At 45.5% G+C, this 72,089-nt stretch overlaps 2 protein-coding genes across 2 annotated transcripts in view; both read left to right on the forward strand.

The window, feature by feature from the left end:
- The first annotated feature begins 29,744 nt into the window (after window positions 1-29,744).
- Window positions 29,745-57,245, forward strand: LOC146866228 (uncharacterized). The gene is made up of 2 exons (XM_085640477.1): window positions 29,745-30,966; window positions 56,611-57,245. Exons 1-2 carry the CDS (start codon window positions 29,760-29,762, stop codon window positions 57,243-57,245), a joined length of 1,842 nt encoding a protein of 613 aa, XP_085496603.1. The 5' UTR covers window positions 29,745-29,759.
- Window positions 57,246-61,760: 4,515 nt separating this feature from the next.
- Window positions 61,761-72,089, forward strand: part of BNC2 (basonuclin zinc finger protein 2) — a 1,107,147-nt gene continuing 1,096,818 nt past the window's right edge. The window contains exon 1 of the mRNA XM_085634816.1: window positions 61,761-61,895. The gene's annotated coding sequence lies outside the window, so the exon portion shown is untranslated. The remainder of the gene's footprint in view (window positions 61,896-72,089) is intronic.

A 72,089-nucleotide genomic window follows, 5' to 3' on the forward strand; every position in this document is an offset into this window, starting at 1 on the left:
CATCCCACTGTTTCCATATTAACATTTTATGCTCTACCCTGATGTTGGCATTGTTCCATATTGGTGCCTCTGAGTTCTGGCCACCGTGCACTTGTATAGATTATGTGATTCACCCAAGTCATCTTTACGGACGTTATCATGGTGGAGCCTTGGAAAGTAAGTCGCTTTTATGATAGCGCATGGTGTGGCTTTGCGGCAGATCTCTCAATGGATACCCATGGTTCTATGGATACCTACGGAGGCTGATTTTCTTCCTCATAGGATAGGTACACCAATTGGGATAATTGTTTCACTAAATAGTAAAGATGCATATCTAGTAAATGCAATCCCCTGAGCTCTAGTGTCCGCATGTAAATTGGAAGATTTTGACTAGGTTTCCTTCCCACCCAAAGTGTTTTATACCTTTGTTGATGGTAAATAGTACCTCAGTAGGGATTGGAATCGGTAACATTCCAAAGTCATAATTGAACCTAGTGGCCATTAACATCTTCATTACCTGCCCCCTGCCTCATAGTGATAACTGCGGGGCAGAACATCGCAAAAAGTTTTACCTATCAATGGTTGTATATTATACACTGCCACATTGTCCAAGCCCTTATTAATTAAGATACCAAGAGATTTCAACTTGGATGCCTTCCACGTAAATCCATGATTATTGGCTGCACTTCTAAATTCTGGCAATTGGATGGTGGCCCTGCCCCGGCTACTGTACCAACTTCAGAACCACCCGTACCTGATTGCGCCCAGCTGGTTCCGCACAGTGAATTCAGTGCTCGGCCAGTTTCTGTGGGGACAGGGGCGGTGCGTGTGGCGTTGCGTAAGTGCTTTCTTTCCACTTATTGTGGAGGGTTGGCGGCCTCCGACATGCTCTCGTACTAGCAGGCATCACACCTACTGGTCCTTAATGAGTGGTGGTATGGCGACCGAGGGGACCCGGCGTACGCTCTTGAGAGACACCTAATGGGGCGGCATACTCTCCATACGATCCTCTATTCTTCGGCGCTGCGGGGCTCACTGCCGCCGGTGTCCAGAGTAGTCTTTCAGATTTGGCGGCAGTCCCTAAAGAGAATAGGGTGGTGGAACACGTTAATGGGGGAAACGCCTTTATGGCACATTGGACGGCTACCGGAGTTGGCGGCGCTACAGGGGTTCGGCGGCTGGGATGACATTGGTATATCTACTTTGGGTGACATGACGAGGAATGGATCTCTTAAGTCGTTCCGGGACTTACAGGTGGAATTTGATATGCCCTGGACGCAGTTCTTTCGTTTCCTCCAGCTCTGCCATGCACTTGCTCCTAGCCTGGAGGGCCTGGCGGACATTCCTGACTTTAGTCCTTTGGAGGCGAAAGTCTTCATGGGCGATCTCGCAACTAAAAAGATTTCGCGGATCTATCAGTCTTTGGTCACCCATAGTGCGCCCACCCTGGATAGGTTACGGACGACGTGGGAAGAGGATGTAGGCTCGTTGGAAGAGGGGGATTGGAGGGAGGCCCTAGCCGCCCCGCGGGGCGCGGCCATTGTGATGCGCCTCCGTCTGGTCCAATTCAAATATCTACACCGGGTTTACTTTACTCGGGCGCGCCTGTACAGAGCGGGCTTGATTGCCTCACCGGTATGCCTCAGGTGTGGTAGTGCGGAGGGTTCCTTCCTACACACGGTTTGGCACTGTTCGTCGCTGGATCGATCGATTTTGGAGGGGGGGGTTTCTTGTATGTCTGAGGTCCTGGGGTGGCTGCTCCCGCGTACGCCGCAGCTGGCGTTGCTTCACGTCATGGATGGCATTGGGGGCAATATCTATAAATGGCATCTCATGTTGCTTGGTCTTACCTTGGCGAAGCGCGACATTGCCAGGATGTGGAAAGATGAGCGGGCCCCCTCGGTGGCCGCCTGGAAAAATGGCCTAGACTTCTGTATGGGCCTGGAACAACCCATTTTTTTGGCTCGGGGTTGTCTGCGTAAGCATTACAAGATTTGGAAGCGGTGGGCGGATTATCGGGGCCTGTGGCTGGAGCCCCCTGCAGTGATTGAAGATATCCCAGTGGGAGTAGGGCTGGACTAGAGTGATGGGTTCTGCAACCTGGGGAGACTGGTGCCATGGGGGTGCGGGGCGGCCTGGGTGAGTCGGGCCTCTATCATGGCGGATAGGCCGTTATCCTTATTCTCTTTCTGTGGTTACCGGGCGCGGATGGGTGAGCGATCTTCAGTGAGCAGAGCGCAACTCAGGGGGGGGTGGGAGGGGGGTGGAGATCCGAGATCATACTATAGATCAAAGAATATGTTTGCTTTGTTTGTTTTGGCAGTTGTGTTGAGGAGTTGTGGAGGGGGGGAAACAAACAAAAAAAATGTAAATTGTCCTTTGCGTTGTATTACCATGTAATTCTGTGCGGTAGTGGCTTCTGGGGTACAGAGCCCTGCTTATAATGTGCAAATGACAAATAAAACCTGTTGTTAAATTCTGGCAATTGGTTATAAGACTTCACTTTTGCCTCACTTTTGTTCCAGTATATTTTATAGCCAGAGAAGTCATTAATTACATGAGACGTTGGCTGGAAGTCTGGGGTCACTCAGTGTCAGGAGAAAATCATCCACATAGAGCATTTTTTTTATTTGCGCTGCAGCCATTGCTATGCCTTGTACATGTCCTGCTTGACTAGTGGTAGCGGCAAACGGTTCCAGGACGAACAGAAAGAGAAGTGGGAATAGGGGCACCTTAGTTGTGTTACCCTTTGTATTTGAAACATTTTGGACAAATGTCCTCCACAGTCTATCTGGGCTGTTGGGTCATTGTACAGCATTTGTGTTTTAGCCATGACATCCGGTCCTAATCCCACCCTTTTCAGTGTCCAAAATAAGTACCGCTATTCCACTCTATCAAACTTTTTTCACATAAAATGATAGTAGTAGTTCATCTATGGTGGTGGTGGTACTCCTCTTCTGCTAAAGGGTATTAGACAGTTCTCTTAAGGGGGTTTCTGGATGATCCGCCTTAGACAAATCCAACCTGGGATCCATGTATCAAGCTCCGCAACAACTTTTTCAGCTGAGTCACCAGTAGTTTAGCTGGGATTTTCAAACCAGTGTTAATGAGCAATATGGGGTGATAACTTGTGCATCTGGTTGGATTTTACCTTCTTTCAAAATCAAACTAATTATCGATTTGTTATATTCAGCCTTATCCCACTTGTCTCTTTGGCTTCTTTTGAAATTATTGTATAGTAATGGGATCATGTGAGCTTTGTTTTGTATGTAAAATGTGTTGGGGTAACCATCTTCCCCATGTACTTTGTTGCAAGGGAGTGGGAGATAGCTTTGGCGATATTGTCTTCCATAATTTCACCCCCCTAAGAATTGCTTATCTTCATCAGAAAGAGCGGGTATGTGGACCTTCTCTAAGAATGCCTCCTTCCTTTGAGTATTTGAACAAAATATCAAGCCATAAATATCGAGTCATATAAATATAGAGTTTTTATCATGATACAGAAATATCGTAGTGCAGAAATATCGTTTGCAAACATATCGATTTTTTAAGGTAAGTAATGTTGTCAAAAATATCTGTGTTGTTAATATTGTTTACAAAAATATAGATGTACAAAACAAAGTTTTTTAATTGTCTTTATATATTTTAGTTTATATTTTAATTGTATATGTTATAAATTGTGTGATAGTTATTTCTTTTAAATATAGTTTGTAATTTTTTGTTATTTTTTAATTTAATTTCATTGTTAATTGTAACTTATAGTGTTATAGCACTTTGTAATGTTTGTGGGGTACAGGGTGTGAAGTTTATTAGTTATAATTATTTAACAATACATTTTTAATTAATATTAATTATTTAATTGATAATTAATTATGTAAATTGTGTAATTCATATATTTTTAAGTTATATTTTAGGTGCAGGTTGTTGGATTTGTAGGGGTAAAGGGTGGGAAGTTAGGCAAGTATGATTAATTAATAATTAGTTTTTGATTTATTATTAATTGTCTAATTGATAACGAATTATGTCAATTTTGTAATTATATATTTTTAACTTATATTTTAGGTGTGGGTTGTTGGCTTTTTAGGGGTACAGGGTGGGAAGTTAATTAAGAAATAAGGGGTATATTAGGATAGGGGGCGAATCGCCACCGCACATCTGCCGGTAGCGATCCGCCCGCCATTTTCCACCGCCCGCCTACCATTTCCCCTGCCAAATTACGATGGCGGTGGGGACCCCGGCGGACAGAAAGACCGTCCGCTGGTTTTCCGCCACTCAGACATGCAACCGGGCGGAAAAGGGCTTCAATATGGTGGCGGTGTCTGCAAGACACCGCCATCTATATTAGGATGGGCGGTGGTGCAGGGCTTTCCATGGTGGAGACCCCGCCATGGAAAGCCAGGCGGAGTTTGCTTTCGGGGGACCGTTGCAGGCCCCCAGGGGTTGGGGGTGTTGTGGGTGTTGTGGGTGCACTTGGGGGGTACCCATGGTACCCCCCTCCATTTGCATGCACAATGTGGCAGGCACTGCGCAGTGCCTGCCATGTTGTGCATGCAAATGCACAACATGCGTATATTGCATTGTGGCGGTGCTGCTTACAGCATCGCCCACCACAATGCAATATATGCAGGATGCCACCGTGGGACCGCTGCACCTATGGCGGTCGGTCCCGTTTCCCGTAACGGTCCACCCGCCATCGTAATATGCCCCTAAGTTATTGATAATTAATCATTAATTTATTATTCATTATTTAATTGATAACTAATTATGGAGATTGTGTTATTGTATTTTTAAATTACATTTTAGTTGTGGGTTGTTTAGTTTGTATAGGAATAGGGTGGGTAGTTAATTAAGTAATAATTAATGACTAATTAACTATTCATTCTTATTGAAATATCTAATTTATTGATCATTTTGTAAATTGTCTATTAATTACATTTGTTATGTTATATATTAGGTGTGTTTTGTTGTGTTTGTCAGAGAATAGGGTGGAATTTTATTTTAAGTAATAATACATTTCATATTATTTATTCATTTATTAATTTCTTTTTATTTATTACTTAAAATGTAATGGCGTTATCATTTTTATATTTCCATTCCATTTTAATTGTTGGCTGTTATATTTGTGGGAATATAGTGTGGCCTTTAATTAAATTAATAATATTTGTTTTAATTCATAATAATTATATAGAAAATTGTAAGAATTACGTAATTAGTTTATTTATTTTTTTAAATGTAGACATAATTTAATATTAAGAATTGCATATTTTTGGTTACTGAATGGATGTTTGAAGTGATCTACTCTCTCTACTGCTGCGCAGACTGGAGTGGGAATAGTCAATTTTACCCCTCTGGTGTCCAACACTTTCCTTACTGTTGCATAGACTTGAGTGGGAATAGTAAATGTAACCCCTCCGGTGTCCAATGCCTCTTTTACTGTTGCACAGACAGGAGTGGGAATAGCAAATTTACCCCTCCGGTGTCCAACACTTTCCCTACTGTTGCACAGACTGGAGTGGGAATAGTACATTTTACCCCTTCAGAGTCCAATATTTTTCTTACTGTGGCACAGACTGGAGTATAAATAGTAAATGTTACCCCTCCGGTGTTTAACGCTTTCCCTACTGTTGTATGCATTGCAGTAGAAATAGTATATCTTTTATACAGATGTACTTTTTAAATATTATTTAAATACATGCAATATTATCATTTGTTTATTTGTTTACATTTATATTGTTTTTATATTATTTGAATATACATATATATAATTTTTTGTTACATATTTTTACACATTTTTGGTAAATGTATTTTCTTTCATTTAATTTGTTAATTGTTTTATATATACATATATATATATATATATATATATATATATATATATATATATATATATATATATATATATATATATATATATATATATATATAGATATATGCCACCAGGAATCGTCTTGTAGATTGCTCAGCTTCAAAGCGCAAAAACGAACACGGACCCAAAGTAAGTGCTGAGTTTAAATTTATTCGGACAAAAACTTTACACAGCCGCCATGACGCGTTTCGGCCTTCAGAAGGCCTTGATCACAGAAAAAAACATAGGTTTCAGGCACGTTATAGTTAGGAATTAGCATTTAAAAAACCTCAGAAATTCATTGAAAAAACCATAGGTTTCAGGGGTGTTACAGTTAGCTGGACTTTTCACTTGTACAAAACCATTGAAATTCCCCCGTTATAGTCAGTTCAGCTAACTATAACTCGCGCGCCCGCAATGCACTGCTGATGATGTCACATATTACATCACTCATGACATGGTCAGTGACATCACTCATGACATCACTGATGACATCTCAAATGACATCACTGATGACATCACTGATGACATCATCCAGTGAATGTGTGTTTTTCTGAAAATTAAATATGTTTTATATATGTATATCTCAAGGTCGATGGAAGAATAATTGGGTATATAAGTGTCTAAATGGATGATTTGTTTTTGAAAAATTGATTGTGTAACTGACTGATTAAGTGTATCATAGTGAATACATGGCTTAGTGAGTAATGTTTAAATATGTAAATATCTGTATCAGTCTCTCACTTTGTGTATAAGTGGCTGCATGGGTTAGTGAGTAGCTACATGGGTGTCTATATAGGTTATTAGTTGTTTTTTTGAGTATCAGTCTGAGTGTCTGCATGGTTCGGTGGGGGTATTACGTAGTGCATAGGTGCATGAATGAGTGACTCACTGTTTGTATGTGTTGAAGACAGCATGTGTGCAGGACTGTATGGGTGGATGAGTGTGTGTATGGGTGTGTTAGTGAGTGAATGACTGTCTCAATAGTGTCTTTATGAGTAACTACATATGTTGTTTTAAACTAGTATATGTGACTATTGGTGTATATAAGTGAGTATATGTGAGAGTGAGAGATTGAAAGAGTTCCTGTATGAATAAGTATGTGTTTCTATAAGTGATTGTTTAAAAGACTAAGTATGTGTATGTTTCCGTAGAAGTAAGTGTGGTGATGTGTGTATAACTGTATATGCAAGTAAATGTATGTTTGATTCTTTATTAGCATGAGTGACTATGTGTGTGAGTAACTCTATGGATGAGTGGCATTGTGTAACAGGATGTATAGGTGTATGAGTACATATGATGAGTGAGTACATGTATGAGTGACTGTATAGGACTGTTGGTGAATGAGTGGATGTGTATGTGGATCTTAGAATTACTGAAGAGGTTGTTGTGACTGGTATTGGTATGTCCATTGTTTTGAAAATGTTAGTCTCTATTTTTGAATGTGTGTATCAAAGGTTATATTAGGGTGAGAGGAGGTCTGCCACTCTATCACAAGGATGATGTCATCAGTGATGTCATTTGAGATGTCATCAGTGATGTCATGAGTGATGTCACTGACCATGTCATGAGTGATGTAATATGTGACGTCATCAGCAGTGCATTGCGGGCGCGCGAGTTATAGTTAGCTGAACTAACTATAACGGGGGAATTTCAATGGTTTTGTACAAGTGAAAAGGCCAGCTAACTGTAACACCCCTGAAACCTATGGTTTTTTCAGTGAATTTCTGAGGTTTTTTTAAATGCTAATTCCTAACTATAACGTGCCTGAAACCTATGGTTTTTTCTGTGAATTTCAAAGGTTTTTTAAATGCTAATTTCTAACTCTGCCTACAGAGATAGGACATGTGAAGAAAGAAGAAAAAATGCACAGAAAGAAAAAAAAGAAGTGCAGAAAGAAGCAACAGAAGTCCTCAAAGACGAAGAAAAGTGCAGGAAGAAGGATAACGTGCAGAAAGAACAAAAAGAAGAGCAGAAAGAAGCCTTGTTGCAAAATCATCCTGTACCCTCAACTTTTTCAGACGGATACTGGTGGTAACTGAGTCTGACTAACCAGTCCTAGAGCCAGTGCTATGTTAAAAGACACTTAGAATACAGTGAAAACACCTACATACACTAGGGAACATTATGCGTTGGGGTCCCCCTGTGATTAGCATGACCTCCTCTGTAAGCCCCTAGTATATAATAGGGCAGGGGGATTAAAACTACCTCTTAAAACAGGCCACAGGGCGTTTTTGCACACGTTAACTCAGGCCCCGTCCCCTCCCTTCACCACTGGGTAAACACGCCCTGTGTCCGTTTTTAGTTGGGAGATTAAGTTCATTTGAATCCTGAGGGTCCCTAGGGTCCAACTAGCCCACTAGGTACCTCCAGTAAGTGCCACAGAGCTGCGTTGCAGAGAGGTGTAAAAAGTGGCCCTGCCTGGACCACCTCTCTGCAATGCAGCTCAGTGGCGCTTACTGAAAGCACTTGGTGGGCTAGTTAGCCCCCAGGGGCCCTCAGTATTGAAGGGAAATTATATCCCCAATTTAAAACGTGCCATAGTGCATGTTTGCACACGTCACCTCAGGCCCCGTCCCCTCCCTTCACCACTGTGTAAACGCGCCCTGTGGCTGTTCTAAGTTGAGAGATTAAGTCCCCTTGAATCCTAAGGGTCCCTAGGGTCAAACTAGACCAATAGGTACCTCCAGTAAGCGCCACAGAGCTGCGTTGCAGAGAGGTGTAAAAAGGGGCTTGGCCTCAGAACACCTGTCTGCAGCGCAGCTCCCTGGCGCATACTGGAGATGCCTGTTGGAGTAGTTGGCCCTCAGTGACCCTCAGTATTGAAGAGGAATTAATTCCCCAACTTACAATTCGCCAGGGGGTGCGTTTGCAGAGTGCTGCAAGGAGGGGGCGTGGCCTCCGGCACGATGCCAATCTTTTATTTATTTTAATTTTTTAAGAAGGGGGGCTGTGTGGTTCCCCTTCTTATTCTAATTTATTGGCCCTGATGACCCCATCCCCCAGGGCCTGTCTCCTAATTATATTTTTTTGACCCCAATCCCCAGGGCCGGCCACTGTTTTTTATTATTTTAAAAATATATATATTTATAGACACACCTAGGACATACTGGACAAACCGTACGTACCTATCACCATGACGATTTACGTGATATTCATTAAAAGGCGACTATGCATACAATGAATCCACGTGGAATGTATTTACACCACTAGTGAAGCTCTGACATGTCTGATGCCCTACCGTGCCTAATCCCGGTAGACACCCTTGTCGTTTATTTATACAAACATGGGTAGCTATTGACGGGCACATTTAATACACATGCACACCAAGCCATTCAAAGGGGATTCGACAAAAATTCGACCAAAACTATGCAAGAAACCCCCCTCACGGTTAATAAAACACACATCCACTGCCGGATGTGTAATACTTTTTATTTTACTCTCTGGAAAGGGGACGAACATCACTTGAGAGTCACAGCGCGCTCCTGGCAGAGCCCAATGCTGTGTTACACCCACCATTGCCTGCTGAGTGCCACACACCTCTGTGTTGTATTCCACTAGCTAGTGCATGTGCTATGACACTCTCTAGCCCATGTGCACTGTAACACCACCCCGTGAATATGTCATGCCACACTTGTCTTCGCACGGGTTATATTGCCCCATCTAACGTGCCTTCCTCGATGCCTATGTTATAACGCACAGTGCTATGCCATACATATTACAATCTGGGATCCATATCTTTGTCACAGTGCATATGCAACGTTACACTCCCCAGCACATATTTTATATTACAACTTTAGAGACTAGTTAGGTTACACAACACTGCCCTGTGCATATTACACTCCAAGGCGCATATCGCATACCACGCGCTAGTGCCTGTGCTATCTCGCACTCTCCAATGAATCTGTAATTGCACACAATGTATTGCATATTATATTTCACGCCCGGTTCATCTTATATCACACTTTTTGGTGCATAGATTATACCATACACTATATCTAGTTTTCATTTTCAATCGTGCTCTCAGGACTATGTTCTATATAACACTGTGTTCACCTACCCTTTTCACGGGCATTACATTTTGCGATTGGGGGTGGAGGGTCAGGGGTGTTTCTGCCAAGTGAGCCCGGAGTCACAGTCACAAACGTCTTCTTCTTCCTGAATAAAAGTGAGATTATGCTGCATACTTGTTCGTATTTTAAGTAGTTCGCACAGAAACACGTTTTAAAAACAATAAAGTTCCTAATACCCGCCTTCTCTGAACAGTTAGCTTGCTGCCCCATCCCCCTCCACCCTATCCTCTGGTGTGTGAATCCATGGACTAGCCTCCTCCCTCCTGCCATGCATGGTCTGATGTGCTGCCACTGCCCTCAATTTAGTATGATGTACCAGTCCACTCCTCCTGCCCTCCATTGCCCAATTCTATGCCCCATCATTGACCTCCTGCTTAAACTCTGTGCTTAGCTTGCTGCCCCTATTCTCCTTCCCCCTGCCCTCCGATGTCTTTGTGCATGCCCCTGCTCCATCCTTTTTGCCCACCATGTTCCATGGACCTGCCACTCCTATCTACTCTGAGTGTTCTGTTGAGCTGCCACTCCCCTCCCACCTGCCTAGCATTGTCAGATGACTGTAACCTGTCCCTGCCACCTCCACCCTGCCTGTCCACATGCCATGCCCCTATCCTCTTCCTCCTGTCCTACATGGTCCATTGTACTGCCACACCCTTCTGCCCTCCCTGGTCTGTTGTGCTGCAATTGCTCCTCCTGCCTGCCCCGTGCGGTCTGTTGTGAGGCCCCTTCCCCTGAACTTTCTTGTCTGTGCACAGGTCCTGACCCTCTCTTCTATCCTCCATCGTCCTTTGTGCATGCCCCCGCACCCTCCTTCTTGCCCATCATAGCCATTGTGCTGCCACTAACCCTCCCTCTTGCCATGCATGGTCTTCTGTGCTGCCATTGCCCCTCCCACCTTCCCTGTGCGGTCAGTTAGCTGCCCCTGACCCCTTCCCACCTTCCCTCCATGGTCTGTGTGTAAGCCATCACAGTCTCAGTGTTGCTCTTCATGGTGTGTCTTCCTTCTAGTGCCCATCCTGCCTGACCTCCATGGCTATCTTGCTGCTCCTGCCCTGCCCCCTTGCCCCCAGCCCTCTGTTTACATGTGCAGACCCCTACTCCCTCCCTCCTGGCTTGTCTGTTCCATTGTAATGCCGCTGATCCGTCCCTCCTGCCCTTTATGGTCTGTTATGCTGCAGCTTTCTCTCCTGTCTGTCCATTATGGTCAGCTAGCTACCATTGCCTCTTGCCCCTCTGTTCTCTGTTGTCCATGTGCATGGTCCTGTCCCCTCCCTCTTGCTTTCTATGGATTGTTGTGCTGCACTCCCGTCCCGCATGCCCTGTGTGGTGTATTGTGCTGCTGCAAACCCTGATGCCTGCCCTGCAGGGCCAGTTTGGTGCACCTCTCCGCCTGCCCTGCAGGGCCAGTTTGGTGCACCTCTCCATGTCCCTCCTGTCCTCTGTTATCCAAGTCCATGTCCCTACCCCATTTCCTTCCATGATCCAATGAAATGCGAACATTTTGAACTTGGTAAGAGGGAGATTTTGATAAAAAACTGGGGTATTGATTTTCCCCTTTGAGTTCCATTGAAAAAGAGGAGATTGTAGACAGGAGACAGATCAAATAAAGGCCATTTGAGCTTAAAAACATTGGACGTTTCCTGGCTGAATCGGGTCTGTTGGCATGTATGGTTGTACTACCATTGCCTCTTCCTTCTGCCTACAATGGTCTATTACATTGCTACAGCCTCTCTTGCAAGTCCTGTATTGTTGGTTTGTTGCCCCTGCCCCCCTTTCCACTGCCCTCCATAGTCTGTTGTGCTGCCACGGCCCTTCCTGCCTGCTCAGTGTGGTTAAATTGTTGCCTTTGCACCCTCCTACCTGCCTTCAATTTTCAGAGTCCGTGCCCCTGGCCTCTGCCTCTCAACAGTATCCTAATGAACAACTAGATTGCTAACATTCTATATTTATTACAAAAGTGTGGAACTCCTGGCGTCATCTTGATGTAATCAAAACTGTAATACCTAGAGCATTTCCTTTAGAAATTACATATATGAGAGGGTCTTATTGCCATCAAAATTATGGTTAGTGCTCTAAACGACTAAAATAAGGACATATTTTCTGAGTTTTCAAATAGCGACAAAGCACTTTTAAATTATTTGTTATCTTTATGTTTTTTTATCCAGTTGACCACTTGATTAAATGTTACACTTAGGGGAGAGGATGTGGTGTTACTTCCAGAACTGCAGACTTTGCAACTGGGGAACCAGGTTGGAGTTTCTGCTTCAGCTCGTCATTCTGTGATTCTGGTCAAATCACTTAGTCTCCCCATGTCTACAACCAAAATGAATTTGTTCTTGTGTGATGTAACCAATGCTCATGTAAAGCACTCCAATACCTGACAAGTCTGCACTATATAACACTGCAAAAACACAAAATAATAAGTGTTTTGCACACTTCTGTCATTGGGCTATATTTGGGCTACATCTGGGTGATTTTGGGCTACATTTGGGCTCTTTTGTCTCCGGTGGCCATCTTGGGAGATTTATTTGTTATGAAGTTTCCTAATTTCCTCATGTACTGCAGTCTCCTCAGTACGAAATGCTTTCAGTTTTTTACTTTGATTCCATCATGAAGGTATTCAGATATGTCACACATTTGCCATAAATTTTGAATGTTAGCACTCTAGTTGCTCATTAGATCACTGTAGTAAAACTACTGTTCACCATGGAAGTCTGCTCCTGGTATTAAAAGTGCATGTTTCAGTCTGCATGTCAGAATTTTTTAATGAAATAGAAGAGGATTTGAGAAGTCACTCAAAATGTGCCCTCATTTTCTTTCTTCAGCATTAATCATAATTTCTATGGCAAAATGAACCCCCTCATTGTGTTCCTTTTTAAATTAAATGTTTTAAGTGTTACCAGTTTATTCCAATCAAGATGGCTTCAGGTGTGCCATACTTTTGTCATAATGAAGACAGTAAGCGCTCTAGTTGTTTTTAAGAACACTCTGGGACATTCTGTCATTGGGCTATACTTGGGCTACATCTGGGTGATATTTGGGCTACATTTGGGCTCTTTTGTCTCTGGTGGCCATCTTGGGAGATTTATTTGTTATGAAGTTTCCTAATTTCCTCATGTACTGCAGTCTCCTCAGTACGAAATGCTTTCAGTTTTTTACTTTGATTCCATCATGAAGGTATTCAGATATGTCACACATTTGCCATAAATTTTTAATGTTAGCACTCTAGTTGGAGAAGTGTGGCTCAGGGGTTAGAGGCGGCAGACCCGGAAGCTGAGATCGGTCCTGGACCAGGGTTCAGTTCCCCGCCTCGGCGGGTCTTGGGCTAAAAATTCCACGGACTCGATAATTCTCGCCCCGGTGCTTCTTCGACTCACGGGTTCACACTCTGCGACTCTGGGCAATAGCTTGCTTAATCTCCACAACGGCCCCTCGCGGCGGGATGCCTGACTTTCACCTTGTAGATACCCTGCTATCTCACAGGGGAATACCAGGACGGGTTCCCTAAGCAAGCGCCGGGAAACCCACAGCGGGTAGCTGTGCGCTATATAAGCTCAACTACATTTACATTTACACATACATTTGGGAGACTTATTTGTTATGAAGTTTCCTAATTTCCTCATTTACTTCGGTCTCCTCAGTAGGAAAAACTTTCAGTTTTTTACTTTGATTCCATCAAGAAGGCATTCAGATGTGTCACACATTTGCCATAAATTCAGAATGTTACACTCTTTTTGCTCATTAGATCACTGTAGTAAAGCTACTGCTCACCAGGGAAAACTGCTGCTGGTATTGAAAGTGCATGTTTCCGTCTGCATGTCAGAGTTTTTTAATGAAATAGAAGAGGATTTGAGAAGTCACTCAAAATGTGCCCTAATTTTTCTTTCTGCAGCACTAATCATACTTTTTATGGAAAAATGAACCCCCTCATTTTGTTCCTTTTTAAATTAAATGTTTTAAGAGTTACCACTTTAATCCAAGCAAGATGGCTTCAGGTGTGCCATATGTTTATTATAAGTAGGACTGTTAGCGCTCTAGTTGTTCTTTGGAACACTCTGGGAAGCTGCAGTAGAACAAAAAGGAATCAACTGACAGTCTCTGCCCTTGTTGGATGTACATGTTTTACTGAGAATGTCAGACTTCATTCTCACATGACTGAGAAAGATAATGTGAATTTACAGAAAATAAGCTCTCAGTTTAGCTTATACATCACCTTCCAAACCTCTGTGGGAAAAGCATGAGAAAATATTTTTCTCTCAATCATGATATTCCAGCAGAAGGCTTTTTCACATGGTGAAATCACCTTAGAACATACCACTACATACCATACATCTCCCCCGAGTTCATTTCATCCTCAACAACCACAATTCCTAAAATGAGTATGGTACCATCAACAAATGATTTATAATGTAACTAAAGTCTTAAAACCTTCTATTAACTGCAATGCTTTTTAATGAGGTGCTATCATGTATATTGGTCCCAAGATGGCTCCCAACACTTCTTGGATGAAGTGCTGACAGCCAATCAGATCTCAGGATGAGATGTGTGGTTAGGCTCCGCCCACATATGTATATGATTTTACTTTTGATTTTCTCAGGAACTACTGAACAGATTGACACCAGACCTGCAAAATGCACTTCATTGACCCGAGGACCTCCTCTCTGCCAAATTTCAAGTAATTCTGTTCAGCCGTTCGGGCTGTACCTTGGACTAAAGGTCCCTATGGAAAATTGCATGGGGAAAACGTGTTTTGGGACCCCCTTTTTTCTCAGCCCCCGCTTGACGAATCCCCCCGAGACTTTCAGAGTAGGAGCGGAGCAGAGCGCCCCACCTATTTTGAAAATTTTGCGAGGATTCGTCAACCGGCGCCAAAGTTATTCCAAATAGAATGTTGCGGATTTCCTATGGAAACACGGTCCTAACTATAACTATCTACTGGCGACCGCCAGTAGATTATATATATATATATATATATATATATATATATATATATATATATATATATATATATATATAGATATATATAGATATATCCAGAACAATAACAATCCTTCTTCATTCAAAGATTGCGCCGAGCCCCAATTTTCATTCAAAGCGTGCTTTATTGATTAAAGCAAGGACAAACAATATCCCCGACGCGTTTCAGAACCGTAGTTCCTTGGTCACGGGTCGTAAGACATTCAACGTGCAGCATGTGATATAGTGCAAAACATAATAATGATAACAAACAAAGGACTACGGTGTACCTCTAGGTTTGTGGTTACATGCGCCGCCATTTTGGAATGGTTAGTAAAACACATTCAAATATACTGTTTAAGAAGCTCAATGTCATTAATAAGACAACAAATCACTGTAAGCATGTACAGATTGCAACATTGATGATTATTGAGGTATAATTCAATAAATTAAATGTTTAGCCAAAATAACTGCATTATTTTTGCATACACTTAAAAAAATATAATATTCAGCTTTCCTCGTTTGAGAAAATCAATGTTTGAGAAAATCAATAATACCCTAGTGGGTTGAATTACATACGATGTGGTGCCACCCACAAATGAAAAATATTGAATAATAAACTGGCAATCGATATAGTCCAACCTCAAACGAGCTTCAAACTCCATTAAGTGTTTGTACAATCTCTAACCCAGTGGGTCCACGTGATATTAATGCTAAACCAGCCCAAGTGGGCTATTCATGTGATGTGTAATTCATATGATGACTGTTTATGCAGTGTTACCCAAGTGGGTCCACATACTGCTCAAAATAACAAAGCCCTAGTGGACTCCTATTTTAATTTCTGCTTCAAACAGTGATAATGATAGCTGATGTGTCGCATTGTAATTCATCTCCATCAGGCATACACTCCGTCTCCTATTAAAATAAACCAAAATGCACTAATCAATACAATGTTTCTCATGTATCTGTTAAAAGCACCAAAAATATCATACAAACAGAATGAGATGACGAGATACATACAATTAAAAGAATTTCTCTCTTTTACAATTAAAATACCACCAACATAAAGATGATCACAAACAAATCTGCTAACATTAAGTTCTAGTGATAGTGGGAATATTAGAACCTACAGTTGTTTTAACCAAGATGGACTGATAATTCTTCATCTTTATTGATCCCACCAGGGGACATAGTTCCATATTTGATTATCAGTCGTGATTCTAATCTGCGCAATTCTTGCGTTCTATTTCCTCCTCTTTCAGAGATCTCAATTCTGTCAAGGGCGCAATACCTTAGTAGACTGATATCTTTGTTATGACATTCCTTAAAATGTCTAGCAATAGGGTACTGCCTGTCCTCATTGGTTATCGCTCTCATATGTTCCAGAACTCACATTTTTACTTTGTTGATGGTGCTCCCTATGTAAATCAATTGACACGGACATATCAGTGCATATACACAGAAGTCAGACTTGCAGCTCAGATGTTTTCTGATTATGAATGGTTTCATAGTTTTAGATAAAACTATCTGTTTACAATTAGTACTGTATTTACATGCCTTGCATGTAGTACACGTGAAAAATCCCTGAATCTTGGGTCTGCTGTCTGTGTTCAATAGAGTGTTCTTGCAAAGAACATCTTTTAAGGCAGGGCATCTGCGAAAAGTGATTTTAGGAAAATCATCTAGGTATTCTTTTAAGGTTTCATCAATTTTTAGCACCTTCCAAAATTTATTCAGACATTTTCTCACATCATTTGCCTGATTGCTGAACGTGGTGATGAATCTTATTGTTTCATCTTCTTCTTCTATGTTGGTCTTGGTTTCAAGTAAGTCTGCTCTTTTTATTTTCGTAACTTTTTCACAGGCTTTTTTGATAACTTTTTGGGAATAACCTCTTTCCTCGAATCTTTTTTTCATTGTGTTCATCTCATGTACAAATGTAGTTTCTGAGCTACAATTTCTTCTAGCTCTAAGTAATTCCCCGTAGGGTATACTGTTGATGAGATTCACTGGATGACAACTTCCCGCATGTAAAATGCTGTTTCCAGCTGTTACTTTGCGGAATAGTTGACTTTCCAAATGGTTTCCCACTGCCTTGACTTCTACATCCAAGAACTCAATCACGTTCCTATTCATTGTGCTAGTGAATGTGAGATTTAAATCATTGTCATTAAGAGATTCTACAAAAGCCTCTGCCTCATTCTCATCTCCTTGCCAAATGCAGAAAATATCGTCGATATATCTGGCCCAGAGGACGACCTGATGGTTAAAGGCTATGTTGTTACTTGCCACCTGCTCCTCCCACCAGCCGAGGAAAAGTCCTGCATAACTGGGGGCAAAGCAAGTTCCCATCGCTGTACCTCGGGCTTGACGATATATCGTATGGTCAAAGATGAAGAAATTGTTTTTCAGACATGTTGCCATCATGCTTAATATCATCTCAGTGTGCATTAGATAACAGATTGGGCGGTCTTTAAGAAAATACCTGCAAGCCTCTAGTCCCAAATCATGTGGTATGCAGGTATACAGACTGTTTACATCTAAAGTTAACAAAAGGTAGTTGGATTCCCAAGTTACCTTCTCAATCATCTGTAAAACTTGGGAATCCAACTACCTTTTGTTAACTTTAGATGTAAACAGTCTGTATACCTGCATACCACATGATTGAATTACTTAGAGCTAGAAGAAATTGTAGCTCAGAAACTACATTTGTACATGAGATGAACACAATGAAAAAAAAGATTCGAGGAAAGAGGTTATTCCCAAAAAGTTATCAAAAAAGCCTGTGAAAAAGTTACGAAAATAAAAAGAGCAGACTTACTTGAAACCAAGACCAACATAGAAGAAGAAGATGAAACAATAAGATTCATCACCACGTTCAGCAATCAGGCAAATGATGTGAGAAAATGTCTGAATAAATTTTGGAAGGTGCTAAAAATTGATGAAACCTTAAAAGAATACCTAGATGATTTTCCTAAAATCACTTTTCGCAGATGCCCTGCCTTAAAAGATGTTCTTTGCAAGAACACTCTATTGAACACAGACAGCAGACCCAAGATTCAGGGATTTTTCACGTGTACTACATGCAAGGCATGTAAATACAGTACTAATTGTAAACAGATAGTTTTATCTAAAACTATGAAACCATTCATAATCAGAAAACATCTGAGCTGCAAGTCTGACTTCTGTGTATATGCACTGATATGTCCGTGTCAATTGATTTACATAGGGAGCACCATCAACAAAGTAAAAATGCGAGTTCTGGAACATATGAGAGCGATAACCAATGAGGACAGGCAGTACCCTATTGCTAGACATTTTAAGGAATGTCATAACAAAGATATCAGTCTACTAAGGTATTGCGCCCTTGACAGAATTGAGATCTCTGAAAGAGGAGGAAATAGAACGCAAGAATTGCGCAGATTAGAATCACGACTGATAATCAAATATGGAACTATGTCCCCTGGTGGGATCAATAAAGATGAAGAATTATCAGTCCATCTTGGTTAAAACAACTGTAGGTTCTAATATTCCCACTATCACTAGAACTTAATGTTAGCAGATTTGTTTGTGATCATCTTTATGTTGGTGGTATTTTAATTGTAAAAGAGAGAAATTCTTTTAATTGTATGTATCTCGTCATCTCATTCTGTTTGTATGATATTTTTGGTGCTTTTAACAGATACATGAGAAACATTGTATTGATTAGTGCATTTTGGTTTATTTTAATAGGAGACGGAGTGTATGCCTGATGGAGATGAATTACAATGCGACACATCAGCTATCATTATCACTGTTTGAAGCAGAAATTAAAATAGGAGTCCACTAGGGCTTTGTTATTTTGAGCAGTATGTGGACCCACTTGGGTAACACTGCATAAACAGTCATCATATGAATTACACATCACATGAATAGCCCACTTGGGCTGGTTTAGCATTAATATCACGTGGACCCACTGGGTTAGAGATTGTACAAACACTTAATGGAGTTTGAAGCTCGTTTGAGGTTGGACTATATCGATTGCCAGTTTATTATTCAATATTTTTCATTTGTGGGTGGCACCACATCGTATGTAATTCAACCCACTAGGGTATTATTGATTTTCTCAAACATTGATTTTCTCAAACGAGGAAAGCTGAATATTATATTTTTTTAAGTGTATGCAAAAATAATGCAGTTATTTTGGCTAAACATTTAATTTATTGAATTATACCTCAATAATCATCAATGTTGCAATCTGTACATGCTTACAGTGATTTGTTGTCTTATTAATGACATTGAGCTTCTTAAACAGTATATTTGAATGTGTTTTACTAACCATTCCAAAATGGCGGCGCATGTAACCACAAACCTAGAGGTACACCGTAGTCCTTTGTTTGTTATCATTATTATGTTTTGCACTATATCACATGCTGCACGTTGAATGTCTTACGACCCGTGACCAAGGAACTACGGTTCTGAAACGCGTCGGGGATATTGTTTGTCCTTGCTTTAATCAATAAAGCACGCTTTGAATGAAAATTGGGGCTCGGCGCAATCTTTGAATGAAGAAGGATTGTTATTGTTCTGGATATTGAGGGGTCGCGACCCTGCCGGTAGCCCGCCATCACGTAAGTGGCAGAGATTCACCGCGAACGAAAAAGTGAGAATATATAGATATATATAGATATATATATAGATATATATATTCACTGAAAAAAACATAGGTTTCAGGGGCGTTATAGTTAGCTGGACATTTCCCTCGTACAAAACCATAGAAATTCCCCCGTTATAGTTAGTTCAGCTAACTATAACTCGCGCCCCCGCAATGCACTGCTGATGATATCACATATTACATCACTCATGACATGGTCAGTGACATCACTGATGACATCACTGATGACATCTCAAATGACATCACTGATGACATCATCCAGTGACTGTGTGTTTCTGTAAACTTTAAATATGCTTAATATATATAGGGAAAGGCGTATTGAAGAATGAGTGGGTGTATAAGTGTCTGAATGGATGTTTTACTAGGTGCGTGACTGACTCTATAAGTGAGTCATTAAACGTATCTTACTGAATACATGGATTAATGACTAAACTGTGTGAATGTCTGTATGCGTCTGTCTGTTGGTGTGTAAGCGGATGCATGGTTTTGTGAATAGGTACATGAATGTCTATATAAATTATTGATTGGTTGTCCAAGTGTCTGAGTATCTGTATGGGTGCCTGAGTGTTTGTGTGGGTGGGATGTGTGTGACTCTGATGTGTCAGTGGGTGATTCACTGGGTGCATGGTTTCAACACTAGGGTGCCAATCACGATCCGGTAAAAAATTTCCCCGTGCGACTCGTATCCGGTCTTTTTACCGTACGAATCGTACAAGTGCCGTACGAACTGGCAATCACGATTCGCATGGTAAAAAGTCCATACGAACCGCATTGGGAATCATTCCCCACACGTCCTCGGGTCGGAAAATGTGTCCGACACGTCCTCGTACGATTTACCGTACAAATGTGAAAGGTGAAGTCCGCACCGAACTCCCATAGCAACCATGGAGACGTGCCCGCATACGCGCTGACCCCCCCCCCAGCCCCCGTACGTACGCGCCGACCCCCCCCAGCCCCCGTAGGTACGCGCCGAACCCCCCTGTATGTACACCCGTGTACGTGTCGAACCCCCCGTGTACGTTCGAGTCGAACCCCCCGTGTACATTCGAGTCGTACCCCCGTGTACGTTCGAGTCGAACCCCCACCCGTTTACGTTCGAGTCGAACCCCCCGTGTACGTTCGAGTCGTACCCCCGTGTACGTTCGAGTCGAACCCCCACCCGTGTACGTTCGAGTCGAACCCCCACCCGTGTACGTTCGAGTCGTACCCCCCGTGTACGTTCGAGTCGAACCCCCACCCGTGTACGTTCGAGTCGAACCCCCACCCGTGTACGTTCGAGTCGAACCCCCCCGTGTACGTTCGAGTCGTACCCCCACCCGTGTACGTTCGAGTCAAACCCCCGTGTACGTTCGAGTCGAACCCCCCCGTGTACGTTCGAGTCGTACCCCCACCCGTGTATGTACGGTGCGTACCCCCACCCAGTACACGGGTGGGGGTACGACTCGAACGTACACGGGGGGGTTCGACTCAAACGTACACGGGTGGGGGTACGATTCGAACGTACACGGGGGGTTCGACTCGAACGTACACGGAGGTACGACTCGAACGTACACGGGGGGGTACGACTCGAACGTACACGGGGGGGTACGACTCGAACGTACACGGGGGGGTACGACTCGAACGTACACGGGGGGAACGACTCGAACGTACACGGGTGGGGGTACGACTCGAACGTACATGGGGGGGTTCGACTCGAACGTACACGGGTGGGGGTACGACTCGAACGTACACGGGGGGTTCGACTCGAACGTACACGGGGGTACGACTCGAACGTACACGGGTGGGGGTTCGACACGTACACGGGTGTACATACACGGGGGTTCGGCGCGTACGTACGGGGGCTGGGGGGGGTCGGCGCATACGTACGGGGCTGGGGGGGGGTCGGCGCGTATGTACGGGGCTGGGGGGGGTACGGTGCGTACCGGGCCACCTACTCTGGTCGATTCGCGCCGTACTTCGCTTTTCCGGCACTTTTTGGGTGCCGTGAAAATATTGCCGTCCGGATTGCTGTCGGTTCAAATCGTAATTCCTGGGTCGTGAAACGCTGCCTGAAAGCGTCCCGACGTCACGTCGCAGCATTCCCGGATCACATTCGTATGTATATTTTCGTCGGTCGGTGTTTTTTACGATTCGTACGGAAATGGTGTTTCCGTGCGAATCGTAATTCCATGTTTGTAAAGTTTTACGACCGGGTACGAGTCGGACGGGGAAAACGCTCCGACCGACGGTTCGTACCCGGTTTTTACCGGATCGTAATCGGCACCTAGGTCTGTAATGGACTGTATGGGTGGGTGAATATGTGTATGGTTGTGTTAGTGTGTGAATATATATTTCATTAGTAAATGTGTAATTTACTACATATGTGAACGGCAGTATATATGTATGTTGGATTACAGAAATGACTATAACTGAGAGTGTGTGATAGTGTGAGTGGCTGTATGGATGAGTGTGTGCTTGTATCATTGAATGTATAAACCCATAAGAATGTGCTAGTATTTGTATGAGTAATTGAGCTTGTGTGTGTATAACTGTATAGGTGAGTAAATGGCAATGTGATTAATTATTTGCATGACTGAGTATGTGTGTGAGTAACTCTATGGATGAGTAGCGGTGTGGGAGTGTCTATATAGGTGTATGAGTGCATATGATAGTCCTATACTGAGTAACCATAAGTATGAGTGACTGTACGGGTGAGTGAGTGGATGGGTGTTTAGACCTAAGACTCTGTGATGGGATATGTACTTATTGGTGTTGGAGTGTCTATGGTTTTGAGAGTGGCAGTATGTAATTTAGAGTGAGTGTATCAAAGGTTATATTAGGGTGTGACAAGATGCATCAAATGATCACATGAATGATGTCATCAGTGATGTCATAAGTGATGTCACTGACCATGTCATGAGTGATGTATTATGTGACGTCATCAGCAGTGCATTGCGGGGGCGAGAGTTATAGTTAGCTGAACTAACTATAACGGGGGAATTTCTACGGTTTTGTATGAGAGAAATGTCCAGCTAACTATAACACCCCTGAAACCTATGGTTTTTTCAGTGAATTTCTAAGGTTTTTTAAATGCTAATTCCTAACTATAACGTGCCTGAAACCTATGGTTTTTTCAGTGAATTTTGAAGGTTTTTTAAATGCTAATTCCTAACTATAACATACCTGAAACCTATGTTTTTTTAAGAGAATTTCAAAGGTTTTTTAAATGCAAATTCCTATCTATAACTTATCTCTAACCTATGATTTTTAATGATTTTCATAGGATTTCTAAATCTTTATTTTTCAGTGTATCAATTCCTTTATTTACGTTTTTTGTATTGTTTTTCACAATTTTTTAAAGTTTTTTTTATTATTTCTTAAAAACATTAATAAATATTTGTTTTTAATGAATTTTTAAAAAAATATTTGTACATTTTTTTAACTTTATTTTTTATATTTATTTCTTAAATATTTTTTAAACTATATTTTTAATACTTTATTATTATTATTTGTTTCAATTATTTTTTGGATTCGCGCACCCTATGCGCACCTTTCTCGATCCCTGCGTGGAACATAGTCGCCATTTTACGATTGTAGTGTAGGATCCGCGTACTGTGTGCGTTGGGTACGTATTTTCGTGCGCGATTGCTATGCGACCGGTACGCGACACCAAGCCCATACGCGACACGTACGAAGTACGTTACGCAACGCTCGCGCACTTCCGTGAAACGTCATGTGCGTATTTGACGCGTGGGTGCGCGAATCCCGCTAAATATTTTAAATGTCATAAAACATATATGTTTGTATTTCATGTAAATATTAAATGAAGACATAATCTAAGCAACTCATAAAATTAGGTATTTTTACTTCTAATCCTATATTGCTTCTAAATGCAACTTCGCGGATTCGCGCTTGGTGCGTGCTGCCTATGCGCACGGTGCGCGGATCCCATGTGACCTGATGTTTAGCTCCATAAAATTTGAGTTTTTTTTCCTTGGAGTTGCGCACCCAACGCGATAGGAACCGCGCACCGTACGTGAGAGAACTCGTGCACCCAACGCGTTAGGATGCGCGACTCCTAATTTTATCGTAAAACAATAAATAGCCCCTATCACGTATTTTTATTATCGCTGGGGACCCCATCCCCCGGGGCTTATAAAAAACATTGGGGACCGTGGGGGGTCCCAGCCGGCTCCCTGCGTCCTTTGGGAGCCGGCATTGCTTTTCCACATGGGGAGCTGCTGACATGCAGATCCCCGTGTGGAAAAGCAATATGGTTTGGATTTTGAAAGAGAGAGCAGGTTTCCCTGCTCTCTCTTTCAAAATCCAAACAAAGTTTGCTATGGGAAGGCGGGAGACTCCCGCCCTCTCATAGCAAACAACAGTGTCCTGGGGGTGGGCACCCCAGGACACTGTAGGAGCCGGCCCTGCGGGGTGGCGGTCTACCGGGACCTCGAAGGCTCCAGGAGGGGGGCCACGCCGCCCCCCTCCCTCAATAAATAAAGCCCCAGGGGGTGGCAATCCCCAGGGCTTGGGGGGGCCGTTCAGCCCCCCACCCTATTTATTTTCTAGCCCCAGGGGGTAGCGGTCCCCAGGACTGGGGGGCCCCCCTGAGCCCCCCATTAATTTTTTATGCATTTTGCCCAAGGGATTTGCCCCCCCCCCCGGGGGCTAATTATTAAGGCGGCGCGAAAGCCCGCGCTTCGTTTTTTTTTGTTACGGCTGGATCCGCGCACCCTGCGTGCATTTTGCCGTTTAAAAAAAAAAAGGGGGCCCTGGGAGTCCTTCTGGGACTCCCTAAGCAACTCTAGAGGGTCAGAGTATTTCTACCCTGCCCCCTTTATATCTTTCACACACTTATTTCCCTTACTTCATCAGCCTCGCTTCTACCGAGGCACAAAATCGCTGCCAACAGTTCCTACTTTTGAATGTTGACAGACACTTGACAGCCAATTAGCATTCAGCACATGATCGGGAGGGTGCATGCACGGTTCGCAGAGGGTGTGCTCAGGGTGCGCATAGGGTGCGCGGATCCTCCGAGGCCATAGATATATATGTACTTTTAGCTCTAATTTTCTCAGGAACTACTGAACGGATTTACACCATTTAAGCAAAAGGCACGAGTCTGAACTGAGGACTACCTTTTTGCCAAATTTGGTGTAATTCCGTTCAGCAGTTCGGGCTGTAGCTGCATCTAAAGGTCCTATGGGAAAATGTATGGGGAAAACGCGTTTTGAGACCCCCTCTTTTTTCTCGGCCCCCGCTTGACGAATCACCCCGAGACTTTCAGGATAGGAGCGGACCGGAGCTGGCCAAAAGTTTGGATATTTTCGCGAAGGTTCGTCAACCAGCGCCAGACTTATTGGGAATAGAATGTTGCGGATTCCCTAACCATAACTACCTACTGGCGACCGCCAGTAGGTAATATATATATATATATATATATATATATATATATTTACATGCAAGAAAAAGGTTGTCCCAATGGGATGACAATCACAGGAGGATTCCGCACAACACTCCACAGGCGGCAAACAGGTCAGCCGGCCACAAACAATCCAAAAAGCCAAACGCGTTTCCGGCTCCTCAGAGCCCTTGTTTTCGGCAGTATAGAGGCAGGAAACAGAGTTAAGAACAGCTGACTTTATTTTTGAATAAAGAGTCCAGCCCCAGTGGGTGTTTACACAACGTGGCATGCTGGTACTGATAGTCCATTAATATCACCACGTGTAGACTCGTAGTTCGTTCTTTAATCCAGTGGATACTGTTCCTGCCCCAGTATTAAAATAAACATCCATGTACGGTTGAATGCGCGATGATGCTGCTTCCGGCTGCCAATGTCTCTGCGAGTGAGGCCCCCACTGTCCATAACTTGTGCTCGTGGTTACGAGTACACTGGATCCGCGATGAACGTGGGGCATCCCACGGCCGGACTAGCCGCTTTACATGCATGAAAAAGGTTGTCCCAATGGGATGCCACTCACAGGAGGATTCCGCACAACACTCCGCAGGCGGCAAACAGGTCAGCCGGCCACACATAATCCAAAAAGCCAAACGCGTTTCCGGCTCCTCAGAGCCCTTGTTCACTGGCAGTATAGAGGCAGGAAACAGAGTTAAGAACAGCTGACTTTATTTTTGAATAAAGAGTCCCGCTCCACAACGTGGCATGCTGGTACTGATAGTACTGATAGTCCATTAATATCACCACATGTAGACTCGTAGTTCGTTATATATATAGCACCACAGCAGTCCCAGTTGGGTTTATGAGGCTGTCAAGGGGCGTTCCGAGTTCGGGCTACCGGGGGCCCCAAATTTGCATATCAAATCCTCCTTTATTGGCAGAGAGTGAGCAAGGCGTAAGCCGAAACGCGTAGTTTTAAAGTCATTAAACTTTATTAAGCCTGCTGGAGTGTTTTATATTAGTAAATTTGAGAAAACATAAAAAAATATATATATTGTGAAATAAAAAATGTAATAATAGTGTTATTTTTTATATATATATGTATAAATATACAAATATATATATATTTATGTGTGTACGTTTATGTAACTATATATTTATATGTAGTATAAATGTTACTTAAATTTATGTTATATATTAAAATATTAAATATTTACTATTTTAACTTGTATATGTCTATTAAAAATCTATATTTTTGTGTTTTTTAATGATATTATTGTGCAACAATATTGTTTTCAATATTTTTGTACTTACCTTTATATGAATAGGAAAATGATCTTTTGTGATTGATATGTTTGACACAATATTTATGTATCACAATATTTGTTTTCTCAATATTATGTCAGTGAACCCTTCATCTGTGCGCTTTCCGGGCATTCTGGGTTACATAGATTCCCTAAAAACTGGGTAAATTATTTAGCTATTTCAACTTAATGGGTCATCAGAAGGCCTTGCTAGGATCTAATGGCAGGATGGTTTGACGTGCTATCCTCTGCCGTAGCCCCACTTCCAGCTGTCTGCCTGCCTTTTCTCCTTGCTTATAATATCTCCATTTGAGATGAAGCAGTGTTTATTCTGCTTTGGAAGTGAAGTATGAATTTAGGTACCATTTTGTTTTTTCCAGTGAGTGGAAGAGCTGCGATGTAGGTTTGTGGTCATACTGCCATGTCAAGATGTGTATGTCAGAATCTATTTATTTTTGCTCATACTGGATTTTTGTTCTATCTGGTGGAGTCCCTCATCGGAAGTCCCTGTAGTGTGGCCTTACTCACAGCCATAAGTCTTATGCTGATCAGACTAAACCTTTTTTTCTTGTGTAAGTATTACACTAGTGTTCAGTCAGCCCATTTTTCTCATCAGGGAGCTTGTATTTGGCCATCTCTTAGTGGCAGGTGCTATATGTCCTAGATCAAGTGCTAGCATAATTGTGAAATGATCTTAGATTCCTCCCTCCAGTATTGTACAATCTCTCAGTACTGAGAGTACAGGGTAAGCAATAAAGAATCTATTCTGAACCCTTAACCATGCCCACAGGACACAAAGGTGTAGTCCCTGTCTCTCGGGTGGGGCAGTTTCTACGGTTCTACCAGTCCACTGTCCCCCATCACATCCCCCCATTATTGTTCTGTCTCTGGCATTTGACTTATCTATTGGGCCCAATCAGTTTATGTAAGGACCTAGAGCCAAATTCCAGTCCCCCTCAATCACCACCCTGTGTTGCCAAACTCTGAAATGACCCTCGATAGGGATGAAAAGACTTTACAGCATCAAGAGTTGGGGGCGTAAACGGAGCCTACCACAGCATTATGTCCATCATCTTGATTTTAGCAAAGACGTATCTGCCTACAGGGTCTCTCTATGTTTTCTCTACTCCATGTTGCTCTGATAGACTGATTTATATTGTTATTGTTTAAGTTTCATTAAAACCATATACAGTAATTTACAAAGCTTAAAAACATTACCGGTTAAATAATAATTTATCATACAAATCCAAACATAAAAAAATAAATGCAACTAAATCATTAATCCCTGCCATCAACGACAGTCTGAGAACTTTTTTCGAACACCCTGTATGACTGACTTAAAAATGTTATCAATTGTGCCACAAGTTTTGGTGTATTACCTTTAAAACAAAACGACAGTTCCTCTGAGATTTTCCTAATACTCTTTGCCTTGAAGATGGATTTGAGGTATTTTTCCAAGCTCTAACAATGATTGACATAGATATATATATATATATATATATATATATATATATATATATATATATATATATATATATATATATATGTTCAATGGATTCAAAGGATGATTTACACATCCTACACGAGCTGTAGGTTTACCCCTTTAAAGTCAAGAGCCATCAAAATCCTTAAAAGGAAGATACAGAAACCTAAAGCGCATACACTTCTTCTACCATTCTTGCATATTAAAATTTATATATAATCTTGTCTTGAAAATGTATAGGTTTAGTATACTTCCGTGTATCTTCCAGAATCTTGGTAATAATTGTTTTAAAATATTAATTGCTGCAGCCTTATAATCTAAGAAATAGTTGATTCAATTAAATCCGCCATGGCTACCAAAGAGGTAAGGCCAAATAATTCTAGACGTCAGCAGCATGGTGAGTAGACTACCTTAAAATAAATAGCCTTCTCATAGAGTTGAAGAACAATTTATCCAATTTGTGGATTAATATACAACTCCAAACTAAAGACCCATAAAGAGGTACAGGAATAATCTAGGCTATTGTAACATAAAATGTGGTACCAAGTGTACCCCATCCATACAGCAATAAAAACCTTTTTATTGCCCCTGTTGCACATAAAATTCTGCTTCTTTACTTCTCTATATAATTTTCCCATTTCAAGGTTTTAACAATTGTAATTCCTAGGCATGTATATTCTAAAACCTCTTCTAACTCCGTGCCTTGTATTGTCCAGGCATAATTGGATTTTTTTCACCGTCCAAAGGGCATTACCTTGGTTTTATTAAAATCAATACAGAGATTATTTGCTATATCAAAAGACTGCATTCTTCTCAGCTGTCTTTGGAATCCTATCTGGGTTGTTGACCGGATGACTAAATCATCTGCATATGCTAGAAAATTAATTTTAATTTCAGTTAGCTTTGAGGCATCTGCCAAAGAGTGTAACCAATGTGTCAGCTAAGTCAGATATATATAAGGTAAAAAGAAGCGGGCCGAGGTATAGCCTTGTTTCAGCCAATTGTACGTAAAGATTTTCGGAGATAGGCCATTACTATCTGATAGGTTAACTGTCACCCAGTTGTTACTATGTAATTCAAGGATGAGGTGTAGAAGACCGGGGGGAATACCCCACTCACACATTTTCTGCGACAGTCTGTTTTGATCCAATGTATCGAAGGCTGTAGTGTAATCAATGAAGCAAGCTTACAAACTATTTTATTGAGCTCAAGCCTTCTGTCCCAACAAAGTTAAGGCCACAATATCATCCAAAGTACTGCATTTAGGTCGAAATCCTGTCTCTTGGAAGGATAATCTATGTGATTGTTCTGCTCACACATGCAGGTGGGTTAACAGATGCTTTGAACATCATTTTATGGCAAGACCGGAGGCTCCTATTATGCTTTCTTTTCTTGCTTTATTCCAATAGCAGCAAGATAAAACTACTCTTCCCAGAAGGCTTGGAGAAACAACTACCAGCCAATGGGAAACAAAGAAGCAAATACTGACCAATCACATCATAGATAATAGTATAAGGTGTATCGTGACTGCAAACAGCCCTCTTTTCTTGCTGCTCGCAGTCAAGATAAGTACCTTTTTTCCTGTCATTCATATGAGTTAATTAATTTGAATTACTGTCATGGTATTGTTCTGTTTATGGTATTTTTGGCCTTTGTAGCGCAACTTGTTGCTCCCGTTTCTTCGCGCTCTCACACGCGCACACAACTTTCAATTTACGTTCCCCCCCGTGCCCTGCACGCATTGCCTGCCCCTCGCGCGCCTTTCTCTCACCGGTTTCCGCCTCATCTGTGGCGCAGCGCTCCAGAACGGCTCCTCAGTTCGACGCGCTGTTACCGGCTCCTCACCACGTTTCCTTCGTGTATATTTCACACGCCCCCTAAGGGGAGGGGTTTCTTCTTTTTCATACGCCCACTCCTTTTTTCTGCACAAGCATAAATTAACCCTTTCTTGTCAGGTTTTGAACAGGCTCCAGTTTATTTTTCATAATGCAGGTTTCTAATGAGCCTCATGACAATGAAGGGGAAGAGTTCAAAGAAGATTTGAGCTCTTTTATTAATTCCTCAGTGGAGACTGCGGTCGAAGCTTCTATGAAGCGTTTTTCCAAGACTATGGAGAACTCTCTCTTAAGTATAATGACCAAAGCAATGGCCCAATCTGCGGGGGATAGCAGAAAACTTACAGTGGTACACTCCAAGGTTTCTTCTTTGGCGTCAAGAGTGGTTGGTGAGTCTTCCTCACATATGACAGAGGACGTGGTTCCTCCCAGGCCTCCTGTTCAGGAGGGGTTAAAAAGTTTATCTGGTAAACGTAAGGTTAAGTCCAACAACCCGGAGGTACCACAGAAATTGGTCATTTCAACAATTCACGACACAGATGATGATATGGATGACGCCACTGACCTTGATGATATTTTTGATATCGTGAGTCCTTCATCCCCTCCTAAGAAATTGAAACTGGACGCTTTTGCGTCGGAGCCGCTGCTGGATCCTGAAGGTACCCCTCTCTTTGACCCGGCTTCTATCAGGCATCCTAATTCTACCGAATGGTTCCCTATTGACCATGTCGGAGAGTATATAACCTCCAGACTTCGTCTCCCTTTAGACAAAACTGTCCGGGCTAAATTAAAGTCCGAGTGTCCTAAGCCCTCTCTCCCTTCTCACATAACTTCTACCCCTGCCATTGATCAACCTCTCCTCACTTTCTTCTCGAAGTTTGGCAAGGACCCGCGCAAAGGCGTGGATAAAGCTTGGTCCTCCTGCCAAGACAAACTGCTTGATTTGGTGGGACCACTGGCCCGCATCTTTGATTTAGCTGAAACAGCTCGTCTGGATGGGACAGACCTTAACCCAGAGGAGATTTCGCTGTGGGTCCAACGCGCTTTTTGTCTCCTGGGAAACACTAATGCGGCCTTGACTCATGAGCGCCGCAAGGGTCTCTTAATAAAGTTAGATCCCAAGCTTGCCAACCTTGCCCCCCTAGATCCTGGCGTCAAGGCTGATGGTCTTCTCTTTGGAGATTCGTTAGTAAAGGACTTAAGTCGGTTTGTCACCACCTTTGCCTCCTTGGACAAGGCGCAGCAGTCCATCAAGAAGGTCTTTCCTTCTCGGGTTTTTGGCAGGGCCGGAAGAGGCAGGAGCCGCTCTACCGGCCGTGGTTTCCAGTCCCAAGGCTCCCGTGGTGCCTTCAACTCCAACCAGCAGGATTTCAAGCCCCAGTTTTACCCCCAACGAGGTCGAGGTTACAGGGGCAGGGGCCAACGTGGCTTCCGCCACAACAACAACAACTCCCAACAAGGTGAGTGCAGTTATTCCTGTGGGGGGTCGTTTAGCCCTTTTTCTTCACAGATGGCAGACTCTCACTGCGGATCCATGGGTTCTCGACACCGTCCAGGGTTATCGTATCGAGCTTTACGCTCCTCCTTTTCAACATGTTCTTCCTTCCCCTCTAGTGTTCTCAACAGAAATGTCACTGCTGGTCACCTCGGAAATACAGGCCCTTCTCTCCAAAAGGGCTATTCTAGTTTCCCCATTCGATCCCTCCGGCTTCCTCAGCACTCTTTTTCTCGTTCAAAAGAAAAACAAAAAGATAAGACCGGTGATCAATCTCAGATTCTTCAATCAGTTCGTGGCTTATCGCCACTTCAAAATGGAGACGATTCTTCACTTGCGAGACACTTTGCGTCTAAACGATTGGATGGTCCGCATAGATCTCCAAGACGCTTATCTTTCTATTCCTATTCACGAATCGCACACAAAGTTCCTCCAATTTCAATGGCAAAACGTCACTTATCGTTTTCAATCTCTGCCCTTCGGTCTTTCTTCAGCACCCTGGTGCTTCACAAAGGTAATGAGACCGGTCGTAGCTTATCTACGATCTCTGGGAATCAGACTCATCATTTATCTCGACGACATTCTCCTCATGAATCTAGACAAATCGGCATTATTGAACGATCTCAACACTACACGTTCTCTTCTTCTCGAATTGGGGTTTCTCCTCAATTTAGAAAAGTCCTCTCTCATCCCGACTCAGAGCATGGAGTTTCTGGGGTTCCGCATAGATTCCCCCCTGGCTTCCCTGTTTCTTCCTCAATCCAAGATCTCCACAATTCAAACGGAGATTTCCCAGGCTCTGCGCCGTCCACTCATTTCTCTCAGAACCCTTGCGAGAATAGTCGGCCTTTTATCAGCCTCCATTCAGGCTATCTTCCCAGGTCCCCTCCATTATCGCGCTCTTCAGCGCCTAAAGATCAGGCATCTTCGGCAAGGTCTCGCTTACTCCGATCAAATAGAATTAGATCTCGAATCTCACCTGGAACTGCAATGGTGGTTAAACCACTTGGAGGCTTGGAACGGCCGAACCATCTTCGCTTCCGCCCCAGATCTTGTATTAGAATCCGATGCAAGTCTGACGGGTTGGGGCGCCCGTTGTGGACCAATATCGACTGGCGGTACATGGTCAAAAGAGGAGTCCAAATTGCACATCAACTGTTTAGAGATGCTTGCAGGTTCCTTTGCAATCCAGAGTCTGGCAAAAGACAGAGTAAGTTGTACCATCCTTCTACGCATGGACAATGTTTCTGCGGTTCGTTATATAAACCATCTCGGTGGCACAAAATCGAAGGCTCTAGCAGATCTGGCAAAAAGCCTTTGGGAGTTTTGCCTTTCCAACAGACTTTCGCTCTCTGCGGAATATCTCCCAGGAGATCTCAACGCTGTGGCCGACTGGCATTCTCGCTTCCTCCGGGATTCCAGCGACTGGAAGCTTCTTCCCTCCGTGTTTCTCTCCCTCTCTCAGTTGTGGGGTCCTTTCTCAGTAGACCTTTTTGCTTCCCGTCTCAATTCCCAGTTGCCTCATTTCTTCAGTTGGCGTCCGGATCCTTTGGCTCTGGCGACCGATGCCTTCCTCCAAGATTGGTCCCTTCACCTCAATTATGCCTTTCCTCCTTTTCTGTTGATCAACAGGGTTTTATCGCAGGTGCGTCGCCAAATGACATCTCTGGTAATAATAACTCCCTTTTGGCAGTCCAAGATTTGGTTCCCGTCTCTCCTGGAATTGGCGGTAGACTTCCCCGTCCTTCTTTCTCCTTTCCCCAATCTTCTCTCGGACCCTCAGGGCAACCCCCATCCTTTAATGGTCAACCAGTCTCTGACGTTGTCCACCTGGAAAATTTCCAGCCTTCCTCTTCTGATTTCGTCATTTCACAGGAAGCTTCAGTCTTTATTAGTCGAGCATGGGCCCCTGGCACCTCCAAGGCTTACAAGTCCGCCTGGTCTCTTTGGTCAAGCTGGTGTCCTCCTTTGGCTAAGTATTCTAGTTTATGGGATGTCAATTTGGTTTTGCAATTGTTTTCTACCTGGCCTGATAACTCTGCTCTTTCATTAAAAATGATCTCAGCTAAACTTACTATGTTATTATGTTTAATTTCCATTAAACGAGTATCTGATGTGAAGGCCTTAGATGTTTCTTCTAGACAATTTACTCCTACTGGTGTAATGTTTCATATTCATAAACGTACCAAGACAAATTTACAGTCTGTGTTCTATCCCTATTTTCCCTCCAATCCCAAATTGTGTGTAGGCCAATGTTTAAAAGTTTATGAAAGTAAGACCTCTGCTCTCAGGACTTCCTCCAGCTCCCAACTCCTTATTTCCTTTCGTAAACCCTTTCATCCTGTTTCTGCTGCTACCTTGGCCCGTTGGGTTCGTTGGGTCATGTCCCTGGCAGGTATTGACGTCTCCGTTTTCGGAGCTCATTCCACTAGAGGAGCCATGGCTTCTAAAGCCTTTTGGGCTGGCTCCCGTCTGGAGGATATCCTGAAGTCAGCAGATTGGTCTAATGATTCAGTGTTCCGTACATTTTATTGCAAACCTGTTCTTACTGCTTCTTCTATGGTGGTTGATATGCTTTAAACAAGCATAATAGGAGCCTCCGGTCTTGCCATAAAATGTAGATTTTCCTAATAATTTATGACGGAAAGTCTTAATTTTATTAAAGACACGGAGGCGAGTATTATCCCGCCACAACACTTCTAACTGGTGTTCTCCCTCCCCACAGGAACTCCAGCGCTGCCACCGGCATCATCCTGAGGTCCTCATGGATTCTATCAAGATCATTCCTTCTGATACGGCACCTTCTGTCCTTGGACTGGATCTTCTCTCCGACTCTCCTCTGGTGGTCTTCGGAAAAGAACTTTTTACGTGGACTTTGACTTTTTGCATTTTGTTCTCTGTTTCTCCTTTATTTTTCCATACTCTATGATTGCTCGCATAAGAAAAGAGGGCTGTTTGCAGTCACGATACACCTTATACTATTATCTATGATGTGATTGGTCAGTATTTGCCTCTTTGTTTCCCATTGGCTGGTAGTTGTTTCTCCAAGCCTTCTGGGAAGAGTAGTTTTATCTTGCTGCTATTGGAATAAAGCAAGAAAAGAAAGCATAATACTCGCCTCCGTGTCTTTAATAAAATTAAGACTTTCCGTCATAAATTATTAGGAAAATCTACATTTTCCATCTGTATCCAGTAGGGCTATAAAGCAGAAGCTACTGGGGAATCCTTTGGGCCTTTCTTGTAGATGTGACGCAGAATCGTCCCTTTCCATGAGGGTAATACCGACCTTGAGGGTTTAACCATATTAAATGTCGGGGATAAAATGAGCCCCCAATTTTTTGGGTTGAGTTTTGTTACGGCTCCAAGAATTCCATTCGGGCAGATGCCAGTGTATTACTACAGGGACTGATTTGTTTCTTTATCTCTTTAAGATTAAGCCTTAAATAAGATCTATCCTGCACACACTTCAGTGGTGAGCCAACCTTGTCCACTGCTCAATATAAGGAGCTTATATATTGATCCGATTTATTGTATGGAATTTAATAGTCGCATCCTCTCTTCATGGTTTTTGCACCCTTTTCACCAATAGACCAAAATTCCCGGCTATTTCATGTATGTATTGCTTGATGCAACTCCGCCCATTTACAGTCCCGTTCTCTAATTGCAGTATTCCTAATTCCCCTTGTTAAAATAGCCTTCAGCTTTTTTATAGCCAAACCTTTGTCCTTACTGTGTTCTGATTTCATGAGGTGCCTTAATTCCTTTCCAAATCTTATTTTGTGTTGCTTTATTTTGCACTGTATTGGGTATGTATGCTTTTCTTTTCGGGAATTTATCATTTTCCTGACTGCTAAGAAATCAGAAATTTGGGCCGAAAGATCTATAAACAAATCTATACCCAGCCTGGATTCGACTGAATATGATTTTATCACAGAGGAGAAATTAAGAAAAAAGTTTGAACCCAAATGTTTTGTGCGAAATGATTAACATCACCATTTCAGAGTATCCTTTTCTCTCTGGTTACTATAACATCCTCCTTGCCCAGACATTTGTCCATTTGAAATTCCCCTGCCTGGATACTCAAGTTGACATGCTGGGGATTATGATCGCTCTCTAGTCTAGGTATTATTCTGATGTCCAAAAGGTTGCTAAAGTCAGTTGCATGAAAAAACATATAGTCATCAGTTGCATGAAGAAACATATAGTCAAAAACAGATGTTTTACTTATCTTAAAAGTTGATTTGGCTTGTTGATAGTTCAGATGGTTTTCATTTAAATGGCATAGCCCTAAATTCATAAACGTGGCGCTAATGATTCTTTCCACACTTTGAGTTTCCAGTCTTTCACAATCCGGCAGGGGACTGTCATGTGTTGATCTAGGGAGTACCCCCAAGGAGCTTTTCCGCTGGCCTGGTACAGAGAATTGTTTCAAATCAGCATTCAGAACAACCTTATCACCTGGGATTAAACATATCAATGTTTCAACCTCCTCCAAAAATGATGCTGCTCTCTTCCTGTCCCGGACATCTGAGGGTAGGATGTAAGCATTAATTAAGTAGAGTTGAACACTTTGGGGTCCATTAGGATGGTGGGCGGACTACAGTCTGCCCGCCACCCTAGCGGTGCTGGGAACGGCCGCCAGTGGTGCGCCGGTCCCGCACCGCCAATTAGGATGCGATCGCCACCGTCACATCCAGCATATAACCCAGCCATTTGCACGCGCAGTGGTGGGCGCCCTCCCTGCGCCGGAGTCGCGCCAGAGTCCTGCCCGTCTGCGCTCGTCCGCGCTTCGGCAGGGCTAGGGCAGGCCACGTAGGAGGTTGATCATGCTTGCGGTGAGTTATCTATGCAGTTTCAGGAACAGGGTGAGTGGATGTGTGCATGGAGCTCTTGACCCTCTTTCCGGCCCTGTGCAGTGCGCTGGGTGCAGGTTTGAGCTCCCATTGTCCATGCCTATTAGGGCTTTACAGCCCCCACCAAGTGTTATTAACACTGTAAACCGTCCTCCTGTCTCTCACAGGCAAACTACTTTTAAAATATTTCATCTAAATGTGAGGTCGTTAGTCTGTCACTATCTAGATGTTTTTACTTTACTTACTGATGAAAGACCGGATATATTTTTTTTAACGGAAACTTGGTTACATGACAATGCTACGGCGGCGATAAATCTTGCCTTGCCTACGGACTATACTATGTATACTTTACACCGTAATTCGAGAGGTGGAGGGATTGCGGTCGTGGTAAGGACATGTTATCCCTGTGTATGGAATGCTGTAAGTATAGCGGGTTGTGAAAGTGCTCACTTCGCTATCTCGATGACCTCTCAATTCACCTTTTCTGGTCTGGTTATTTACAGACCCCCTGGTCCTGACGATGTCTTTCGGACAGCCCTTCCAGAGGTGGTCTCCTCTCTAGCCCTTAGATCAGCAAATTTTAGCATAATAGGTGATCTTAATCTCCATATGGATGCGCCTCAATCCTCTGCGGTGTGCAGTTTTCTCACAGATCTTGAGGCATTACGACTACATCAGCTAATTTGCGGTCAAACTCATGTAGGGGGTCATACCTTGGACCCCTTCTTGACAAATCTGGATAATGCAAAAGCACTGCCACCTAAGCCGATAATCTGGACAGATCACTATTTGATTGATATCCGGATTACTTCGACCATTTCTCCTTTCAGAAGTACCACACCTGTCGTTTTTAAACGACCTTGGAGGAATTTGAATCTGTAGGATTTTCATCAGCTTTTACTACAACATCCACCAGAACATCCTACTGATGTTACCTCCGGGTATGATTACTTTTGCAAATGGTTGACCCAGGCCTTAGACATCTTAATACCAGCAGGCTGGAGTAAGACCAGGCCTGGCCACTCTAGCCCATGGTACGATGAATCCCTTAGGCTCCTCAAGGTCACCTGTAAAAGGGCAGAAAGAGCCTGGCGCAAGGCATATGACCCTATCCTTAAACAGGGTTATCAGGCCAGCATTAAGTTATATCATCGAGCTATTTGCAAAGCACGGGCTTCTTTCTACTCCTCAGAATTCAAGAACTGTGCTAACCCAACCAAATTAATCTTTAAGGTTCTCAAAGATTTAACCAATAGGAAAACCGTTGTGTTGGGGAATGGCTCTCAGGCTCATTGTGAAGAACTAGCGTCTTTTTTTGTGGAAAAAGTGGATGCGATTTACAGATCCTTTCCCTCCTCTACCACATCCATTAACAATGTAGAATCTATGTATACTATCTCTAGTCCATTGTGCCATCTCAGGAAGAATTTGATTCCCTAGTGGTGAAGGGCAAATCGGGTTCTCCGATGGACCCTCTGAGACCTGCACAATTTAGGGAATCCGCTGAGATCTGTCTTCCGTTTCTTCGCAATCTCATCAGGTTATCTCTTAGTTCTGGGACGGTACCTATAAAATGGAAGCAAGCCATGGTTATGCCGATATTGAAAAAGTCTACTTTAGACAAAACAAAACCAGAAAATTACCGACCCATCTCTTTGCTTCCATGGGTCTCTAAGATTGCTGAGGCTCATGTTAATAATATTCTATCTGGTCATCTTTTAAACACAGGTATCCTTCATCCCTCCCAGAATGGCTTCAGAGCAGGCCATAGCACTGAGACAGCTTTGGTGGCTATGGTTGAGCATCTACGAAGACTGTTAGACTCTGGACAGACGGCGGCACTGATCCTTTTGGATCTTAGTGCCGCTTTCGACACTGTTTCCCACTCGATTCTGCTCCAGAGATTAAGAGAAGCCGGAGTGGAGGGTACTGCTTTAGACTGTTTTCGTTCATTTTTGGCTGAGCGTACCTTTAAAGTGTGTACATCCCCCTATGAATCTTCTCCTCGCCTTATTTCCCAAGGAGTTCCGCAGGGTTCGGCACTCAGTCCGACCCTGTTTAACTTGTATGTGAGACCGCTGATGGGGGTTGCCAATAAATGGGGCCTAACCATGGTGTCATACGCTGATGACACTCAATTAGCGGTCGCACTAAATGGGAATACTGCTTGAATGCCTCCAATTTTCAGAGAGCCCTTAGGGAGGTGGCAAGCTGGATGACCGATAACCGTCTCCAACTTAATGCCACTAAAACTGAAGTTTTGGTGTTGGGCAAAGAAGCTCACCTTTGGGGAGACGATTGGTGGCCGTCAGAACTTGGCCAAACTCCTATTCCGGTAACCCAGGTGAAGAATCTTGGGGTTCTGCTTGACGCCAACTTATCATTTACCCCTCACACAAAAAAAGTGGCGGGTACCTGTTTTGGTGTTCTTCAGAGCCTTAGGCCTATTTTTAAATTTTTCGACGCCTCGACTAGGCAACTTATAGTTCAGGCCATGATTCTCTCTAGATTAGATTATGCCAGCGCACTTTTATTGGGCACCAACCAAGCAGAGCTCACACGCCTTCAGCGTGTGCAAAATGCGGCCGCTCGAATGTTGATTGGTTTGCCTAAGTTTAGCTCAGTCAGGCGTCCCATTTCTGATCTTCATTGGTTGCCCGTTAGGCAGAGGATAAAGTTCAAAGTATTGTGCCTGGTTTTTAAAATTCTGAAGTTTGCCTCTCCTCCTATTTTAGCTCAGACCATCTCCTACTACACCCCTGCTAGAACACTACGTTCAACGGGTCAATTCCTGGTTAAGGTTCCCCGTTTTAAAAAAGCCAGAATGGGCGGCCGTTCATTTGGGGTTTTGGCAGCGAGCCTCTGGAACACACTGCCTGTTAGCATCCGTTCTATTTCTGACTTGCTGCCTTTCAGAAAAGCTGTGAAAACTTTTTTGTTTCCTTTGGTTTAGTGGTCGTGGTTGGTACTATATATCTGGTGTTATGTTGCTCGTCCTTTTATAGCGCCGGGACGCCGCTTGGCTGTGGCATCTGTGCGCTTTATAAATATAAAATAACATAACATAACATATACAACATTGTGGCGGGTGGTGCTGTGAGCAGCACCAGCCACAATGTAGTAAATGCATGCTGTGCATTGGCATGCACAACGTGACAGGCACCGTGCGGTGCCTGCCACCTTGTGTATGCCAAAGTAGGGGGGTACCATGGGTACCCCCAAGTGCATCCCCCCACCCACCGGGGGCCCGCAACGGGCCCCCAAAGTAAACACTGCATGCCTTTCCATGGCGAAGTCTATGCCATGGAAAGGCATTAAACCGCCAACATCATAATATGGATGGCGGTGACCATTGTCTACCGGCAGAAAAGCGGCAGACGGTCTTTCCATCCACCGCGGTACCCCCCCGCCATGCTAATGGGGTGGGGATAAAAGGACGTCCGGTGGGGTGTTTTGGTGGACGGATCGCCACCGCCCTGCCCGCCATGCTAATGGGCCCCGTTGTATCGTATTTTACTCATACTGCAAATATATTTTTAGATTCATGATAAGTTCCGTAATTCAATATTCCTGAGCTGCCTCGCAGTAATATTGCTAACACACCACTAGGTCTCCCCATATGCTTTTTATTGCTAAAATGTCTAAAGATATGTAGTTTTGAAAACTCTTCTCTGTTATCTTCCAAGTTCGGGAAAGAAAATGGCCGACATTTGGGTTGTGAATGCGGAGGGTCGGCCGAGGCCGCCTGCACGGCTACTCCTTTTTACTCTACCCATCCACTCCTGTTTCAACTTTTCTGACTTGTGTTGTGAGAGGTGTGTTTCGTGTAAAATAGCAATGGCAGGGGGTTTTGAGGCCAGATATTAAACTACCTTTTTTCTCTTGCTGTAATGAGACATCCCCTTGACATTCTACAATATTAGTTGGAGGGCTCTTGGCCATGTCCGTACCACCATATTTATGCTTGACTTGCCTCACTCGGCAAGTGATGATAAAAAGAAAAGTGGGGGATGGAAGGGGTGGGTTGTGTGGCAAGATGGCAAGGGTGAGTTCTTATGGGGTGTGTCCTACATTTCACAGGTAGTCATGTGTGAACTGTTTGAACCCCTTCTTAGTTGATGTCTTCTATTTCTGGAGCCTTAATAATCACAGACACTCTCAGTGGTGAGTAGGGAAATAAAGGTCAAATGGAAATTGGAAATCTGTACGTATTATTAGTATTAGGAATATTATAGGAGAAAACTTCAGTGTGGCACCTATTATACGAACACAACTGCTGGAGTACAGGACTCTTTAGAAGTGATTAACTACCTTTCAAATGCTAACAAACTACTTTGAACTGTTGAGCTATCCTCCCAGCTCTCAGCTTACACTGCATCCTTACACCAGCCACGCAATCACCCCCTCCTCTAGTGGCAGTCAGTATGACTGAAATCTATAACATTGATATCATGGCTAAGTAGCCTAGCACTGAACTTTCTTGCAGTCTCTATGAACAATGTCAGATTGTCTAGCAATATATCTCCTGTTCCCAACCCAGGCATTGTAAACAGTATGATATCAAGGGTCGCCAACTGGACACATTTTTATCATTTGTCCATTTCCTGAGAATAGAACCCCTTTTCCCTTGATCGGCTGGTGTGTGATCCATGGCTCAGGCTTTCAAAGGGGAGCGGAATTTTTCTCTGTCTTGTAGTGGCCATTTTGATGACTCCTTTAGTTCCCTTTCTTCCCATCTCTTGGTTACTGCAACCAGTCTCTGGTGTTCTGATGCTAGTCCCCTTGTTGTTCCATAGGTTTTATACTCCCAGAGGCCATCTGTGAAGACATATGTTTTGAATCTTCTGGCCAGGTCTATGTCCTTGGTGTTGTATCAGGTCCATGTCATGGGTTTCCCATCTTGCCAGAAATTGTTCTAGGTCCTCTGGTTTAGTGAACTCCCTGTGCTGGTAATTGATTGTGATCAACACCGCAGACGGTTCTAGCAATCCATATCGTATGTCTCGTTACTTGAGCAAGGGCCGTATAGCTAGGAATTGTTTCTGCTTAATCATTGTGTCCTGTTAATTGCTTGCTGCTGTGAATATCTTTGCATCATCATCAATGAATGGGCCATTATGCTGTTTTGCAGCACTTACCTGGGCTGTTGATGATGCATGAAGCATGCAATAATCGGCCTGGGTGTCATTTGATTATGTTAACTTATTAAACAGATTCTATGGACTATATTGGGTTCCAAAGGTGGGGGTGAAAGTTAGGCCTGTGATCTCCATTAAGAGGGTTGTTACAAAGCTGAATATGTTCTCAACCTCTGCCTTTTCAAGGACACCTAGGAAGCGTACATTATTCCTCCAGTTTCTGTCCTCCATCTCCACAAGCCTTGCATGCACTCTCCATAGTTCTTGACCTCGGTCTGGGCCTCTATTGATAGCGTCCATTAGGTGTTAAAGGCCCCAACTCTCCCGTCTGTTATATCAAGTCGGGATTGAAATGTTTCAAGGTCCACCTTGGTTTGTACATAGGTCATTTCACCCATCAGGGTTGCCAAATTAATGTTAGACATCTTTTCTGGGGGCACGTTCGGCTTCTTTGCAACTGCCTGCGAAAAAAAGAAGCTGATGCAATGTTTCCCCTTGGGCATCTGTCTGTCGAGAGCCAAGGTGAAATGGAGGGAGTAGGATAACAGTGAGACCCGGAGAGGTGTGGGAGTATAGGGCATGGCAATGAGCCTCCTTTTCTTATTGTGTAGGGGCCCCTAGGAGTGTAGATAGTCAGTCCAACGTAACGGGCCAGTGAATGTTTGATCACTACATTTTATTTCCATGTAGCCCCAGAGACGCAAGGTTGCGTCAACAATATAATTGAGTGCCTTCTCCTTGCCATGTGAGTCCTTTGGCAGCTGCATAGCTGGTCTTTACTTTTCTTGTCTAATGCAAAAGGTAAATGTTTCACTTTAAATGAAGGTATTGCGCACTACTACTTATGCCCCTGCGCCTAAGACATTCAATAGAAGTCATAGGTTTTATTGCCTCCTCCTCTCTGTGACCCCATTAGGGCATATGGCTAATGTGCATGGATTTAGGATGGGCAGCGCAGAGAAGGATCGGGCCCCCTTGCTCTGGATGTGACGCAATAAGCGGTCTCCCATGAGGGAGAGGGGGAAAGAGGAATTCATGCAGTGTCAGAAGGTGCCCTTCTTTTCTTCCCTTTTGGAGAGTCAAAGCTGTTTTTGCTTTTATTTTCCCATCTCTTTTCTTCCCCATTCTGCCCTTTGTGGTTCTACAGCAGTTGCTACATTGTGTATGTCTCGGGTCCTGCCATCGTGTCTAGCCGTCTCCCAATTTTCTGATGGCAAGAGGCACCCAGTCCCACCTCTGTTCTTGGTGTTGCTATTCTGCTCTCAAGGTGTTGGACCAGGTCCTGGTATGTCGACGTGAGGTGGCTGGTACATCTGACAGTCCTTGGCGTGCAGGGTACACTGTTACTCCAGGTCTGTGTTTGCAGCCTCCAGTCTGATGCTGCTATACCAGGGAAGTCACTTTTGCCAGGAGACCTCCTGTTCTTGATCACCTTGTTCCATCGGTCTCTGGGCCACACAATATCTCGGGGAGGTGTAATTCAGGATACCAAGGCTACCAGGAGCTTCACATGGAGTTAGCAATCTTGAGTGTGGCCAAGCTCCTCCTTCCACCTATCCAGTATTAATGTGTACACATACGCAAAGATCATGGTATCATTCATGATCAAGGATTAGAGCTAAGATAGTGATTAGTTTTAAGGCCTGTTGGATGAATGAGCAATTTGTAAAACCTAGAAACCAAATCATTCAAATCATTTATGCGCTATATTTTGAAATTACACTGGAACTTGACTTGCAAATGTGGGCATGCCCACATTCAATTCCAGAAGAATGTTTTCGGTATACTCAGGCGGCTGATGTTCAAATCTGAATTGTTTAAATATGGATAACAGCATGTTTGCAGTAAAAGTATTCCTCAAAACACCAGTCAGGTTCATGTTAGGATGAGAGGACAAAATGGGTGTAAGGATCTCGAGCACTAAAGGGTTAATTGACACCTACGGTGGTTTTCGGTTGACCCAGTGGTTTGAAAGTAACCCTTGACTGGTTTCCATGCACAGATGAATTACCCCAGTGAGCAGATCGCATAAAAAGTAGCAATAATGTTAAAACTTTGTTTGGAAAAAGTCAGCGTCAGCGTGAAATAGAAGGACTAGTTCAATAAGATATTTTTAGGTTGGAGAGCATATTAGAACAAATCGAAGCTCCTTAGATGCAATTAATGAGAAGACAGTCCTCTCCAAACTACCAACGACTGCAAACGAATTACTACACTGAACTAATAGTTTATATAAGTTTGAACAGCGAATTCTGAATCTAACGCTTTGGTACACTCTCGAAATAATATGGTTGTATCATTGTGGGTGAAAGTGATTACGCATTGATGACGATGTTGTAGTGGTCTCTAACCTATCCTGCATTGAGTTAACAAGACCTCTACAATGGTGCATAATACATTGCAGTTAATACATAGGTAACCATGTGCTACATCTTAATGTTTCCTATACCTAGCTATGCGAGACGTGTTATTTTATTAATTTTTTAAGAAGCCAGCATTAATGCCTTCAGAATTTTTCAATGCAACATTAGTGCCCATTAATGGAGTAGCAGACAAAAAAGTATTCATGTAATGATATCAGTAGTAAATATGATAGGAAATAAGCTATTTCATTTTAAAGAAGTACTGAATTTAAGTCACCAATAACAGAATGAAAGCAAGCTAGAACCATAAACACCTGGGAAAGAGTATTGCTTGTTACTGTATGTTGTACTTTATTTATGTTTTATTTTTATCAGCATTTGCATAGTGTGTTTTACCATTAGTTTGACACTGTCATGGTTTCTTAATCTAAATGTCCTTTTTGTACAGTTCTTGAATTACCATCCATATGTTGTTTGTTTGTGTTTGGTTACGTGTGGTTAGTAGAGATTTGATAAATGCCCATTAATGAGTGATGCTGGTTAAAGTGAGGGTGGACTTAGTTTGATTCTGTTAAAGGTCTTTGTAGTGCGTTATGTGTACGGATGGGTGTACTAATGGACTTTGCCATTTTTGGTGAGTGGGGTAGTTGAATGACAATTTCCAAGCCAGACTGCTTTCTAGGCAGCATAGCTAGGCAGGTAAACAGATATGAGCTGATGTGAGTATGTAAGGGTATGTTTTGTTTATAGTCACGTATCTCAATTGTTCTAAGATGTACAGAAGCATGGTCCAGTGATGGTGTGCTGTAAAGTTAGCAGTGCTTTGACAACTATATGTCATGTGTGCTCTATTGTGTTCATGAGAGTGTTAGACCTGTATAGAGTGAAATATTTTGGAAAAAATCTAATTATGAGCATGAGTAGAAAGGTGCTGTGCAGTGAATATTGTTGGATAAAGGTGGAGAGTGCTGTGGAATACCGCAGCAGCCCAGCTTGCCTTCTCTGTGCTGGATGTACCTTAGATATCGTGTTCAATATGTTCTGTTGGATGGTAGTGTGGGGTGTGTTATGGTGGTAGCCAATTAAGATCCACATTTTAACTCTGGCACTAATTCTGCTTCGGACACAAAACCCTGCTTACATTTGCCTGCACATTTTTGCCAGGTAAATCCTGGTTTAGGTTTTGCGGACAAATAGTGCACATAACAGGATCTGTACGCCTCAGCACAGGGAAAAATACGTCCAATTAGCATGTTATTAGTTATTCTGGGATCCAACCATCTGAACGCTGCGGTACTTGTGCTCCCACTTATTACAAAACCCCAAGGATGCACAATTACTGCACTGAATTTGAGTCAGAGTTAGGATGAGGTTCTACATTGCAAATCACAGATTTGTTGGTTGTATTTGAGGTGATATGTCTAATAAAAATGTATATTTGTTGATACTTGGGACATTACCTTCATTCTGCTTGGTGGCAGGTGTTTTGATCTTCTTGCATGTTTATAGACATATCCATAACTAGAATATGCTCCCACATCTTTATTAGCTGTATCTTTATTTCACTCCCTCCAGGATCAGACTTGAATTTCATTATGCTGGAGCCACTAGTTAATATTAACTCACTGAGGTAGCGTCTCTATAAAGTACATGTAGAATGTGATATCTAAATAAGCTGCATAAATAATTTGGCTCACTGAAATCAGGTCTAATGATTCTATAGTTACTACACCACTGATTAATGCTAGAGTTTGTACTCGTCTGGTCACAAAATTGCTTCACACATCAATGATGTGGAATGTCATTTTCCTTTACTATATAGAGTGACTTGTAACGTTAGTTTGTTTGTGTATCAGGAGCCAGTGGGGGGCTCCCTCAGGTGCATTGTGATGTGAATTCTGTATGGGAGTTTGAGGATTAGTCTGGCTGCCGAGTTCTGAATGGTTTGTAGTCTTCTAGTGAGTTGCTTGGTGATCTTGCCGTAGAGAGTGTTCCCATAGCCCAACTTGCTGGTGATTAGCATACTGGTGTCAGTTGTTCTAGAATTGCTTGGGGGTCATTTAAAGATCTTACTCAGCATCCTCAGTGTCTGAAAGCAGGATGCAGTTATGGTATTGACTTATGTGGTTATGTCCAATTTGCTGTTGATCAATATTCCAAGATTCCTGGTGCAGGTGCTGGGTGTCGGTCCAAGTTCATCAGGACACTATTTGAAGACCTATGGTGAGGTGTTCTTGCCGATGTTCACTACATATGCCTTGTTGGTGTTGGGCTTAAGACGGTTGGCTTTCATCCAGTTAGCAAATTCAATCAGGCAGGAGATGAAGTTGTTTCTTGTGTTGGGGGTCCTGTCTGAGAGGAAGAGTATGAGTCTTCTGCATAGGTGAGGATGTTGATGACATATGCGCGGATGAGGTTGGTTAGAGGGATCATGTATGCATTGAAGAGGGTTGAGCTGAGCGATGAACCTTGAGGCACTCCACAAATGAGTTTGCAGGTTTCTGAAGAGTAAGGTGCAGGCTGACAACTTGTGTTATATCAAGGAGCAGATCCAGTAGAGAGCGGGCTCTTGGATGCCAATCTTGTGCAGGCGCCAGATAAGGATGGGGTGTGAGACTGTATCAAATGCTGCTGAGAGATCAGGGAGAATGAGGACTGTCATGTTTCCTCTGTTAAAGATCACGTGCATGAGACCTGTGTTGGCGATGAGTTCTCTTTCAGTCGTGTGGTTGGGCCAAAATACGGACTGCATGGCATCAAGGAGCTGGTGGTCGGTGAGGCATTGGTTGGTTAGTTTCTCAAAGACCTTTGCCAGGTATGGTAGGATGGAGATGGGTCTGTAGTTGGAAAGCATGGCTGGGTCACGAGATGGTTTCTTTTTTTTTTTTTTTTTTTTTTTTGGGCTTGGTTTTCTTTTTTTTTTTTTCTTTTTTTTTTTTTTTTCGAAACCGTTTATTGCAATCTCAAATATATACAGGTACGGGCCTACAACCTTCCGGCCGGCCGCTAAAATGACAGGAATAAATGACATATATACAATAAGGCACTTGGCGTTACAGAGACGCTAAAGCAGGAGGTATCAGCAACGTGGGCCACATGACTCTGAGCCCACAATACGGTCTCGTTTTATACAACACAACAACATAGAACCACACCCGCAAGGCAACCCGAGAGCGACAATGACAACATACGCTCCTCAAATGGGGGGACCCCAACCATACACTAAAATCGAAGGAGGGGAAGGGGAATAGGTCTGGGACTGGGAAAACTCTGTGCCCGGGATTGAGGGAGGGGGTCATCTAGGGGGACGGAGCTGGTGAAGCGGGAGGCAACAATGGCGGCTCGCAAATACCCCCGCGGTAGGCGTTCCAGGGGCCCCACACCTTCAGCCACGCCCCAGGCTTACCCCGCGCCACATACACCACCTTCTCCCGGAACATACACCAATCCATGTGTTCTTTCCAGGCCGACACTGCCGGGGGCCTCTGGGATCCCCACAGTTGAGCGATGTCACGTTTAGCAATCATATAACCCAGCGTCACCCATCGCGTCTGCGGAACCGAGTAGTCGGTCGGTTCCCACACATTCAGCAGGCATCTCCTCGCTTCAGGCACCAGCACGACATGCGTAACCGCTCGCAGGACCTCATGCACACCACGCCAGAATCGCTCCACCCTCGGACATTCCCACAGAATATGTAAAAAGGTCGCCAATGCACCGCACCCACGCTTACACAGTCCATCCTCGGCATAGCCCATACGCAGAAGCCCCGGCCCCGTCACGTACACCCGGTGAAGTATCTTAAGCTGGACGAAGCGAAGGCGAGCCGGGATGGCCACCTCCTTCGGGGAGGCCACCGCGGAAATCCAGTCCTCGTCGTCCAGCTCCAACCCATCGGCAACCCAAGCCTCGCGGAGCCCAGTCAGTAAGCCCGAGCGGTCATTAATCAACTTCTTGTAGATGAGGGAGATCGTGCTGTCCGGAACGTGGCCGTCTAGCACTCTATCCTCCAGTGGGGAGGACTCCGGAATGGCGGCCACGTCTGGGAAGACAGAGCCCAGTGCGTGACGGACCTGCAGGTATCGAAAGTATTCACTGCCCTGCAGCTGAAACTCCGCCTGTAGTGTCTCGAAAGTTTTGAATCCTCCCCTCGTCCAGAGGTCCCCCACTGTACTAATGCCTATCGTGTCCCACCTATCGAAGCCCTTCGAGGTCCATAGGGAGCCCAACCTCTCAGACGCATACAACGGTGACGCCCGGGTCAAACGGTCCTTCCATCCCATAGCTGCATTGGCCGCGTGCCATACACGTACCATGACACGCGTGGGTCCCGTCAGGCGGGAGTCGGGCACGCTAGTGTAGAGCGCTCGATTGTAATCGCCACCGGGCAGGAGCATCTTGTCCATTTCAAATGCCGGGTTTAAGGCGGGCCCGTAGAGGCCGTGATTAATTGCAGCTAATTGGGAGGCCCAGTAATACCGCTTAATATCCGGGAGGGCAATCCCTCCGTCATACCACGGGAGCGTCAACTTTGCCAGGGCTATACGCGGCCTCCCGTCCCAGAACAGGCGGCGCTGCAAACTCTCCACCTCACGAAAGTAACGCGCCGGGACCAGGTCCATCGAGTTCTGGAGGGCGTACAGAAAGCGCGGTAACGACATCATCTTGAACAATGCCGCCCGGCCGAGCGACGAAAGCGGCAAGCGCCGCCAGCGCGCGACGTCCTCCTTCAAGCGCTGGAGGGGGGGAAGCAAATTCCGCTCGTAGCGGGCCACTGGGTCCAGCGTAATATAGACGCCCAGGTAACGAAACCCCTGCGAGGCAATCTGGATCGAGCAGCCCCGCGGGAGAACAGGAGCCTTCCCGGAAAGCACATAGACACAGGATTTAGCCCAGTTGATGACAAGACCTGAGTTACGGCCGAAGGAGCGCAGAACATCGACCAGGACAATCAGTGATTTACGCGGGGAGGCTAAGTACAACAGGATGTCATCGGCGTAGAGGGACACGCGGTCCTCATACTCAGGGGTCCAACGGAGACCACGGATAGAGGGGTGCCACCGCAGCCATTCCGCCAGGGGTTCCAAGGCCAGTGCAAACAGGAGCGGCGACAGGGGGCAACCCTGTCGCGTGCCCCGTCCCAGCACGAATGGGACCGAGACTCGACCATTCACCACCACCTGCGCCAATGGGTCAGAGTACAACAATTTGACCCAGCTGATGAATCCCGGGCCAAATCCAAATTTCGCCAACATCGCCCAGATGTACGGCCACTCGAGCGTGTCAAACGCCATGGTGGCGTCCAAGGACGCCAAGATGGCCGGCTCCCGCATGAAGGGAACACGCGCGAGCACCCCGTGCAAGCGCCGCAGGTTAAGGGCCGTGTTGCGATGGGGGATAAAGCCGGACTGGTCTTGGTGGACCAGATCGCCCACCACGCCGACCAGCCGGTTGGCAAGCACCTTGGCGAGGATTTTAGGCTCCGCATTCAAGAGCGAGATCGGCCGATAGGATGTAACCCGGTCCCGCGGTCTCCCCTCCTTGTGGATAACCACGATGGTAGCTAGACGCTGGTCCGGCGGGAGGGAGCCCCGCGAGTGGGCCGCAAGGAACATCGCGCGGAGGTGAGGTGCCAGTACATCCGGTCGCAGCTTGTACAATTCGATAGGAAGGCCATTCGGGCCCATGGCCTTGCCCGAGGCGACCGAGCGTATGGCGAGGGCGATTTCATCCGAGGTGGGAGCGGCATCCAACGAATCCCTGTCCTCCACTGAAAGCGAGGGCAGCGCGATGTCCCGCAGCAGGGCATGGGAATCCTCCTCCGAGCAGGGAGAGACCGGAGAATATACCTCGCGGAAATGATCCGCGAAGCAAGAAACAATGCCTTCCGGCTCAGTAATTCGTACACCATCCATCCTCTCAATCAGCGGGACCACACGACTAGCTCTCTCCTTCTTATCCAACCACGCAATCAGTTTGCCAGCCTTATCACCCACATCGTACAGTCGCCCCTGTTGCTCTCTGCGAAGGCCCCTGGCCGCCTCCGTGACGAGGGCCCTATAGGCCGCCTGTTTAAGGTGTAGAACATGCAGCGCCGCGTCAGTCACCCCACTCCCCAGACCACCCTCCAATTCAGTAATTTCGGCCTCCACCCGGGTCACCTCCTCCTGTGCGCGTCTGCGGGCATGGGAGATAAAGGAGAGGGCCTCCCCTCTGAGAACTGTTTTAAAGGCTTCCCACAGGGAGATAGCCGACGGAACGGACCCCACATTCTCCTCGAAATACCGTTGCAATGATTTAATCAGATCAGAACGAATAGTGGGGTCACGCAGGTACCAAGCATTGATTGGGGCTACCCTGCCCTCTCCCCTCGGGAAGACACCCAAGTGCAGTAGGAGCGGGGAATGATCCGAAATACCCCGCGCCAGATGGCGCACCTCTCCCACCCTCCCAGCATAAGCCGCAGGGACAAGGACATAATCAAGCCGCGAGAGGCTACCATGGGCACCCGAATGGAAGGTGTACTGCAGCTGGGTGGGATGCTTTAAACGCCAGCAGTCCACCAATCCCAGTGTGTCTAAAAGGCCCGCTAACCACGCCTGTGCCCGGGGGAGGTCCCTAGGGGGATGACGATCCATAGTCCCAGAAGCCACCGCATTGAAATCCCCCCCAACCACCAGAAGCCCCCCCGGGAGGTCAAGGAGGAGGCGCCCCAGATCTGCAAAGGTGGTGGACTGTAGCCCCGGTGGGACGTACACAGAGACAAAGACAACTACCTTGCCCTCCATCCTCCCCACCAAGACAGTGTAGCGTCCCCTCTCATCATGGCGCACCTCGTCTATTTCCAACGGGAGCGAGTTCTTCACCATGATGCCCACCCCCCGCGAGCCCGACGTGAAGCCCGAGTGGGCCACCAAGCGATAGCCACGCCGATTCATGGCACAAAAGGAATTACCAATAAGGTGTGTCTCCTGCAGAAAGACCACATCAGGCGAAATCCGTTTCAGATACTGCAGGACCACACCCCGCTTGATCCTATCACCCAGTCCGTTAACATTCCAGGACAACAATGTCAAATCCCTACCCCCTATCACATAACAAGGCCATCAGTTGTCCCCCCCAGAGCATCTCAAAAACAACAATACAATAACGGGTTTGCCTTGCGGTAAAAAAGAACCACACCCCACCCCAACCCACCCAACCCAACAGAACTCCCCCCACCCTGCACCCCTGCATGAGCCCAAACAGCCCCCCCAAAGTGCAGTGTGCCTGTCGCCCCATAGATAAGAAAACTAACTAGTCCCCCAGAGGAGGAGGGAGATCCCCCAAGAGACCCCACATGACCTCCACAGGAGGGGAACTTACCCTAACAGTCAATAGTGACAACAACGCAGTCCAGAGCAAGGCCTACCATTAGTCCCTCAGTCCTGATCCGGCGGGCCCTCCCCACCAACCGCACCCCCCCCACCCCCCCGGCCCCGATCTCCGGGCAAAGTGTCTAGCCAGTCCCCGGCCACCTCGGGTCGGTCAAAAAGGTGCGTGTGGCCATCCACCTCCACTCTCAGCTTAGCTGGAAAAAGCATCGCATATTTGAGATTCAGGTCCCTTAGGCGACGTTTAACACCAAGAAAGCTCAGCCTCTGCTTTTGGACTGCCGGAGTGAAGTCAGGATAGAAATTGATGTCCATATTGTCAAGTTTGACCGGCCCTTGTAGCCTGGAAGTCTGTAGGATGGCGTCTCTATCCCGAAAATTGAAGATCCGGGCGATGAGAGGCCTCGGAGGGGCTCCAACCTTAGGCCTACCCCCGGGGACCCTGTGGGCACGCTCCACTGCAAAGAATTTACTCAGCCCCCGAGGCCGGAGATGGGTGAGAACCAGGTCCTCCACAAATAGATCCGCCGCCTCTGCCTCGCGTCCCTCCGGCACCCCGATAATGCGAACGTTGTTCCTCCGGGCCCGACCCTCGGAATCCTCCAGCCGACGATTCATCAGGGCGCTCGCCTGGCCAAGCCTGCGCACCTCCTGTTGGAGGGCCGCCACGTCCGTTGTGAGGCCCGTGGTAGAGTGGGCCAAAGAGTCGACCCGGTCGTTGGTTTTAGACAAATCAGCCCTCACGAGGCCCACGTCCACGAGGACCGAGTCAATCTTCTGGGCCAGAGTGTCGAAGCGCTGGTCCACCGAGGCCTTCATCTCGGCGATGGCGCCCATGACGTCTCGGAGGGTCAGGTCCGTGGGCAGAGCGGAGGCATCAGTCGGGCCCGTAGGGGACCTACGCGGCGCCTCTGGGGATCCCTTCTGTAGGGTGTAGCGGTCCATACTGTTGGATTGCTGGGCCGCGCCACGGCGGGTCGATTTTATCTTAGCCCGATCGCCATCTTGTTTTGTGGACATGGTTTCGATCCCCAAGACGAGTCAGTCTCCTCAAGAAAAGGGGGGGGCCGACAATCCAGTTCAAGGGGTCCAGGGGGGAGCGACCACCGCTCCGCAGGACGGACCGCAGCTGGCGGACCGGCAGGGCACCCCAGCGAGACCACACCACCGCACACCGCCCCGCAACCCAACCTCGCCTGGCAGCAAGGAGGGCGCAAAAGCGAAAGTGAAAGTGCAGGGTACGCGAGTCACCCAGCCTTGCCCGCCGCTGTTGTTCACTTTGTGTCCGGATCGCCCCACAACTCCAGTACGGGGGGCCCGTGTGGAGAAGGCCGCAAACCTCAATCGATACTCCTGCCGGTGTCCGAGGTCCGATTGAAAAACGGAAAACGGGCGTCACCTCTGCTCGGGCTCACAAACACAGTCCCCTCATCTGGGACAGGATTCTGTCAGGATTTATGCAGGAGGTCGCGGAGGTCCTCGGGAGCCTCGCACCTACGCGGCCATCTTGGTTGCGCGCTAGGCTCCTCACGAGATGGTTTCTTGAGCGTGGGCATGATGGTGACATGTTTTTGTGTGACCAGGAATGTGGACAAGTTGATGGAAGCATTAAGGATGGGCTTTAGGGCTTCTCTGATTGGTAGGAGTCCTTTGGTCAAGGCATGGTAAGGGCAACAGCCAGATGAGGCCCCCAAGTGGTGGTCTTCATAGTAACACTGATTTCAATGGTGTTGACGGTGAGCCACAAGGTCAAGATTGATTATCCAGGTTATTCTTGAGCCATGATAGGAAGTTGAGTTGTGATGGTGAAGGAATCTAGTCGAAGGTTGAAATTGCTGTATATGGAGATGATTTTATTACAGAAGAATGTCTGAGAGCTTGTTTCAAAGAACTTGTGAGGGAGTTATGTTGCTGGAGGGAGCAGGAGACACAGTGAAATCTTTGATGATGGCAAATATTTCATTGCAGCTGTTAGGGACAGCATCGGTGCGATCTGCAAGAGCTGTGTGCTTGTCATTCTTAGGGCTGATTTGAAGATGCCTTTACCTATGATGTCTTAACCTGTTCTCCGTTTGCGCTCCAGTGCTTGCAGTGGCATTCCAACAGCCTTAGTTTCTGCGTACCAGCTGGCTTGGGTTATACTTTTGCTATTGGGTTCCGTTTGAGGGGATCCAGGGTATCAGTGCATGCAGTGGTCCAGCTGTTGAGGTTTTTGATGGCTTTTGGCAAGTTGCTGGTGTACTCAGGCCAGGGCGTGGAAAGGGCAGAAGCCGACTCCTCTTCTATGATGCTTTCCCAGCTGCAGCAGGTGGCCCCGGTGGTGGTAGGTCTGTGGTAGTGGGGGATGGGCATGCTGAAACTGACGAGGGTGTGATCTGTCCAGGTCATAGTTGCTGGCTTGTGGACTGGGATGTTGATTGAGTAGAAAATGGGATCCAATAGGTGTCCAGCGGTGTGGTTGGGATCAGTAATATGCTGGGTGAAGCCAAGGTTTCTGAGATTTTTTAGCAAGCTCTAGAGTTTGGGTTGGTGCGGTCTTCTAAGAGAAAGTTAAAGTGTCCAAAGAGGATGAAGGTGCTAGCATTGATGATGAGAGATATGATGATGTGTGTGATTTCCCTGAGGAAATTTGTCTGGGGTCCTGGTACTCTGTATACAAGGATTACGCCCAGAGAGAAGTTGTCTGTGATGCTTATCTGGAATTTGAGGTGTTCAATGTAGCTGGTGGGGGGACCTTGTAGGTGGGGCAGTTGATGGTATATTTTAATTTGATGGTGAGTCTACCTCCGGGCTTGTGCTGACGGTCTTTCCTAACAATTTTATAGCCAGCAGAGATGGCTGTAGTGATGTATGGTGAAGAGATTGGGTTCGCCATTTTCCCATGAAAAATAGCATGTCCAGAGCGTGGTTGTGCAGTAAGTCCTGTATCTTCATGGTGGGTTTGGTTACCAAGTCAATGTTGAGCAGCATGCATGCATGTGCGACATGTTGTGCGGTGGTGTCCAGTCTGTATGAGCGGGTGGCTGGTATATGTGATTGTGAGCGAGTGGATGCTGTTGGTGCAGGAGTGGTATGTGTATGATGTGGGAGAGTGCAAGAGAACTTGAAGGAGGTGCATGTGAATGCTACTTCTGTGTTGAGTGGTGCAGTGTGCCAGTTGTGCACCAAGCTGTGGCTGGGGTTGAGAGCACAGAGGAGCGTGTTTGGGTAGCAGTCAGTAGGCAGAAAACAAGGGTTTCTGGTGTTGGACGCGGTCCAGTTGCAGATGGGCACACATCATCTTGCCATTGGTGCACTTACGGTGTACCAGTAGGCATTGCAGTATCCATTAAGTATGTCAATCAAGGCAGGAGGAGTGCAGGGTGCCATGGGTGCAGAACCAGTGATGTCTCTTCCTCTGCAGATGGATGACCATAAATTCAGTGATGTCACATCTTGTGCTAATGTGTGATGAGAAATTAAGTCCGCTTACTTGTCTTTTTCCTTTAAAGATGGTTTTGGCAGATAACCAGAGATAACACGTCTCTTGCAGATAGATGATTGGAAATCCAGTGATGTCACTTCCTCTGCAGATGGGTTCTGGGAAATTAAGTCCTTTTGCTTAGCTTCATCTTTTAAACACAGTGTTTGTGGGAAGCCAGAGATGTCACTTCCTGTGCAGATGTCTGATGGAAAAATCATTATGAAAGTATATTTGACTAGCTAAATAATTGTCCACTATCGTCAGAATGTTTTTACGTTTGTGTTGTATGTGGAGTGAAAATCACTAATAGTGAATCAAATATGATCTGTTTTCATCTAAAGCCACTGCAATTTAATAAACTGTTGTTAAAATGTTGATTTTGTGTTACTAACCCTTTGTGATTAAAATAAATGTTGCTGTGATGAGTGTGAGATTTGTCTGTGTAACACCTGACAAAGAATTTGATATTGCAAAACAGCGCAATTATTGTAAAAAGTATAATTTTAACTAAGTCAGCTCCTTCGAGCTCGATTGAATATCTTAATCAAACTCTTTAGAACTGACAAATTTCTCTTAGTTGAAATATGCTTTTCCCAGTAGTAGGCTGGTCTGATGATGTGGTCGACTTATGCATCCATTAGTGTTGTGTTGTGTGTTTGGTCTGATGGTCGCATGTTCCAATCCCAGCAGGTCCTCTCATTCTTCACAGGGTGATAAGATGAGTACCATTGGGTAACAATAAACATCTGTTATTCAGAGTCAAGATACCATTACCTGTGAACTTGTTTTATCCTACTGAATGGTATGAGACCCCAGATGAATTTGAGATAGAATAAAAGTCAACGATTGGTTATTGGAAGAACTGACAAGCGATTATGAGTAACATGCGAAGTTAAACTCTTTGCAACTTTGTGTCATTTATTTTTTTAGTTTTCAAGCTTCATGAAGTGCAATTTTAATTTTTAAAGGCGATATAAAGGGTGGTTTGCAACAGTGCAAAAATGATCCCGTAGCTACTCACAGCCATTGGTCGTACAGGATCCATGTACTGCGCGTTCAACGCCTGCTTTAGATTGACAGGACTTGTTGTGTGTGGTGAAATGGATGGTTCACTGGTCTGCAGCTGTGGGGTAACAGCAATTGCACTGCTTATCTGTTGCCACTCAAGGATAAGGCAGCCATGAGGAGAACTACTTCCAATGGGAGCCCATTCCTTCAGCTGGAAGAGCGCCCCTTCTTTGGCAGGACAGCCAGCTTCAGGGAATGGAGAATCAGGTGAAGCTTACTATATCTGTGGGCAAAGCTGAGAAAATTGTGAAGCTGCCGGCTTCACAAAGGGTGAATTTACCCACCTTTGTACAACTTTTCAGGTAAAGTTTACGCTTTGCACATTCAAATTAAAAGCACTCCCTTATGTCTGTTACTGACCTGTGATACGTGAGGCGACCTCCATAGGCTCTTCTTTTTGTTGGACCTGGCACCCACAGAGGCACTGCATGTGCACATGTACAGTAGGATAGAAACACAAGCACACACATACTTCCCATGACACTGTTAGCACTGAGATCAGAATGAGAGCACTCCACAACTAAAATGCAGGAATCCCAATGACCACACCTAAAGGAAATTCACGAACAGCATTTCAGCTGCGCAAAGGCCCACACATGCCTGCGCCTCACTCCATACTGATTGATTGACTCCATACTGGACTGCCAACCAACATATTGGACTGCCAACCAACGTATGCATCTCACATTTAAGCCACTTGCTAAAGTAACAGACTTGATTCTGTATAATGGGCCATTGCCATATGACTATTTCTGTCCATAAAATCTGTATAACATTCTGATGTGTATTCCCCATCAGAGCAGATGATATTACCCCTTGTCAGTAAGTTGCTTCCCTCACCGCACAGCTCTACCTGGTAGCTGTTTCCCCATGGCGCTTCCAGGTTCTTAGTTTGAGGCACCCCTCACCTACAGGCACCCGTCTGTGCCTCATCCCTGGTGATCCATTGGCGAACATCTCTGCTCTGTTGCTGCTCTGCCTTCTGTCTTCTGCTTTCTGCCTTTTTTGCTCCTCTGTTCTTTCTTTTCCACCTTCCTTTTTTCTATTTCTGCTTTCTAGTCACTTTCTCTCTTTGCTCCTTATTTGTGCCTTTTTTCCCTTTCCCTTGCCCTGCTCCTCCCCCACAGCCCCGCCTACCTCCAGCACTATTTACCCGCTTCCCACCTTCCAGCTGTCCGGCCCTCCCCAACACTATTTAATGGTGACCGCTGTGCCAAGGGTGCACCAAAGGCAAGCCCGTCTGTGCCTGTCCACGCCTGGACCACGCGCAGCGCCATCGACCCTGGTCCCTGGACCATCCACCGGTATGACTCCAGCACCCTCCACTCTCTCAAAACCTTACGCTCCATAGTCTGCCACCTCGCTTTGCCGAAGAACAACCAAGGCCCATTCACCTGCCGCACCTGCAACTGCACCTTCGCAGGCCTCTGGACACCAAACCCTCTGACCACACGACCCTCAAGAACCAGACCCGACCACCTCAGATGCATCCTACTCCACACCCGCTCCCTCAAAAGAAACAACGCGCAGATCTGGGACCTGCTTGACTCCATCTCCCCTGACGGCGCCTTCTATACAGAAAATTGGATGAACTCCTGCTCAGCATTGGACATTGCAACCGCCATCCCCGACGGATACAAAATCATCCACAAGGACCACGTGAACCAGCCGGGAGTAGGCATCGCATTCGTACACAAAGACACCCTCCGCCTCACAACCAGCTCCAAAGACCACTCGCCCAACATGGAGCAACTTCATTTCCAGGTCCAGACCAACCTGAATACCACCCTCCACGGCACCCTGGCCTACAGCCCTTCCGGACCCCCTCCCTTCAGCAAAGCCATAACCGACTTCATCGCTCACCACGCTCTTGCCTCAATGAACCACATCCTCCTCAGTAACCTCAATTTCCACCTGGACAACCTCGAAGACCAGAACACCTCATCTCTACTGGAGAACCTCGCCACCATCAGACTCAAACATTGATCACAATGCCAAGCCACTCAGCAGGACACACACTCAACCCCATCTTCTCCGCAAGCAACTACATCTCCATCAGCCACATCTCCGTGGGACACTGGACCGACCACCACTGCAACCACTTTGCCTTCACCAAACCCACCGTACGTCATCATGCCCATTGCAATCCTCGCAGAAGCTAGAACAAGGTCACCGAAGACCAGCTCACCACCTCCCTCAGTAAGACCCCACCACAGACATCCACAGACGCCAACATCTCAGCACGCAACCTCTACCGCTGGATCTCCGACTGCACCAACACACTGGCCCCCTCTCAGGAATCCTTCAGGTAAACAGCCCTCCAAGAAAGCTAGCTGGTTCTTCCCCACCCTCCAAAAGTCCATGGGGCACCTGTAGACAGCTTGAGAAAAGATGGAGGACCAGCAAGATCAAGGCAGACCATGCAGCCTTCAAATCCGCCATCACCGCACACCACTGATACATCAGAACAACAAAGAAAGTAGTTATCAAGGAATGCATCAACATCAATGCACACATCAGCAAAGAACTCTTCCATGTGTTCAAAGAATTTGCTACACCCAGCACAGAGACAGAAGACATCTCCCCGTCACAAGACCTCTGCGACAACCTTGCCACCTTCTTCCACCGCAAGATCAGGGAGATCTACAACAGCTTCGCAACGCAAGACTCACCCACCCACCCACCCCACCCGAAACCACCACACCCAATGGTTCCAGCTCCTAGCAGACCTTGACCAACTGGACTACCCTCACCTCTGACAACACCCACAGGATCGTGAAGAGCATCCACTCCAGAGCCCTCTCAGATCCCTGCTCTTCCAACATCTTCAACAGAGCGGCACCTCCATTGCATCAGGACTCTGCTGCACGATCAACTGCTCCATCGAGTTCGCAACCTAGCCTGCAGACTGGATGCACGCAGAGATCAACCCCCTGTTGAAGAAACCCTTTGCCGACCGGATGGACCTCAAGACCTATAGACACATCTCTCTGCTCCCCTTCCTAGCCAAAGTTATTGAGAAAGCCATCAAAGCCCAACTCTCCAAGTTCCTCGAAACAAACAACATCTTGGACCTCTCCTAATTGGGCCTCTCCTAATTGGGTTTCAGAAGCATCCACAGCACTGAGACTGCTCTCCTCGCCGCTACAGGTGACATCCGCACCCTCCTTGACCGAGGCGAGACTGCTGCCCTCATCCTCTTAGACCTCTCAGCCGCCGTCGACACTGTCTACCACCACAAACTGTGCAGAGACTCAAAGATGCTGGCAACCGTAACAAAGCACTAGAATAGATCCGCTCCTTCCTCACTGGCTGAACGGAGAGTGCCAGACTTCCACCATTCAACTCAGAAATCACAGAGATCAGCTGCAGAGCGCCTCTGGGATCCTCCTTGAGCCCCACCCTCTTCAACATCTAGATGGCCCGCTTGCTGCCATCGTCAGAAGAAACTGACTCAAAATCGTCTCCAACGCCAATGACACCCAGCTGATTCTCTCCCTCACGGACAAACCCACTGCTGCCAAGAGCAACTTCCACAACCAGTGCTTAATTTGTAAAAAAATTAAGTGTCAGGGCCCTCATCAGGAGGCCACTACAGCCTACAACACCCATTGCCCATGCCAGCGCTATCAATGACAGTACCAAACCAGCTACTAACCATCACACTCCTACAGCTGTGACAATTCAGACAATTCCAGGCCCCCAAAGCTATAAGATTATCATGAGCGACAGGTATTGCTCATTTTTCACATATATTGAATTAGTAAACAACTGTTGTTGCACTTACTCTAAATCAGACAAACAGCCCACCATGTGGCAGACTGCCTTAAGTGCCAGTGCTGCCAATTAAGTGCTGGTGTTGAGCACCAGAAGCCACTGGTTCAAATTAAGCACTGTCCACAATGGGATGTTGGCAGTCGCCACCTGGATGAAGGACAGCTGCCTCAAGCTTAACTCAAACAAGACCGAAGTCCTCAACCTGGGCTTCTTCCCCTCTGCCTGGGATGACTCCTGGTAGGCCGCAGCACTCGGAATCCCCCACAGACCACGCACAAAACATTGACATCATCATGGATTCCTCGCTCTCAATGAACCACCAAATCAACGCCGTTTCATCCTCCTGCTTCCACATACTCCACCTCCTTCATAAGTTCTTCAAGTGGATCTCCACTAAGTCTTAGAAAATGGTCACCCATACGCTTGTCAACAGCAGATTCGACTACGGCAACGCACTCTATACAGGCCTCACCCAGAAACTCCAAAAATTACTGCAGACCTTCCCGAACGCCTCCGCCAGACTCTTCCTAAACATCCCACGCTGCACCCACATCACTGGCCACCTGAGAGACCTTCACTGGCTACCTGTCAACAAAAGAATCACCTACAAGCTTCTTATGCATGCCTACTAAGCCCTCCACAACGCTGGACCTGCATACCTCAACCACCGCCTCTCCTACTCTACCACCAGACATCTCTGCTCCACCCAACTGGCCCTGGCCACATCCCACAGATCCGCAAGACCACAGCTGGATGAAGATCCTTCTCCTACCTGGCCAAGAAAACCTGGACCTCCCTGCCTCTGCACTTCAGGCAATCACCATTGCTTCCGCAAGTTAGGAAGGTCCTCAAGAGACCTGGGTCTGACGGAACCGCATAACCCTCCCCCCACTCAGCACCTTGAACCCTCACAGGTGAGTAGTTGCACTTTACAAGATTACTGATTGATTGATTACAGGCCGGTGCTTCTCCTGTTGAGCTCCAAGAGTAGGCTATCAGCACCTGAGAGAGCAGCGGGAGGGTCTGTATAATTTTGCAGCTTCGGGTCTGTGGTCCTATCTTGTTTTACCACTCATGGGTACTTTCCCCTATTATTATAGGTTAGCAGAAGGAATGCATGTTGGATCTGACTGCCATACTGGTTCCAGGCTCACTCCCTGCTAGAACTCCAGGTAATCCCTGACACAGGAGCAAGATTGGGACATGTGTATGATCCCCACACAAGGTCATAACATGAATTTGAAGACCCTCTGGAGCATCCAATGCAAGGCTTACACTGTCCTGAATGGCTTTTTAACCTATTTGATTTATCATACTTGGCCACAAAAATGTGTCCAAGATTGTGCTTTCTTGTGACATAAAGTTATAAGGAAAAAGAAGTTGCCATTTTCAATTTGCAGAGGTTCCTGCTTGCAAACGATGAACAATTCCGTGGAAATAGTGGGTGCTCCTTGGCCCCGTTGAGCTTGCCAAGAACATTGTTTTGATTCGCCCATTGCAGGCAGCCTGCAGAGCGGCGGTTGCATTTCATTAAATACAACCCCCCCCCCCCTGCCGTTAGCAGCCAGGCAAAAGTTTATACGTGTTCTGATAAACCAGGGCTGCTTGTTTTTGTTGGTACATGTTAAATTATGGCGCAGATTATTATTACAACAGTTCGCGCGCGCTCTCTCTCTCTCTCTCTCTCTGATCTGGCTGTGAGGCGAAGCAGGGTGCGCAGGGCTTTTCCTCAATTTGTATCTGCGTAAATCACTGTCACTTCTAGCGTAAAGTGAGGTGGGGAGCTCGAAAACAATTGTATTATACACCCTGCTATTGTTAGCCCAATAACATATATTACTATCTAGACAACCCAAAATCTTATATATTCCATGTACTCACAAATACATATTTAAAGCCCCTCCCAAAGCCGTCACACCCCCGTGGAATCTGCGATGGTTCCATAAAATGCGCCAAGACCTGGGCTGAACCGTATTTTTTGTTCTGGTCTACGCGCAATGTTTAAACGCTGTGCGCGCGAGGGAAGTTTGCAGCTCGAGTTTTTTTTCTGTGTCTCCAGGGCAGGGTTTGTCGGATTGGCTCAGTGTCACACACAGATGTGACTCTTTACCCTGCAAGCCTACACCGTGACGGCTCAACACACACACATCTTAAAACATTCCTCGCATCCCAATCACGCGCAGACAAACTGGCCCCTCTTGGGCAAAAAAAAAAAAAAAACTGGAAGAAGAGGCAAAACTTCATTTTGTTCTCGTTCAATATTTGTTTAAGGTTTGTTTTCGTAGATTTTTAAGCAAGAAGGGAAGGAAAAGAGAGGAAAGGAGTCTGAGGGGTGACAAAATGTTAATTTAGGACAAACAGACATCACAGAACATGGTTGTACGAGGGTGTGAAGTGTATTATATAGCTGCGTGTGTCCCACCCCTAACAAAATTACACGGTATTCTTGTCTGATTTTGGAAAAACAAATATACACAAATAATTTGGAAGGGTACCGAATAGAAATTTCAGAAAACATGCAAAAAGTCAGGAATATTGCCAGAAGCAGGGAAGTGCTCCCCAGCAGAGCATGGTAAGGGGTAACAGGGGGGACTCTACCCTGGTGTCCGCACCCCTCTCCCTCTGTGCCTGCCTAACTGCTGCTGCAGCTTCCTGCATATTTCCTCTCCCTTCCGTGCCCGTGCCTCCGTTTTTTTTTTTCTTTTTTGGGAGGGCGTGTGAGAGAGACTGTTTGACTTGAATCACCTGGAGCACGGAGAGCGACCCCGAGGAGCGACAGGAGGGAAGGGGGGAGACAGGGGGGCCGAGGAGAGGAGCCCTGTCGCAGGAGGGGGCCGGGGCACAGCCTGGACAGATGAGGTGAGTGCAGACCTCCCTAGCCCTGGCTACCACTGTGAAACGTGGATGTTTGCAGGCACTCGTCCGTCGTCCCCCGGACAGCAGGCAGGACGCGTGGTGTTGTCGTCCCTTCGGCACAGAGCGGGGAGTGCGCAAAGTTTACCAAACTTGTTGCGCGGTTCTGGTGAGCCCCCCAGAGGGTGCTGGAAAAGGTGAGTTGGGGAATTTGGGGACTGCATGGAGCGGCTGCGTGTGCAGGGCGCTGTGCATGGCAGGGTGTGACAGGCTCCAGGGGCAGCTTCTGCAAAGCAGAAATCATTTTTTGCAGGCGGGCTGAGAGCCAAACGGTGAAACTGTGTCCCTGCTGATGAGGCGTTAGTGGCTGCAGCTGACCGGCTTTGTGGTTTTAGTGCGAGTTCTGTCCTTGTTTTTCATGCACTCAGTCACCTAAACACGTATTGTAATTTGGTGAGGACTCAAAGTTGCAAGGCACGTGATTTCATTGTATTGGTATATTTTTGTAGCGACGTTAAAGTTATACTTTGGTAGCAGTCGCCCCACTTGCCGACCAGGAATGTCTGCTGCCCTGAGCTAGGTGGCGGGAAGGCGAGTCCCAACGGAGTGGCGCGCCATAGCGCCTCGTTAACAACGCTGCTCCCCGCGGAGGCGCTAATGCGGAACGCACTGGCCACTGGAAACCTCCAGAGCTTGCTGTACCTGCAAAGACCAAGGTGCACGAGCCAAGACGGGGACCGGCGGTGCCCTCTCCTTGACCTTCTGTGCTCCGGTTCACCCCCTGCCCCAGCCCCGACCCTGTTGCAAGAGGTTCACTAAAGAATTGCTTCTTGCGTGACACTTCTGCTGATTGTTGGAAACACAGGGCGCGTTTATTCTTTTCAATTAAAAAATACTTCTCCTAGGTGCTTTAATTTTCCTGGAGAACCACTACACTCTTCTTGTGGCACTGCCGCTGTTTACTGCCCACCACCCATATGATAAGAGGAATTCATTTAAGGCAGCCATTAAAGTAAATGATGTCATTGTAGGTCTCAAAAACGCCATCAGCCTTTAGAGAATGCTTACTGATGTTTGTTAAAAGGGTGAGGGCTGGGCAAAGATAACTGGCTCTTCTGTACACTTGGTGACCCCTTTAACCTCCCACCTCACGTGTGAAGTAACCATCCTATGGAATCATTCTTAGACTGCTTCAGTCTAGGTAATGTCAGGAGGTGTGCTCGTCTGCTTTACCCAAGGCTGCCCCCTTTATTCGGCGTCTAAACACATTGCTTGTGCTGTTGTTTATTTTAGCTTTGCAGGGGCCGGAGACGGGGTCAGCACGCGTTTGCCACATTGCGGCCCTCGTTGCGCGAGCCCAGGGCCCGGCCACTGAGGGAGGGATGGTTTGAGGAGGGCGATGGCTTGCAGCTGGGCCCTCTCACATGACACGCCGCCCCGGCCCTTCACGGCCACCGTGAGCGCGATGGCGCATTGGCTTTCTTAAGTTAGTGCACGGATTACTTTTCCTCGGGATATTTTCTATAAGGTAACTTGTTGAGCACCTTCAAGGCACAGGATTGTGAAAAGGGACCTGATGATTAAAGAACAAAAAAAAAGACAAAGTGAGACTGTCCCTGACCTCCAGCCACATGATGCTCACCTGTCCCTCTGATGTGGCTTAACTCGTACTCGGGAAGGTCTTTGTATCCTTTCAGTTTTCCCCTCGTGTTGTTTGTTTCCATCTTGCCTGTGCTCCTTATAGTTTTTCTTTTCACTACCTTCATGCTCGCCTGCCCTCTGAGTTATATCTGACGCAGTTCTCGGTCGTTTATACATTTTCATTACTTGTCTCACATTTTATTTTCTTAATTTTCTGCAGTTTTGCCGATTGTTTACCTCATTCATGTTTTTTTTCTTTTTTGATTATTTTTCCTATGAGGTGTCTTAATTTCACTCTCTTGTCTTTTCTTTCACTTCTTTGGACCACCGTTCAGTCACTCCCTTAATATGTCTTCCGTTCAGTCTTCCATGTCTTTTCTTGCATTCTTTATTTTATTTAAGATTTAACTTCATTTCGACCCTTACCCTGCATCATATTTCCTACATTTTATAGTCATTTTCTCTATCACCTTGTTACTTTAATTCTTTTAATCTATAGTGTTCACTAAGTTGCTTGTCTTCTTTTTACTTCCATACCTCACATCCCTCACAGTTAAAACTTTTCATTCATTCCTTTTCCTTCGTGCCCTCGAGTTTCCTTTCTTTCCACCCCCAACGTATGTTTTTTACTTCTTACTTTTATTGATATTATAACCTTTTTTCTATCATCCACTATTTTACATTGTCATTCGTAATATCTGTTTCTTCTTTTACATCTTATTCCTTCTGGTCTCTAACTGCGAGTTTCTTTCAATCTCTTTCTCGTCTTCTATTTCTTTTATGTTGATTAGATTGTTTTTCTATCACTTACTTGTTTTTCTTTTCGCACACTCCCCTTGCCACTGTTTATGCCATTCTCTCTTTTACTCCTTAGTTTGCATTTGACACTATTAATCTGTGCGTTCCTAATCTTGTATTACTTTCACTCCCTTTGTTCATTTTCTTACCAGGCCTTGTCTTCACGCAGTTGCTAATTCCATATTCTCGCCCTATCTTCATTAAATTCTCGCCTCTCTTTCTCTCCTCGCTTAGCTTCTCTGCCATTTCCTGGCTTTTGTTGTCTGTCACTGTCTGACTTTGCCGTAACTTTCTATCTCCCCTTCTGTCTTACTTTCACTTTCAAACCTTACTAAGTCCCTTTCTTTTCTTTCACCCCTCTGGTCTTGTCGTTTCTTTCGCTCCTTAGCCTTGCCTTCCTTAGCTCCACCGCCTGGCTCTCTTTCCCTTCCTTTTCTCTAAATCTGCCTTGCGTTGTTTTTCTCTTTTACTCACTTTCTCTTGCTCGCTGCATCTTTTACTGCATTTCCTACACTCGTACAGCCATCGCTCTCCCATGCTCCCTGTAGCTGACGTACCTCGGTGTATGCATTGGATAACAGGATGTTTAGATGCAGTGAGCCACATAACGCACAGGTGCCAGTAAGGAAGGAGTGACCCTGGGCGCTGCAGCCTGCCGTGTCCAGGCCACGCGTTGTGGCTGTGTGTGTGGTGGTGGGGGGAGGGGATGGGTGCGCTGCTGACAGAGTGGAAAGTGATTTTGTGAGCAGGGTGGAATTGGCGAGGTCGTGAGTCGGTAGCGTAAGGGAAGACGATCCGTGTTTCTGAAGATTCCTCCCTCCCCACCCATGAAAAGGCCTGCATGCATGTGCCTCCGGAGACAAGAGGGTGGTATCACGCCGGACAGCTCGCCACCAAATGTCGGTCCAGGCCACCTGTCACTCGGGAAATTATGCATACTCCACTTCTGGAGGAGGGGACATGGCAGTCATGAAGACAGAACTTCATGTTTCTTTCGTGAACCTACAGAACATTTCTCTCCCCCGATGCACTTCGAAGCAAAATATGGGCAGCCGAGTAGTCGCAGTCTACAGCTGAACTACTCGTGACTGTCTGTAGAATTGCTCTCCGTGGCTACCACTCCTACTATTTCTCTCTTCTCCCTGTTCGACCTCTTTCTCTCTTTATTTCCTGTCTATCCCGCCTTTTTCGCCTTGCCTCTCCTCTCTTCGGTCGCTCTTCCACCCTCTCTCATTCATTATCTCCTTTTCTCCTCCCCTATCTTCACTTCTGTGTCTGTTTGCTGTTATCCCTGGTTTCTTTCATCCTGTTTTCTTCCGCCCTATGTGTGTGTGTGTGTGTGTGTGTGTGTGTATATATATATATATACACATACATACATCTCTCCTCGTCGCCATCCTCGCTTCTCTGCCAATCTCTTTCCTCTATCACGCTATTGCCTGTCCACCTCTGTTTCTCCACCACCCCTGCTCCCAGAATGTGGCCACTTTCTTTTCCTTCTCTGGTCTCCTCTTTCGCCTAATCTCTCACTGTCTTTCCATCTGCCTTTCTCCCTGTTTCAACCCTGCATTGCATCTCTGCCCACCTCTATCAATTTATTTTTTCATTGGCTTTTTACATTTTATGGCCTCAATCTCTGTGCCTCTCTCCAGACTGCCAACCCCTCGTTCTTCTATGTCTCACTCCCCACAGTCACTGCCTGCCTCGGCTTTTCGTTGCCAAAACACAGTTTGCTCTGGAGTATCCATTTCCAATCTCGCATCCAGCAACAGGCTGTACCAGAGTAACGTTTTATTAGAAATCACGCAGCAATTCGTTTAATCAAACCGTGGGGAAATGTGTCACTAGCTCAGCCATTTTAATTCCAGGCTGTGTGTTTATCCTGGCCCTATTCGTAACTTTTAACTGGCCTGTCCAGCTTCACGGAGGTCCCCCCCAAACAGCCCTTTCTTGCATTGGCTCAGGGGAGTTCGGGTACACACGCTACTTAATAAGCTATGAAGTGCACGTGCTCTCTGGAGGGCCTGCCTGCACTCTCTACCTACATCAGAAGGGGAGATGGCCTGTCTCACTCTATTTGCGTGGCATTCTCTGCCATCTCATTGGACACAATGCAGCACGGTTATCTACCTCTCACTCACTAGTGGACGACCCCGCCAAAGTGTACACGTTTCCCCTGCACATGGCACCCTGGTGTCAAACATTGCGTAGATGCCTTTAGAAGAAGTTAGACTGCCTGGGGTTCATCTGTCACAAACTGTGGTAGAGCAGAGCCCTACTGAGGATGTCACGGTTTCATCAGAAATGTAAACTCCCTGAGTTTACAGTCACAAACTCTGACTGCCAGTTTACTTACGTTGCCCAAGGAAGGTCGTCTATTTGGTGTTCTCAGGGGTGTCAGCATTTTCTACCTAATGCTGTAAGTACATAGAGAGGCCCCCCTCCGGACTCACTCAGTAGGTCTCGGGCGAGGGTACTGTGCTGACGGGGCTCTCTACAGCTCAGGTCCCCCTCTAGGCTGCGGGGGCCTTTGTTACCTCACTGTTTCTACCCCGACTGACCATGTCCTGGCCCTGCTTTTGCCATTCCTTGTCTCGGGGTCTTGAAGGCAGTGACATCAGCAGAACGTACCCTGGCCCTCAAGAGTCAAGAGTCCAGTTTACTTCTTGAGATTATCGTTTCTTGACTTTACAAGCAGCTCTGTTGCATGAGGGAGGGGGGTTGTGTGTGTGTGTCAACATGTGACATCACAAGAGGGAAACGGTTGTGTAATACAACTTCCTCTTCCAAAGGCGTTTCTGGTGAATTGACGTCCATTGCTTTCCAGTGACACATTACTCCATGGCGACCAGGCTTTGTTGTTAAGGGTCTTTACAGTGCAGCTCTACCACTCTGATATTAAGAATATTCCAAGAATGATTGCATTTTAAGTTGTATGCTTTCCACAGTAACATGGTGTCCCCACCTTGCTGCTGTCTCTCAGCCGTCCCATCACAAATTCTAGATCGTATTCCAGCAGCGCTAATCGACGTCTTCCATCTCCTTTAAACTTACCATGTAAACCAACCTTTCCCTCAGATAGACTGGACCTGAACCATGAAGTGCCTTGAAGGCAGTACAAAGGCCCTTGAAGACTATGCGCTTCTTCAAGCGTAGCCAATGCAATTTACTGATCGCTTTTGAGGCTGACCCAAATATAAGGACCTTCAAAAGAATCCAGGCTGCTGAGTTTTGCAGGATTTTCAGTTTGTTTTAAAGATTTTTTTGGGAGGTTTTAATTCAGACCATTACAATAGTCTACTCTGGATAAGACTAATGCAATAACAAAGCAAATCCAATGGCAGAAATTAAACACATTTCTTCACAATATGTAAGGAGAGAAAGGATGCAGAGATGATTTTATTGACTTGCTCTTTATATATTATTCTATCATCAAACAAGACACCATGGTTTTTAACCTTCTTAAGTGGTGTTGGAAGTGAGCCTAGCTAATCTGGCTACCATACAAGGGCCCAGAAAGAGGCATTTTTGCCAAACAGGATATCTTCTGTCTTAGAGGAATTCAGTTTAAATCAATTTTTGTCCATCCTTTTTCTCACAGCGCTCATGCAGTTCCGAAAAGTGTCGCTCATGTTGGGACCCTTGTTAGAGAGTGAAACCACAATCTTGGTCTCGTCAGCATGAGAAACTAACAACAGCCCAAAAGACTTGATTAAGGCTGCCAGGGGGATGACGTAAAGATTAAACAATGCCGGGCTCAGCGATGAGCCCTGCGGTACCCCACATAGTAGCGAAAAGGGCTCAGATGTAATATCTTCCAAGGAGACGGATTGAATATGGTCTGTAAGGAAAGAGCGCAGCAAGACTAGAGTTACACCCTCGATCCCTAAGCTTTGTAGCCGGTCAATCAGACGGTCATGATTGAACGTGTCAAATGTTGTGGATAGATCAAGTAGGATAAGGGCAGTATTGCCACCCTTATTCACTTAGGCCTTAATCTCCTCTGTGGCAACAATTAGCACCAACTCGGTGCTGTGACCATCTCCGAAGCCAAACTGAGTATCATCAGGCCTGTTGTGTATTCATGGCCTTCTCAACCAGCTTTGCCAGAAGGGAAAGCCTAGAGATAGGCCAATAGCTGTTTGGGTCCTGCTCATTTAGGTTAGATTACTTCAACAGTGGAAGAACAGTAGCTTCCTTCCACTGTTTTGGCAACACACCCGAAACTAAACATTGCATTAAAGCTCTTAGCCAGGTGAGAGGTCACTGATTCGGGAACTAGATGAAAGATCGCAGGTGGAGAAGGGTTCCCTTGAGATCCAGATTTCATCTTGGAAATGGCCAGTTTGACTTGATCCTCTGAGAGCGGAGCGAATTCAGTGAACACGATCCTATCAGAGATCACTGATCTGACCTCCTCGTGATCCTGGCTTTTGAAAACACTGGAGGAGCATCTATTAAAGATTACCTCCCCTTTCTGCTGGAAACAGATCGCCAGGGAATTGCAGAAAGCTTGACCACTTGCTGAAGAGTTTCGAGAAACGGGAGCGGAGAGTTTGATGACAGCTTGAAATAATGTCTTAGTCGAATTACTGGCTGACTTTATTTGCTTAGTAAAGAACGCACATTTTTCAGACAATAGGAGATTTTATGTACTGCGTAATGCAGTGTTTATATCTTTCTTTTTCTATCAGGTCAAAGGCTGTCCTCCAAACTTGCTCTTGTCTGTGACACCCTTGTTTTGTGACCCTGAGAATTTAATTAAGGCATGGTGCAGCAGGCTTGCTTCTCCTGACTCCTATGGTTATTGCGGGGGGGGTCAATTTATTAACCTCCAAATTCAACCAACCTGAAAATCTGCTGCTATTAAGTCAGTGTCTTTAGTTTCTTCTGGTTGGGAACCAGTGAGAAGAGAGTTCAAATCTGGGGCAAGAACCCTATGCCAGAAATTAGAGACAAAAGATTTCCTGACCATTTTAGCAGAAGTGGTTTAACAGGGGAGCTTGATCCCCAGAGTACTGCTCTGTGGCTTTACCAAATTAAGGGGAGTGTGGTGGGGCTGGTGAAAGTTGTTAGAGAACACTCCATCGAGTGTATGCCCAGCCAGGTGCGTTGGGCCCCCTACTAATCGGGCAAAACCAAAAAAACTTTATTGACCAAAAGTTCTGTTTCAGGGTCAAGGTGTTTCTCCGGATGGGAATTAAAGTCTCCTAATAGAATAAAGTCTGATTTAGACGGAGATGATTTCAAAAGTGATTCCATCGCATGAATAGACAGGCATCTGGTCCCCGCCAGATGGTAAATCAGGAGTCCATTAAAGGACTCCGTTTTGGTTAGTTCAACATTGAACAGGAGGGCTTCATACACAGCCGTCGAGGCTGGTGTAAAAACCACCTAGAATGAGTTGTGGTAAATAACCTCTATTCCTCCTCCCTCCTTATGGGGTCTATCCAATCTAAAGATAGTATAACCCATGGGCACCGCTCCTATAATCTCTGGGCCCGAGGTCTGGTCGGCCTAGGTTTCGGTGATGAAGATTAGATCTGCCTGATGCACATCTAGAAATTCCACGAATTCTAAATGGTGCTTTACCAGAGACCTAGCATAGATCAGCACGCAACTGACCCTTGCGTCCGACGCCATAACTTCGCTGGACCCTTTTGCTATCCCAATAGCCGATGGCTGTCCTACCCTTTACGTCCCATCTGAATAACTCTCATATTGCATACGTGGCCGAAGGACTGAATAGTATCTGATATTGTGGGGCTCAATGTGGGACAGTTGTGACCTTTACCTGGAGGTTTGAGCACTAAGAGTGAGTCTCCTGAATAGGTCTTCCGAGGTGCTTCATGTGGGCACAAACGGGGCAGGAGGACGGGCCATTGGGGTGGTCCAGGCATGGACTTCGGCGCATCCGCTATGCAGACATGCTCTATGATAGCCTAAATAGCCCATCATGGGAGGGGCGTGCCTGAGCACAGTGCTATGCATCACAGAATGAAGTAAAACAGATAGGGGAAAATAAAAACAAACTGGGGTCCACTAACCCCCTTCTCTGGTCACAGGCTCCCTTGCTAGGAGTAAAATTCTGGTAAAACAACCAAAAACAACTTAAAGGGGAGAAAATGAACTCCTGAGATGAGATTAAAAAGAGCTTACCCACAACTAGGATGGCATGGATCAGACGAAGTCAGGCAACTCCCGAAATGTCACTAGGTGCCTACAAGGGAATAAAATCTGCTCGCACAAACCTGATCACCGGCTGCGCGAACGCGCTCTATGAAGGCTTAAATAGCCTGTCCTGGAGAGGGGCGTATCCGGGGCATGCATGACCACAGTGCTATGCAGTGCAGAACGAAGTAAAGCAGGAAGGGGAAAATATAAATGAACTGTAAGCAATGACAAAGTTAGTAGGTTTGGCTTTTATGTAATGCATGTATACAGAGACACAGAGCATCCAGACTTGCAAGCACAGGTAGACCATGCACATATGCACGCAGACCAGCACCCCCACTACAGGTACCCATGCACACAGACCAATAAATAAACCAGTATCGAAGTGCACATACGAATAGTCTTACGCAGACCTGGGCAGAAGTTACAATGGAGTAGGTGGTGAGCACTGACATAAAGATCAGCATCATGTCAATCAAGGAATATAGTGTCTCATTTACCACCAGGCCCAGCTACCTCCTTGTAGATCAAGGGATAATATGTCCTTATTTTGACGCTAATATATTTTAAAATTGGTTGCCAACAATTTTAATACGGCAACCTCCGAAGACCAATGTTTTCACTGTCTGTGTTCGTTACTGGAACATCAAGGGGATGATGAAGAAATTTACTGGGAGAATGATGAAGAGATTTGCGGGAAGGATATGCGTAACACTGCTGGATTATATTGGATCCCCCTATTAACGAAAACAAGCATTGAAAGTATGCACCCTGGAACGCCCCCGTTGAGAGTAGGCTAATATCTTGCTGTACTTACCCTTTCCAATTAATGTCCGTTGGATTTTGACATACATTTCTAATATTGAGACTGGCTTCTTGCGACGTATGCTGCAAAGATCTGATACCATTCCTCAGTCATGGGTCTCTCCTGATGCGGTGAAATAGCTTTCCAACAGTTTTGCTGTTCTTTCATTATCCAGTCTGGACATTGACGTTATTGTTTGGCACAGTACATATAGACCAGTTGGAACCAGCATTTATTCTTGCTATTACTGGGAAATTCTTTCATCTGGCTCCCCATGTACAAATCCCCTATTTTTTAGTGACACTGTCTCTTTTTTTTTGGTAAAATATTTTTATTGCAAAAGCTATGTTCACTACATCAAAGTAATGATCAAAATCCAATGTGTCCAGAATTCCACCCGCTAGAAGGTGGGCTAATAATGGGGGATCTAGGGGCACACAAAATTAAGCAAATATATCAGTCATTAACCACTCATACACGCACTACATTACATAAGACCAGAGCTGCCTGGGAAATTGACGTGCCGACCTTGACCGATGATGATTGGACCGAGGACCTAGCTAGCCCCCGACATGCAGTGGTCTCTTCGAGACTCCTCCTTATACAATCTAAATATCTCCACCATATATACTATACAAGATCCCGGTTGTGGAAGATGGAAGTTATCCTGTCCCCCCCCCAGTGCCTCCGCTGTACAAAAGAGGAAGGTTCATTTCTCCATACAGTATGGAGCTGTGAGGTAATACAATCATTCTGGAGGAGGTTGGTGTCATTCTTGGTCC

Source organism: Triturus cristatus, chromosome 2_1 (assembly GCF_964204655.1).
Source record: "Triturus cristatus chromosome 2_1, aTriCri1.1, whole genome shotgun sequence".
Taxonomy (NCBI): Eukaryota; Metazoa; Chordata; class Amphibia; order Caudata; family Salamandridae; genus Triturus; species Triturus cristatus.

What these genes read in the sequence shown, in the direction of transcription:
- LOC146866228 (XM_085640477.1), top strand. Translation starts at nt 29,760, where the DNA reads ATGAAGCGTTTTTCCAAGACTATGGAGAACTCTCTCTTAAGTATAATG. An exon ending in CAACAACAACTCCCAACAAG is followed by an intron (nt 30,967 to 56,610) that starts GTGAGTGCAGTT and finishes TACGCTCCATAG; the next exon opens with TCTGCCACCTCGCTTTGCCG.